The sequence below is a fragment of the Schistocerca americana genome, chromosome 2 (assembly GCF_021461395.2).
Source record: "Schistocerca americana isolate TAMUIC-IGC-003095 chromosome 2, iqSchAmer2.1, whole genome shotgun sequence".
NCBI classification, from domain to species: Eukaryota; Metazoa; Arthropoda; class Insecta; order Orthoptera; family Acrididae; genus Schistocerca; species Schistocerca americana.
The window spans coordinates 609,538,714-609,610,802 of NC_060120.1; the positions used below are offsets into that span (position 1 = coordinate 609,538,714).

General features: G+C 44.3%; 1 protein-coding gene across 1 annotated transcript; it reads right to left on the minus strand.

Annotated features, from left to right (window-relative positions):
* Nucleotides 1–2,980: 2,980 nt before the first annotated feature.
* Nucleotides 2,981–59,051, minus strand: LOC124594245 (transcription factor Sox-2-like). The gene is made up of 2 exons (XM_047132608.1): nt 58,819–59,051; nt 2,981–3,278 (listed from the first exon to the last, which is right to left on the minus strand). The coding sequence occupies exons 1-2, from the start codon at nt 59,049–59,051 to the stop codon at nt 2,981–2,983; spliced, it is 531 nt and encodes a 176-aa protein (XP_046988564.1).
* Nucleotides 59,052–72,089: the final 13,038 nt, after the last annotated feature.

The window sequence follows — 72,089 nt, forward strand, 5'->3', positions numbered from 1 at the left end:
GGTAAGATAATGGAAAATAAAAATGAGGTAAGAAATGTGTGGACATATAAATACAGAAAGCATGCTTAGATAGAATTTTTTTGGTGGAAACAAAGGATGAAATAAGAGGAGAGATATATGAAGTTTTGGGTTGGACTGCAGTACCACATGTTACACTGAAAACAAACCCTGTCCTTTCCCTTTTGTGTTATCCCACTATATGTTTGTGTACCCTTGTGTATTTGTTTTCTTCCTGTCTCTGTGTAGTTTCATAGAATTTTTTCTTCTTTTAATATTAAGCTACATTCACTATGATGAGGAATACTGTTATCCTCGAAAATAATTGGCATTAATAATATGTTATTTACTTTGTAAAGATGTTAGACATTAATTCCGTTCTGTTTAATGCTCATGTGTGAAGTTGATGTTTCAAAAGTTATTCTGATCTTTTATGTATTTACTAATGTCATAATTCCTGGAACACTGATGTATATGTTATATCGATTCTTTTGTAAAGCCTGTAATACAATTGTTATCAATATTGTTATGTTCTTTAATGATGTATTTTGTACCTTTGTTATTGTATTCTTCTGTTATAAAATTGTAATTGTCACCAGTTCATGATATTAGTAACTTGTAAGTTCCATTTCACTGCACACATTTCTGTTGGTCATAGTATATGGACAATATGTGAGAAGTAGGGACTGATAGTGTTTGCACGTGTGTTAATAATTCAGCAAGGGACTGGATAACAGCATTGCTGGTTCTAAGGACAATTCCAAAAACGTTGTGAGTGCACAAGTGGTGGTTTATGGACTTGCTATATTCTCTGCAAGAATCTTCGATGGTGATTGTGCACCTGCACAGTCGCAACGGATGGCTGCTGGCCGTCTATACCAGGACTACAGTGGGTCTGCACCTCTGGTGGCCCACCAATACCATTATCTCTACAAGGACTACAGTGGGTCTGCATCTATGATGACCTACCAACGCCATTATTTCTACAAGGACTGCAGTGGGTCTGCACCTCTGGTGGCCCACCAATACCACAATCTCTACCAGGACTCCAGTGGGTCTGCTCTGTGATGACCTACCTACCAATATTCTTCCAAACTTCGAATGACTCTGCTGTGGGTTTGCTCTGTTGTGGCCCATTACCTGTCTGCATGTCGAGAGTCAGCACTGTCTTTCCGTTGGAAGGTCAACACTACTTCTTCAAGACTGCATGGAAATCCACTACTTCTATGTGCATTTTCTTTTACTGCTTGGACTTTGAGAAAAACTCTGCATTTTTACTGTGATGAACAATGTGGACTGTCTTTATGGACTGTGAGAAATTTTGATCTTTTGACCAACATAATATTAATAAGTGTGTGCATTTTATATCTTTGTTACTGTAATTGTGAAAAATTTTTGTCAAATCTGTATTGGCCAGTGCCCAACACCATTTGTAAAAATTTTTGTGGGGAGCATGGGGGCTATGTAAGTAGGCTGTTTATGTTTTCTCTATGTAAGTAGGCTGTTTATGTTTTCTCTATGTAAGTAGGCTGTTTAGGTTTTTTATTGGTAACGCCACCTCTGTATGACAATCACTGGCTGTGCTGTGGGCAGTCTGTGTCTGCTTTGCATTGTTGTAATACTCGCCATTGTAGTGTTAGGCAGCTGGCTGTGAACAGCGCGTAGCGTTGCGCAGTTGGAGGTGAGCCGCCAGCAGTGGTGGATGTGGGGAGAGAGATGGCGAAGTTTTGCAATTTGTCATGAACTGATATATATATTATGACTTGTGATGATATTAAGGTAAATACATTGTTTGCTCTCTATTAATATCTTTCATTTGCTAACTATCCCTATCAGTAGTTAGTGCCTTCAGTAGTTTGAATCTTTTATTTAGCTGGCAGTAGTGGCGCTCGCTGTATTGCAGTAGCTTGAGCAGCGAAGATTTTTGTGAGGTAAGTGATTTGTGAAAGGTATAGTTTAATGTTTGTCAGGGCCATTCTTTAGTAGGGAATTTTGAAAGTCAGATTGCGTTGCGTAAAAATATTGTGTGTCAGGTTAAGGACAGTCGTGTATAAATTGTTCAAAAGGGGACGTTTCAAGACCTTCAGTACACACACCATCAGATTATCTGACTTGTCGCTCTAGCGAAGTAGGCGAGTGTCAGAAATATGTCTCGTGGTCTTATCGTGGCGTGTTTATCTTCTGCCGTTAGGTCAGACGATAGAAATGCCACTTGCACGCTTAGAGTAGCAGATTGACGGTGACCAAATTTAAACAAAACGTGATTAATTTTCACACACATTTATTAAAATAATAACAATCATAAACCTTACTTAACTTGATTCTGGATGCTATTTACAATTGACAATCTGATGTTCGTTTGGTCTTGGTACGTTAACCTTATTCTCACATATCTCTGATACTTGACAAAGTGTCTATTCATTTATCTTCATGGCCATGTACAGGAATATGATAATCTTATTAGGCGCAGGCTGAAACTTGACTATAGACTGGTACAGATTAATGCAGACGAATGGAGACTAACGCAGACTGACTAATCGGAGGTCTGTACACTCGTTATAATACCTCGCGCGTTCAGGTATCATTGCGCGAGTGTGATCCGCGAGGAGAAAAGGTTCTACGTTACCAGCAATCTCATTGGTTGCGTTACATATTAATACGTGGATCGGCGGAAGCAGAATTTGGTCCGTCTCTAAGACAGCGCCATCTCGTAGTGCGGAGACGGACGAGCGCTGCGCCTGCGCTGTTGTGCTTAGCGGGGCGCGCTCTATTGGGAAAGTTGTGTACGCGCTGACTACGCGGAATTATGTACACAACAATCTGTACTACGTATGGAGTGACCTGGGAGTTGAGGTCACAGCAAGTCCATCAGAACGACCAAGGGTAAGAGGTGCCGGCCAAGATAGTCGATAAAAAAAATTATCTCAATCTGCGCAGTCTGTGACGTGATGAATGAAGAACAGTGCTGGCGTGAGGCAAGAACTCAACTCGTCAGGAAGGTCACGTTCGTAAATCGGCGGTGAAGCTTGTTATAGTCGTTGCGACTGGAAACCGACAGCCGAACTTGAGCTCCGAGGGCGCGTGGCAGCGTGAGGACGGCGGAGAGGGCGCGACCGCGGTCGCAAACTGTGAGCCTGGCGCGCGTCCGGCTCGCGGCGTCAAATGGGCGCTCGCGGCCGAGCGGGCGCCTACAATGCCGTAAAATTAGTATTGTCGGGGCGGGCAAGGTGGCGGGCTGCGGCGCCAGATAGCGGCCATTGTGCGCCGGCCGCTCACCTGCGCTAATGGGACGCGACAAAACAGCGGCACAAAGCGGCGAAGCGCCGGTCTTAGCGCCGCCATTGTGGCCGGCCGTGTTGTGCGCCGCCCCCACAAAGGACGGCCCGGCCCTATCTGGCGCCGCTGTCGCCGCCTCCGTCGCTGCCGTCGGATCGGCGTCCGCGTCGCTGGCCCGCCGTACAGCTGGCGTCGCTGTCGCCTTACGAGCAACACACTTTCTGGCAATCTCTACAGTGTGCACGTTCAGTGTGTAAGCGACATTCTCTAATGGCCACGTTGTCACCTGGACATTAAACCAAAATCTTCCTTCCTTACTAACCAATGTGTTCTGCGCGGAGAGAAACCGAGAATACATTGTAACGTCGCCTACAAGAAACTGTGTTTACAAGTGGGACGATGTGACTCTCACAAGGGAACCTCCCCATCGCACCCCCCTCAGATTTAGTTATAAGTTGGCACAGTGGATAGGCCTTGAAAAACTGAACACAAATCAATCGAGAAAACAGGAAGAAGTTGTGAGCAAAACATAAGCAAAACATACAAACTGAGTAGTCTATGCGTAAGATAAGCAACATCATGGAGAATGTGAGCTCTGGAGCGCCGTGGTCCCGTGCTTAGCGTCAGCAACTGCGGAAGGAGAGGTCCGTAGTTCAAGTCTTCCCACGAGTGAAAAGTTTAATTTTTTATTTTCAGGCAATTATTATACGTCCGTCCGATGCGAGGTAAAAACATAGGTTTTGGCAGAGCACAGGGCAAACTGTTCGACTGTGAAACTGTTGCATTCATTTGTTGCAGTTTATGTGACAAACTCTTTTCATCACATTTTTGGGAGTGATTATCACATCCACAAGAAAACCTAAATCGGGCAAGGTAGAAGAATCTTTTTACCCATTCGTCAAGTGTACAAGTTAGGTGGGTCGACAACAAATTCCTGTCATGTGACGCACGTGCCGTCCCCAGTGTCGCAGAAGAATCTTTTTACCCATTCGCCAAGTGTACAAGTTAGGTCGGTCGACAACATATTCCTGTCATGTGACGCACATGCCGTCCCCAGTGTCGTATAGAATACATCAGACGTGTTTTCCTGTGGAGGAATCGGTTGACCTATGACCTTGCGATCAAATGTTTTCGGTTCCCATTGGAGAGGCACGTCCTTTCGTCTACTAATCGCACGGTTTTGCGGTGCGGTCGCAAAACACAGACACTAAACTTATTACAGTGAACAGAGACGTCAATGAACGAACGGACAGATCATAACTTTCCGAAAATAAAGGTAGCAAACTTCTCACTCGAGGGTAGACTTGAACCAAGGACCTTTCATTCCGCAGTTGCTCACGCTAACCACGGGACCACGGCGCTCCTGTGCTCACATTATCCTTGATGTCGCCTATCTTGCGCATGGACTACTCAGTTTGTATATTTTTTGCTTACTTTTTTCATAATTCCACACAACTTCTTCCTGTTTTCTCGATTGATCTGTGTTCAGTTTTTCAAAGCCTATCCACAGTGCCAACTTGTAACTAAATCTGAGGAGGGTGCAAGGGGAGGTTCCCTTGTCAGCACCTCATCTAATGCACTTCATTTCTCACTATAAAAGTCAGTGCAAATACACTACTGGCCATTAAAACTGCTACACCAAGAAGAAATGCTGTTGATAAACGGGTATTCATTGGACAAATATATTATACTAGAACTGACATGTGATTACATTTTCACGCGATTTGGGTGCATAGATCCTGAGAAATCAGTACCCAGAACAACCACCTCTGGCCGCAATAGCGGTCCTGATACGCCTGGGCATTGAGTCAAACAGAGCATGGATGGCGTGTACAGGTACAGCTGCCCATGCAGCTTCAACACGATACCACAGTTCATCAAGCGTAGTGACTGGCATATTGTGACGAGCCAGTTGCTCGGCCACCATTGACCAGACGTTTTCAATTGATGAGAGATCTGGAGAATGTGCTGGCCAGGGCAGCAGTCGAACATTTTCTGTAACCAGAAAGGTCCGTACAGGACCTGCAACATGCGGTCGTGCATTATCCTGCTGAAATGTATGGTTTCTCAGGGATCGAATGAAGGGTAGAGCCACGGGTCGTAACACATCTGAAATGTAACTTCCACTGTTCAAAGTGCCGTCAGTGCGAACAAGAGGTGACCGAGACGTGTAACCAATGGCGCTGCATACCATCACGCCGGGTGATACGGTAGTATAGCGATGACGAATACACGCTTCCAATGTGTGTTCACCGCGATGTCGCCAAACACGGATGCGACCGTCATGATGCTGTAAACGGAACCTGGATTCATCCGAAAAAAATGACGTTTTGCCATTCGTGCACCCAGGTTCGTCGTTGAGTACACCATCGGAGGCGCTCCTGTCTGTGATGCAGCGTCAAGGGTAACCGCAGCCATGGTCTCCGAGCTGATAGTCCATGCTGCTGCAAATGTCCTCGAACTGTTCGTGCAGATGGTTGTTGTCTTGCAAACGTCCCCATCTGTTGACTCAGGGATCGATACGTGGCTGCAAGATTCGTTACAGCCATACGGATAAGGTGCCTGTCATCTCGACTGCTAGTGATACGAGGCCGTTGGGATCCAGCACGGAGTTCCTGAACCCACCGATTGCATATTCTGCTAACAGACATTGGATCTCGACCAACGCGAGCAGCAGTGTCGCGATACGATAAACCGCAATCACGTTAGGCTACATTCCGACCTTTATCATAGTCGGAAACGTGATGGTACGCATTTCTCCTCCTTACACGAGGGATCACATCACAACTGGTGTTTGTTTATGAGAAATCGGTTAGAAACTTTCCTCATGTCAGCACGTTGTAGGTGTCGCCACCGGCGCCAACCTTGTGTGAATGCTCTGAAAAGCTAATCATTTGCATATCTTAGCATCTTCTTCCTGTCGGTTAAATTTCGCGTCTGTAGCACGTCATCTTCATGGTGTAGCAATTTTAATGGCCTGTAGTGCACGACCACTTTCAGTTTTGAGACCGATTTTATTTATTTTTAAATAACCGATTTCGGTCCAGCTGCCGTCTTCAGACCATTTGTTACCCGTCGATACGCAACTGCAAGTTGACCGTCGTAATCGAGAAGTTACTTTGTAACTATAAGAAACGGTCTGAAAATGGGCAGCTAGCGCGAAACCGGCTACTTACAAGTAAATAAGAGCGATCTGAAGAATAAAATCGGACATTTTTTTACATACTTTTATTGCTGAGAGATGAAGGTACATTTAGAAGCGTTGCTGGAAGTGAGCACCCTGCACCTGTAAACACAATTCAACACTGCAGTTACGTGAATGGAGCAGGGAAGGGAGAGAGTGGATGGTGCCATCTCAGCTATCCTTCTGCATAGACTGTAACGTCGCTTACGGGCGAGTAATGAAGAATCACATACCGGCACAACTTCTCATTTGTCGGAGCGTATTCCATTCAATTACTCTTACAAGGGCCGGCCGATGTGGCCGTGCGGTTCTACGCGCTTCAGTCTGGAACTGCATGACCGCTACGGTCGCAGGTTCGAATCCTGCCTCGGGCATGGATGTGTGTGATGTCCTTAGGTTAGTTAGGTTTAAGTAGTTCTAAGTTCTAGGGGACTGATGACCACAGATGTTAAGTCCAATAGTGCTCAGAGCCACTCTTACAAGGAAAATGGTTCCGGAGCTACCATCTGAAAACACGCAAAGCTCCCTATATCCACACAACCCAGCAGTGGATGGCGCCTGCTTGGTAGGCGTGGTGATAATGATTTAGTAAACTTTTAGCAGCTCTGCTATATCTCCAATCACATGCCCAATCGGCAAGCCAGCTTATAGTTCGTGACAGAGAGGCGTTGTGTACCTCTGTCATTCACAACTCCTCCTCCTCCCCCTCCCGCCCCATTTCTTTTTCCCGTCGTGGATGGTAGGCTGGAAGAACGATAATTTGTACCGTCCATGTGAGCTTGAATCTCTCTGGTTGTACCTTAATGGGGTTTCCGCGAGATATGTTAGTTGACCCTTCTAGGAACATACGCCCTGGTAACTATGACAGCACTCCACACTCTGATGGACAAAGCCCGCGGTTCCTAACCAAGCCTCTGATGACAGGTACTGCTCTTCTTCGTATCTAGATCTGTTATAAAAGTATGTTATGGGTAGATTTGGTTTCACGTTCTCTTTTATTAAGAATTTTATAACATCATTCCCAGCACCCTTCACGAATGAGATACCATCCATGTTTCCCGATTCTTTTTGGAATGTACGTTGTCGGAATACCAATAGTAAAGTCTGCCAGTAGAGTCTGATGAGAATTTCCATAACTCCCTCGTGCTTACTATCGCGTGACGAAATGTGCCGCTCTTTAAGGAATATTTTGTTTCTCTTTTTTTAAATAAATTTGGTAAGTTCCAGACTGATCGGTGATACTCAGGAATTGGTCGAAGAAGCGTTTTGTATTTGACCTATTTCGCCAGTCATGGTTAGGTTTATGGGGGCCACCTTCAAATACTACAGACAGAAACTTGTAGCACTTCAAGGGTGTGATTGCTTCTGGACAAAATTAGATGAAAGTGAATGTCGTCATTTAAATAAATTCACCGTAGAAAAGTGAACAGAAGTGTGCAGTTGTGGAGTAAGAGGTAATAGGTTCGTGATCTACTATACGCCGATAATTTTATTTTCGTCTTCGTGTTTCTAACGTGTTCTAGGATTTTCTTATTAATGTAATACAAGCATTCTCTCAAAATTTATTTTCTCAGCAATACGATTCTTCGACTTTGTGGCCTCCGTCTGATTAAAAAAATACTGCGAGTATAACTACCAGCGATGACATTTGTATTCTAGCTAGTCATAAATATTTGGCCTTTTTTCCCGAATATGTTGCGATTTACGGTGATGTGATTAGGCGGGAATCTAAGACGACAGCTTGCACTATGACATTTAAATTTTTATGTAAGTTCGTAGGCTTCATGGCCAATGTCATTTTGAATAAAACAATGTTGCGTATTAGGCTACGTCATTATAAGAGACTAAATCCTGAAGAGGACCGCTGCAAACTCGGTCGAAACTTCGGTAGTTCAATTGCTTTAGTCTTTTATAGTGACTCGGCGTTATAATAAAAATTATTTTATTCAAAATTTATATTCTTTCTTGTTACAAGTGCTTGGTTTTTCTTCTGCAAATATGTTGCGATCTCCGAGGGCCCATTCAGCGACGGGAGAAGCTGGTGTCAGACTTGGCTTACTGGGTCAAATACCATTGATTTTCGTGGTTGTCATTTTGATGTCACATCCGGGTAAGCTGAAGTGAAACCAACGCGACCCTGCCTCGAGGGGCGCCAGACTCTGCCAGCGTATCAAACGACGCCTCCCTAGTAACACCGCACACCGAGCTCTGTTCAGATGGACACCTTGGACGCAATCGAATAACTATTAGGATATTCCGTATGGACCCATTTTGTTTACTAGGTGACAGTGCGGAGCTGCTTCGAGGGCTTTCCGGAACTCCGCTACTTGCTTTCTTCTGAGCGTCAAAAGTTCTCTCTTGACGGTTCGGCATAACAGCGTTGCTGAATGTGGTTTACATGTATGGGATTTAACACATTAGCTGCTGTTGATTCTTCCGGGTTCTATGATCGTATTTCACAGAAATTTTTCCGTCCCTAACGTTTCGTCCAAAACTGCGCTTGACATCTTCAGAAGTGCACCCGATTCCACTGAGTCTTGCCGGAAGAATCAACAGTTGACGATGCTGTGGCGTACGGTAAAGCGCCGAAATTGAGTGACTGTAGGAAGATACAAGACGACTTAGACAAAATTTCTAGTTAGTGTAATGAACAGCAGTTAGCCCCAAGTGCGGAAAAATGTAAGTTAATGCGGATGAGTAGGAAGAACAAACCTATAATATTCGGATACAGTATTACTAGTGTCCTGCTTGACACAGCCAAGTCGTTTAAATACATATGCGAATCGTTGAAAAGCAATGTGATATGGAACGAGCATGTGACAACTGTGGAGAAGGCTTCGCTTTATTGGGAGAATTTTAGGAAAGAGTGGTTCACCTGTAAAGGAGACCGATTATAGGTTGCTGGTGCGTATTGCTGGTGAGTATTGCTCGAGTGTTTTGCATCTGTATCAGGTAGGATTGAAGGAAGGCATCGAAGCATTTCAGAAGCGGGCTGCTAGATTTGTTCTCGTTAGGTCCGAACAACACGTAAATGTTACGAAGATGCTTCTGGAACTCAAATGGTAATTCCTGGAGGGAAGGCGACATTCTTTTCGAGAAACACCGTTGAGGAAATTTAGAGAACCGGCATTTGAAGCTGACTGCCAAACGATTTTACTGCCACCAACATACACTGATAGTAAGGACCACGAAGGTAAGATACGAGAAATTAGGCTCATACGCAGGGACGTAGTCGGTTTTCCCTCGCTCTGTTTGCGAGTAAAACAGGAAAAGAAATGACTAGTATTGGTACTGAGTAATTTCCGCTATGCACAGTTCGGTGCCTTGCGGAGCATATATATAGATGTAGATGTAGCTAAGACATCCGGTCGTGAAAGCCTTCATTGTATTTAACATATCACTTCGATGCAAAGTCTCTACATTTTCATCTGTTCCACCTATCCCATCCAAATGTTACTGATGAAAATTTATTCCATCACCAGTACATGAAGCGCCAACCATCGGATCAAACTCTAGCATTTTAGTGTGTATCAGCGGTGTACTGAAGTACGTAGGCAAACTTTAATACACGTAAAGCAGATATAATGGGACATCTGATGCAATAGGCACGCCAATGTGTTTATTGTCAACAGAGAAGTGATGGAGAAAGACATAAATTCAGCTGATGGTTCAAATGGCACTGAGCACTATGCGGCTTAACTTCTGAGGTCATCAGTCGCCTAGAACTTAGAACTAATTAAACCTGATTAACCCAAGGACATCACACACATCCATGCCCGAGGCAGGACTCGAATCCGCGACCGCAGCGGTTGCTCGGCTCCAGACTGTAGCGCCCAGAACCGCACGGCCACTCCAGCCGGCAAATTCAGCTGAATTGGAGGCAATAAATAAGAAAGGGAAAAAATGAATATTTTCTATCATACTGAGATGATGGAGGCACAGGCATTTGTGGAGGAAAGGCTTTCTGCACTAGGTAGAACGTTAAAATACGAGGAGGAGTCAAATAAAAATTAGCCCCGCCTGTGATATGCACCAAGGAAGAATAGCGTTCTGCAATATGTTTCCTGATCAGTGGAGGTACGGAACCTATTGAAATCCATCAGCAATGGAGGTATAGTATGGTGACGCATGTCTGTCACTGCAACATGTGTATAAATAACATAAACAAATATTGATCTTAAATTGGCAGAATGATCCACTATTGCACGAGTAGCACAGTCACTGGTAGATATCGTATCCACTAAATATCTGGACGGAGTGATTTAAAATGGAATGAAAACATAAAATCAATCACAGGTAAGGCAACTGCCAGATTGTTTCAGCGGAAGACCTATCAGGAAATGTGGTCCATCCACGAAACCCTCGTGAATCAATACTTGACTATGTTCGTCAGTATGAACCAGATTTCATTGGTAGAAAAGATGAGCAGCGCGTTTCGTTACAAGTTAATCTAAGAACCCCGAAAGCGTGACGGATATGCGGAGCCAACTTCTGTGGCAGACACCGCAAGAGGTTTACTGATAAAATTTCGAGAACATTCCCGGAATAGTCAGCTGACTTATATCTCACAAACTGTCCTTGAAGGCAAGATTCGAAAGATACGAGCTCTAATACCAAAAGATACGGACGCGAAGATATTCGGACGGCAGGGTTAAGCGGAGATTTGCGGACATCATCTGTAGCAGGCAGTTTGGGCAGCCATGCTTCCTAAGAATTTTCTGTTAAAATGCTATTCAGGAAATTCAGTCTGAGGAGCTCAGTTTTTGTTTTGTTTTATATATGTCGCATGAGGACTTCCGTGAATGCATATACATGAATGCATATACTGCTATTTAAGGCCTTCCTCAGGCTGGCGGTGTCTGCAAATCTCCGCTTTGAAGCCGTCGTGTCCGCATCTTCCCTGACACAATCAGTACACAAGGGGGCTCCGCAAACTGAACATCTATTAACAAGATTGTGTTGTCCGTTCTTCAATATATATTGACGCTACCACCGCACCACCAACAGTTGTGTCAGTATTTTCTTTGGAAAATGCGATTTCCAGAAGCCAAGATGTCAATAAACGATTAAGCGTTTGCTGCTATCTTACTAACTAAGGCTGCCAGAAAACAATAATAGAAGAGAAAATGGATACGTGAATGGCTGAGAAAAAAGAAAGAGAAACTCCATGCTCACTGAAATCCGATGTCTTTTTCGGCTTCTCAAAAATTATTAATAATTTCACGGAACGGGATACTGAAAGAAAACATGGTAATTAGAGAGAATATTCCAGTCGAAAAAAGTTTAGATGTAACTGAACTTTATGGTGACAGAGTCATCTGAGTGACATTTAGTGTCGCAATATCAACAGACGCCAACAGCACAGCTGTTATGAAAATCTAAAAGCCGTGATATCTGTCATTTTTAGTTAATTAAAAAAATAAAGATACAATGTTTTAAAAGTTCTTAATTGTGCAGAGGCACCGTCATGCAGCATTTTTTGAGAGAATTCTCTTCCATTTGACTGTATATTAATAAATTTTTCTTCTGTACAATCTAGATTTCGGCTTTCACGCAACTACCGAGTACAGTGTTCGTAGACCACTAACATCATTTAGCTGTGTACTGTGCAGGATGATGAATTCACAGCTCAACACATTTGCTTAGCATTGATATAAATGGTACAACATTAACGTCTTGTAGAAATGGGCACATTATTGTACAAGCACGTCACATCTGCTAAATTCATCCCTGAGCCGGTAGACACTTGTATCCTGCACTTGCTTCGGAAGCAAAGTAAGCATAGGGATATCTGTTTCTACGACATTAACACGGTCCTTGAAGGATGGTGGAGGGTGGTATAGTACTAGCCGAGGAGTGAGGGAGGGGCCATGGACCAGGTAAATCTTTATAAGAACCAGTTGTGTGCTCAAATCTCTGCATCCACATATCCCCTCTCTGCCGAACACCGTAAAGGCCCTCATACACAGGCGGACTAGTCGGCCGACTCGTCCGCCAAGCGTTTCTGCACCGAGTCCTTCGCCTGCGTGTGGGCGAAGGGTTCGCGATCGAGTCCATGGTTGAGGTGCGTCAGGTCGACCGGCGAATCTCTACCTGCCCCCGAGCATTACCTGCCAAACCGCACTCCATCATTGCAGCCAGGTAGGGTCTGCCAAGTAGTCACCCTGTTCACACACAGTCGGACGAGTTGCACAGTGGGTCAGCGAAAGAGTCAGGATGTGAATAGGGGACTTAACGTGGCTTGCGGAGTACAGCTGTAGATGTTGATGTAGAAGTACGGCGAACCATCTGCTGTTTACTTATTAACGTTCGAAAAGCGTAAATGTCAAAGGCACGGTTAAGCAGCTGTAAGCCAGCGGTAGGTTTTTGACTACACATCTGCGAACAGCAGAGAAGAAGGCTGCAGCCACAGGTAGGAGAGCGTGTGTAATCCCAGAGGCTGCTTAGCTGGCTGGCTGCCGGCTGCCCCGCCGCTGCGGAAACAATGGCTGGACGGCGCCGGGCCGGATATTGCCGGACGCGCTGCGCCCGACCTCGGAAGCGGCCGCGCTAATGGCTGAGCCTGTTTGCTGGGGCCCGCTCGTTTCTCCCGCCCGCTTCTCTCTCAAAAGCCATGATTCACCAAAGCATTGAAACCAATGACTACCATGAGACAGAATTCCGTCTGGTGGCGTCGCACACGCGTAATGCTGTAAGGAAAGTATATGAGCGAAGCTGAAGCGATTGGGGAATCATTATTGCGACCACACGGGCCGCAAATGGGGAAAACCACAGACATCAGCGTCTTCGACAAAGGGTAAATGGTTATATCGCGGTGTCAGGGATCGAGCTTCTTGGAAACGACGAAACTGGACGTCTCTGAGCGTGCTACGGCCGTGAACACCTTTAGAAGGGTGGTGAAACCATGTGTGGGAGTCACGGTGTTGAACGTCTACTTCTCGTACAGAATGGAAATGTCTGAGGCTTGGTCGCTCAGTAATTTTGCTTTACTTTATTAGCCGTCATTTACAAATGACCTGCAACTTAGTTGCAAAGACAGGACCTGTTTTCACGATACGAAATTGTGCATGTACAGAATATCGTGCTTCTTTGATTTCTTCTTGTTTCAACAACGTTAAAACAAATCTTCTAGCTTTGAATACTTGTAAGCTAATTAGTAAGCGGAAACACCTAAAATACAATTTACGTATTAAGAAGGTAGAAAATTAGAAGATAGAAAAGAGTTTAGATTTAGAATGTCACCATCGACGCTGCCTCTCGCTCCTGGGCGGACTCCACCCCATCTACAGCTATTAGCCATCCAAGGGTGGGTGCTCAGTAATATGTTTAGCCTCTCGCCCTCAAATGGCTTGATTATACAGTGAAGAGCCAAAGAAACAGGTACACCTGCCTAATACCGAGTAAGGTCCTGCGAGCAGCAGAAGTCCGCAACACGACGTGCCATGGACTCGACTAATGTCCGAAGTAGTGCTGGAGGGAAGTGACACCAAGAATACTGCAGGGCTGACCACAAATCCGTAAGAGTATAAGGGGATGGAGATCTCTTCTGAACAGCACTTTGAAAGGCATCCCGGATACGCTCAATAATGTTCATGTCTGGGGAGTTTGGTGGACAGTAAAGTGTTTAAACTCAGAAAAGTGTTCCTGGAGCCACCCTGTAGCAATTCTGGACGTGTGGTATATTGCACTGTCCTGCTGGAATCGCCAGAAGTCCTCGGAAAGCACAATGGACATGAATGGATGCTGGTGATCATACAGGATGCTTACGTACGTGTGACCTGTCAGAGTCGTATTTAGACGTGTCAGGGGTACCATATCACTCCAACAGCGCAAGCCCCACACCATTACGGAGCCTCCACCAGCTTAAACAGTCCCCTGCTGATATGGAGGGTTCATGGATTTAAGAGGTTGTTTCCATACCCATAGACGTCCATCCGCTCGATACAATTTGAAACGAGACTCGTCCGAGCAACATGTTTCCAGACATCAACAATGAAATGTCGGCGTTGATGGGCGCAGGAGAGTCGTAAAGCTCTGTGTCTTGCAGTCATCAAGGATACACGAGTGTGCCTTCGGCTCTGAAAGCCCATATCGGTGATGTTTCATCAAATGGTTCGCACGCTGACATTTGTTGATGGCTCACCATTGAAATCTGCAGAAATTTGCGGAAGGATTGCACTTCCGTCACTCTGAACGATTCTCTTCAGTCGACGTTTGGACCTGTTGTTGCAGGATCTTTTTCTGGCCGCAGCGATGTCGGAAATTTGACGTTTTACCGGATTCCTGATATTCGCGGTACACTCAAGAAATGGCGCTACCTCGGAGATGCTGTATCCCATCGCTGGTGCACCGACTGTAACACCACGTTCAGATTCACTTAAATCTTGATAAACGGCCATCATAGCAGCAGTAACCGTTCTAGAAACCGCGCCAGACACTTGTCTTATAAAGGCGTTGCTGACCGTATTCTGCCTTTCTACATATCTCTGTATTTGAATACGCATGCCTATACCAGTTTCTTTGGCGCTTCAGTGTTCATTTATGTTAGGTTACTTTACATAGAAGCTCGTGCCGCCCGATATTTCTGCATTTCTTTAACTATTTTTCTCTTGCTGCATTTCTCTTACTGCATTTCTCTTGCTGTCTAGTGAACACTTCGTAACCCTCTGGTGACAGTAGATAGAGTACTTACTCTATGTTCATCTGTCCCCGCCTGTGCTGCTGTCGTTTCAACTGCTAACGCTACTACCGCCTTCTGTCTCGCTCGTATTGTCTTTGGATCACTGTTGCCTGTGCTTGTTACTACCACTATTCTCGTCACTGCAAGCACTCTTCACGCAACCCTGCAGATATTCTGCCTGCACAGTCGTTTAGATAGGTCCACAAGGTCTAGTCTCTCATTGTGTTATATCGTGTATTCGCCTATCGAAAGCGTCCGATCGATTACTGCGCAAGGACTAGCCCGGGGTACACCACCCGCTGCTGGACTGCTTTCATTCAATGGCGAGGCAGCAGCGGCTATAGCCAGCAGTGATGGCAATAAATACTGATTTCATCATCTTCCTCATTTAAAATAATAACGTATTCTCAATCATATGATCTTTGTACAATGTGTTTGGCCCAAATCAATTTGTCTGTGACATTCCGATAGTTCTTGATGCTGTATTTTGGATAGCCAGAGGTGGATTTGACACGTGCGTCCGCGGGCAAAGCCACCCGTAAAAAGCTCATCCTAAACCCCTGGAACGAATTCAGACAAATTTGTTACACGTGTTACTTACGATTTGGAAAGAAATATTATGGAAGTAAAAACCACCAGCGTTCTACAAGGGCGAGAAGGATAACGTGGAGAGAGATGGGAGAGGAGGAGATGAACAGAGAGAGGGAGTAGGAGGAGATGGACAGAGACAGGGGAGGGGAAATGGACAGACGGACGGGGTGAAGGATGAAATGGACCGACGGCAAGGGAGAAGGAAATGGATATAGATTGGGGGTAGGAGGAGATGGAAAGAGAGAAGGGAGGGGGGGGGATGGACAGAGAGAGGGGAGAGGAGGAGATGGACAGAGAGAGGGAGTAGGAGGAGATGGACGGAGACAGGGGAGGGGAAATGGACAGATGGAGGGGGTGAAGGATGAAATAGACAGACACCAAGGGAGAAGGAAATGGGTACAGATAGGGGGTAAGAGGAGATGGAAAGAGAGAGGGGAGGGCGGATGGATAGAGAGAGGGTAGAGGAGGAGATGGACAGAGAGAGGGAGTAGGAGGAGATGGACAGAGACAGGGGAGGGGAAATGGACAGACGGAGGGGGTGAAGGATAAGATGGACAGGGAGAAAAATAAGATGGACTTATAGAAGACTGGCAACGCCTGGTACTCAACTAGTCAGGAACGAATTCCTTTTATTTCCTCCAATGTCCACAAATCCTTTGGTCTTCAGGGTAGCAGTTTCAGTCAGCAAAAAATGGTTCAAATAGCTCTGAGCACTATGGGACTTAACATCTGAGGTCATCAGTTCCCTAGAACTAAGAACTACTTAAACCTAACTAACCTAAGGACATCACACACATCCATGCCCGAGACAGGATTCGAACCTGCGACCGTAGCGGTGGCGCGTTTAGTCAGCAATGATCATCTTCAAATCTTCAGCAAAACATGGGAAATGAACTACAACTAGTGAACAGATTATGTCTTAGAGCAATAAAATATGCCACAACGAAGAATTATTACTTTCGTGGATATGAAAACATCGGTTTAAAATATGACGAGACATGCCTGGGTTATTACTTGTCCTAACATAATAAAGCCATACTGGCATCGCCACAAAATATGCACACAACGAGCATAGCATACAGCACACATTTAAAATATGATGTACATTAGGCCACAGTTATGGCAGTGTCATACTGTCTCTGTCGCTACTGATTATAACAAACCGCAGTTGCTGCAGATCTGAAGACGGTCATTGCTGACTGAAACTGGTAATCTAAAGACCACACGTTTTGTGATTATTGGCGGAAATAAAAGAAATTAATTCTACACTTTTGGATCACTCTTTCAATTCGCGACCATATCGCAACTTGTTAAGCAGCAGTGAATGTGATCTTGGATTTTAAATCCCTCCGAAGTAACGTTACTGTCAGTCCATAGTTTTCAGGCTTGCCGAGATGATATCTGACGGCCCCGATTACATCTGACCCTTGCTGGTGCGTTAGGGATATGAATGAGGTGATGTAATAACCGAGCAACGCCAGATAAATCTAGTAGGAATATAAAATTACTGCCGCGCGAGGTAGCCGAGCGCTCTGACGCCTTGTCACGGTCCCCGCGGCTTCTCCCGTCGGAGGTTCGAGTCCTCCCTCGGGCATGGGTGTGTGTGTTGTCCTTAGCGTAAGTTAGTTTAAGTTAGATTACGCAGTGTGTAAGGTTAGGGACCGATGACCTCAGCAGTTTGGTCCCATATGACCTTACCACAAATTTCCAAAATATAAAATAAATAAATATAAATAAGAAATTTACTTTTAATGATGATCAGAATGCCGTTTTCCGATGACATTGGGAATCGCATGAAACGCGAGATGATTGACTGAAGAACAGCGGTGAAGGTGGTCTTTCAACAATGTGCCAGCCGTTGCTACGCCACGGCTGCTCCCTCCTGCAGCAGACGAGCCGTGAGGGAAAGCCGACACCGGCGGCGGAGGCGTGATCCCGCGGCGGCGCGCCTGCCGTATCGCCGGCTGTCAACACGCCGGCAGGTATCCACGCAGCTGATAGCGTTCGCCGGCTCCGGAACTCTTCTCGCGCCGTTGCAGCTCGGCACGTCCCTCTACTCGTCGAGCTCTCCCTGTCGTGTCTGGCGGTGACGGAGCTTATCCGGAAAAAGGTTTGCAAGTGGATTCCCCGTGTAAGCCGACACATTTCATGTTGCAGTGGAATATAGTATGTGTCTGAAGTGCCGTTGTTGTATTGCCGCTGCGCGTGAGGATTCCGTAACCGAGGAAACCAGCGGCTCGATATCTGCCTTGTACTGCTCAGACAGCCCCATACATGTACCTTCACCTCTGTCCCCTCTCGCACAATGTACTACTCTGCTTACAGCACGTGCAACAACTTCTGCAGGAACGAATAAAACTCGGAATAAACAAAACTAAATTGGGATTTAATTACAACTGTCATACCCCATCGACAATACATTTGAATTAACGTTTCGGAAATAAAACTCGGAATAAACGAAACTAAATTGGGATTTGCTGGTTCAAATGCTTCTGAGCACTATGGGACTTAACATCTGTGGTCATCAGTCCCCTAGAACTTAGAACTACTTAAACCTATCTAACCTAAGGACATCACACACATCCATGCCCGAGGCAGGATTCGAACCTGCGACCGTAGCAGTCGCGCGGTTCCGGACTGAGCGCCTAGAACCGCTAGACCACCGCGGCCGGCAATTGGGATTTAACTACAACTGTCATACCCCATCGACAATACATTTGAATTAACGTTTCTGAAGCACTATTTACATTTTTAGGATTCCGTATCTCACTCAGTAGAAACGGAACCCTTCTAGGACTGTCTGTCTGTATGTTAGGGTGTTTATACATATGAATGATAATGTCTACTTCAATTATGTGCCAGTCGCAAAAGAGTGGCGCTAGTAGCACCACTATGAAGGTGCAAATCAGGTTTGCTTTAAATACATGTTGTAACTGTCGTGAACGTTAGTTACCTTGCAGACAGGAAGTGGTGAGTTAACGTTAGTCAAGAATAACTTTAGGGCGACAAAGACGCTATTATAAACACATCACTGAGTTTGAACGAGATACTGTAATTGGTCTACGAGAAGCTGGATGTTCCTTCTGTTATACTGCAGAAAGACCTGACAGAAATGTAGCCCCTGTATATGCTGGTAGCCGTAGTCACCAGAATGTACGGTGGCCAGAAGACTGGGCTCCGGACGGGCACGTGGCACTACCGAGACGAAAGACCCTCGTGTCCGGCCTGTGGCTCTGCAGCATTGCGCTGCATCTGCAGTAGCAATTTGAGCAGCAGTTGGCTCCACAGAGACACAACGAACTGTTAGAAATCGGTTATCTCAAGGACAGTTCCGAGGCAGACGCCCTGTAGCGTGCATTCCACTGACCCCAAACTACCAACATTTCCGACCTCAGTGGTGTCAATCGAGAGCTCATTGGAGGGTAGAGTGGAAGTCTGTTGTGATTTCTAATGAAAGCCGCTGTAGCCTCGGTGCCAGTGATGGCTGTGTGTTGGTTAAAAGGAGGCCAGTTGAGAGTCTGCACCCAACCAGTCTGCGTGCTAGACACACTTCACCTACACCTGGAACTATGGTCTGGGGTGACAGCAAGAGCACTTCCGTGGTTGTCCCATGGCCTGGATGCAAAACTGTACGTCAATCTGGTGATTCGACCTGTTGTGCTTTCGTTCATGAACAGAATTCTGTGGACTGCATTTCAAGAGAATAACGCTCGCCCACTTACCGCTGTTGTAACCCGACAAGGCCTACAGAGTGTCGAGATGCTGCCTTGGCGTGCTCGATCACCAAATCTGTCTCCGGCCGAGCACATATGGAACATCATCCGACGGCAACTCCAGCGTCATCCGCAACCAGCATTAACCGTATCTTTATCGACCTACCAAGTGCAACAAGCATGGAACTCCATCTCAGAAACTGACATCCGGCACCTGGACAACACAATTTATGCACGTTTTCATGCTTGCATTCAACATTCTGGCCGTTACACCGGTTATTAATGCACTAACAAGTCACACTTGCGATGGCTTATCTCAAGCTTGCATTAACCTGTGATCTTGCAACGTTAATCACTTAAATATGTTTTCTAGAGAAATGTTCATTACTCTAGATAAATTATTTTTTACTTTGCGATTTTTTCCTTCAGTGATCTTCAGAATTACAGAAGCATGTCGGTGTTCGATAAATTCAAATCTACTGAAAATCAACTAAAATTTCAAACCAACTAAACATACCCAGTAGTTTAATGGGTAGCATGTGATTTGCTGATGGTCGGTATTTAGTGTGACGTTCACAAAGAGAAACACGATAAAAATAGGAAAAATCCAACAGATAGTACACAGTACACAATATGCGATTAGCAGGTACATGGAATAACATTACAAGTAACACCACCCAGTCTCCGTAAGATTGAAGCTTAACTGTCATCCTCTCAAGACATAGCAAGACTCAGGGAACAGCATAAAACATGTGAATTTACCCCAAAAATGTAGAATAAAGAGGACTAACGAAACCTTTGCGCTACGTTCTGAAAGAACTGTACAAAAGTAACCGCAAACCCAAATCAAACTAATGTCACCGAAGCTTTGTGCATGATGCCAAAGCAATGCTCGCAGAAGCGCGGAAAAGTGCCTGACTACCGTCTATGGGCGCGAATTGGCATGACGCCAGTTGTGGGGGGAACAGTAGTGTTGCCAACTGTAGTCTGTTGAAAATTACTAGGACTGGCAGCTACGGTGGAAGAAGAATGGGAAAGAGGGTGGGGTGCAGAGGCACGAGTGCTAGGTGTGGACTGTATTCTGCCTGTCCCAGGTCCCAGTGTGCCCGTAAACACAGCAACCACCCCAAGATGCCACATCTTCATCCTACAACAACAACGCCTCCCGCTTGCACGCAACTCAGTTTCAGGCAGCTTGTTCTCCTGCGTGATCGTTGGTGCCTGTGATTTCGTTTGTTGTCATTTTTACTAGAGCTATTATAGTACTTGTTGTGTCTGTTATTTGTTGTGTGATACCAGTGTCAGAAAGAAATTCTTCAAAAGTTACGAGTGGGAAAGTTCTGCATCTTCTCATGGCCAGGGGACTGCCGTCTGGGGTCAGTCGAGATAAATGGTTTGCGCGTTACGTCCCTACTTTGAGACTGAAAAACTTAATTGTGGCCTGCTGCTCTCCGTTAACAATGTAATTAACAGAACTGCTGCAGCTCTGAACGTAAACAAAACCACCATTGCGAAGAATGGCAAGGAAACGTTCGAAAAATACACTCCTGGAAATGGAAAAAAGAACACATTGACACCGGTGTGTCAGACCCACCATACTTGCTCCGGACACTGCGAGAGGGCTGTACAAGCAATGATCACACGCACGGCACAGCGGACACACCAGGAACCGCGGTGTTGGCCGTCGAATGGCGCTAGCTGCGCAGCATTTGTGCACCGCCGCCGTCAGTGTCAGCCAGTCTGCCGTGGCATACGGAGCTCCATCGCAGTCTTTAACACTGGTAGCATGCCGCGACAGCGTGGACGTGAACCGTATGTGCAGTTGACGGACTTTGAGCGAGGGCGTATAGTGGGCATGCGGGAGGCCGGGTGGACGTACCGCCGAATTGCTCAACACGTGGGGCGTGAGGTCTCCACAGTACATCGATGTTGTCGCCAGTGGTCGGCGGAAGGTGCACGTGCCCGTCGACCTGGGACCGGACCGCAGCGACGCACGGATGCACGCCAAGACCGTAGGATCCTACGCAGTGCCGTAGGGGACCGCACCGCCACTTCCCAGCAAATTAGGGACACTGTTGCTCCTGGGGTATCGGCGAGGACCATTCGCAACCGTCTCCATGAAGCTGGGTTACGGTCCCGCACACCGTTAGGCCGTCTTCCGCTCACGCCCCAACATCGTGCAGCCCGCCTCCAGTGGTGTCGCGACAAGCGTGAATGGAGGGACGAATGGAGACGTGTCGTCTTCAGCGATGAGAGTCGCTTCTGCCTTGGTGCCAATGATGGTCGTATGCGTGTTTGGCGCCGTGCAGGTGAGAGCCACAATCAGGACTGCGTACGACCGAGGCACACAGGGCCAACACCCGGCATCATGGTGTGGGGTGCGATCTCCTACACTGGCCGTACACCATTGGTGATCGTCGAGGGGACACTGAATAGTGCACGGTACATCCAAACCGTCATCGAACCCATCGATGTACCATTCCTAGACCGGCAAGGGAACTTGCTGTTCCAACAGGACAATGCACGTCCGCATGTATCCTGTGCCACCCAACGTGCTCTAGAAGGTGTAAGTCAACTACCCTGGCCAGCAAGATCTCCGGATCTGTCCCCCATTGAGCATGTTTGGGACTGGATGAAGCGTCGTCTCACGCGGTCTGCACGTCCAGCACGAACGCTGGTCCAACTGAGGCGCCAGGTGGAAATGGCATGGCAAGCCGTTCCACAGGACTACATCCAGCATCTCTACGATCGTCTCCATGGGAGAATAGCAGCCTGCACTGCTGCGAAAGGTGGATATACACTGTACTAGTGCCGACATTGTGCATGCTCTGTTGCCTGTGTCTATGTGCCTGTGGTTCTGTCAGTGTGGTCATGTGATGTATCTGACCCCAGGAATGTGTCAATAAAGTTTCCCCTTCCTGGGACAATGAATTCACGGTGTTCTTATTTCAATTTCCAGGAGTGTATAAAGTAGCTGAAGAAAAATCACAGCTTGAAACTCTTGGCGAAAAACGTTATATTGATTACCAGTATAAATAAATATGCTAAGGATGCGATTGATTGTCATATTTATGATTATTACTGCAGAAAAGAACATCCGACACTCAGGAAGTTGTTGATCATCCTTAAGGAGTCAGGTCGTTTTCACGGCGGTCGCACATAGCATTGCACGGCCTAGGTTTTTACGGTGGATATTCCTGTAACCGTCAGCTGTTGATGGATAGGAGGACGTAGCTGCGTGGCGACGCAGATTTTTACGGCACATCCGTGGCATGAATATAGACGACGTGATGTGGCTTGATGAAACATGGGACAAAACTGGTCATGTTGTGAAGCAGGACTGGACAAACCGCACGACTAAAAGGAACTATGGACTATATTCCACCACTAAGTTTTTCTCCAAAATCATCACATGCTCTGTAAATCATGGGAAACAGAAGATTATCTTGAGAAGATGAATCACGTTACGTTTACGAAGTAGTTCGTAGAATCACTATTTCAAAATCTGAGGAAACCGTCAACATTGTTCTAAATAATATTCCTTACCATTCAGTTGTTGACAAGGCGCCTACCCTGGCAAGGTGATAGGAGGAAATTAACGATTAGGTTCAATGTCGCAATGACGATGTAAGTGATAAGATTATTTAAAGACTGAACCTATAAACTAATATCTTTCACTAAAACATAGTGGCCCATAAACGAAATAACTGTTAGTGTGGCACCTTATCGCTGCCATTTCAACCCAACAGAGTTAACATGCTTGAAAGTTAGAAGGTTAAGTTGGCAGGAACAATAATAAATTTACCCTTTATGCTGTCATACGCCCACAAATGAAGCTTTTACGAACGTAATCTCTGAAGACTGGAAGATGACCGACAAACATACGTAGCACGTCGGTGCAGGAGATGATTATTTCATTAAATAACGACAGTGAGTGATACTTCAAGGATTTATCATAGCTGCGAAAGTGATATCAGGGGAATTTTTCCATTATATATCAGAATGAAAATGAAGTATAGGTGGATTCAGTTTATACGTCTGAAGTACGCAATTTGTAATGGTAAGTAGCTCCATAACAAAATTACATTTTCGTAAGTTTTTACATTTTAGTAAGAAGGTCTTATGAGTAACTAACCCTAAAAGGAGTTAATTTCATGAATTGAGTCATTGTCACACAAAATAAGTGTTACTGTTTACAGTATAACTGCTGCAATACTTAAGTAAAGATTTTCATATCGCTTTTCTTCTCCGCCCAGTACTGGCTGGATTATTTAAGATACGATTTCTCAGCGTGGAAGACACTCATAAATCTTATACTTAATTATGTTGAAGTAAGTGGGTGAATCAGAAAAATTAATAAAAGGTTTATTATAAACCTACCGATCCTTTTCTCCTAAAAAAATCCGGGAGACCGCCTTGTACTTGAAGTCCGAGCGGGCCATTGCCCGTAATATTCAACAATTTCGTGTTAGAAAACTCTGACTGAGTTCCGGTTTGGAGTATGTCAAACTCTGATGAATTCTCAAAATTTCATTCGCTTAATGTGGTCACATAACTTCAATATCAAGAAGGCTTTCCGCACGCCGAAAGTTCGTTAACGTCGTCAGGAAAAGCATATTCCGTCCGTATATCGTCATAACAATTTGCTGTCGCAAATAAAACTAAAACGGAAACGTATTGCAGCTCTTGCAGAACACATCGACGCAAGTTCCTTGTTTATAAAGTGAGCAGCGCGGGAGTTTGAGCGAGTAGAATAAAATGTAATATTACACGCGTGTACCATAAGGGACCTGACAACTCAGCTCCTCGCATCCAAGTGCTCGTGCCCAGGTGCCAATCATAATTTTGAAGATACTATAGACGCCGGCCGGTGTGGCCGTACGGTTAAAGGCGCTTCAGTCTGTAACCGCGTGACCGCTGCGGTCGCAGGTTCGAATCCTGCCTCGGGCATGGATGTGTGTGATGTCCTTAGGTTAGTTAGGTTTAATTAGTTCTAAGTTCTAGGCGACTGATGACCTCAGATGTTAAGTCGCATAGTGCTCAGAGCCATTTGAACCATTTGATACTATAGACACCTGGTCCTCGCGAAACTGGATCAAAACCCTCTATTACCGTCCTGCGTCTCTGGTTTTAGCGAAACTGTCTAAAAGTTATGTTGGCACTACAAAGCTACAACTCTACGAACGTCTCTGAATACAGTGGAGCGGATTTCAAATTACTCATATCTTCCCATTTACACACACTCGAACACACACACACACACACACACACACACACACACAGACATACACACACACGCACGAAGACAGCGAAAAGATGGGAAGAAAAATGGTCTGCATAAGGAAAAGCAATAAAATAAATGGCCGGCCGAAGTGGCCGTGCGATTCTAGGCGCTGCAGTCTGGAACCGCGAGACCGCTACGGTCGCAGGTTCGAATCCTGCCTCGGGCATGGATGTGTGTGCTGTCCTTAGGTTAGTTAGGTTTAACTAGTTCTAAGTTCTAGTGGACTAATGACCTCAGAAGTTGAGTCCCATAGTGCTCAGAGCCATTTGAACCATTTTTTGAATAAAATAAATACAGATCCACTCTCCTTTGCAAGAGGCTATGTTTTGCTTTGACAGCGGAAATACAGACAAGAAAACTAGCTGCTGTCAGCGTGTCAAGGCACCAAATGCACTTAACATTAATAATGTAGGTCATATTAACCGCTTTAACGCTCTTGTAAAAACATGACAGCAATCACTCATAAAACTGGTATGAAAATTAGAATTTTTGACATCTTTACAGAAAAATGTAGGTATTATAACTACAGTTTTTGGAAGAAAACTTTCGTAAAACTAACCATTAAACTCAAAGATTCTTTGATTCTCATATATCATGGCCAGGTAGATCCATTATTGCTTGTTCTCGGAACGAACATCTGCATTCAACCTCGGACCTGTGTCCTATTTAGAGTTTTGAAACACGAGTACACAGTTTATTGAGAAATTCATTCACTCATATGGACAACACAGTTCAGAAAACAAATGAAACGTGCTTGTCCGTTGTGACAGAAATGTCAAAAATAAAAGCTATGAAGAGAAAGAGAAATAACATGTACTGGTGCACTTCATGAACCCAATAAATTTTATGCTACTAAATAACACCATGCTGGTACTCATTTTTGCGCTAAAATTTATTTCTTATCAGGAGAATTCCTTCTTCAAGTGAGAAATCTGCCTTGTGTAAATCACAGTTTTTCACATGTGCCCGACCCCTAAAATATCCAACAGTTGTCTTCTGAAATGGTTACTGCCTTTTCTGTGTACATACTACGTCACTTTTTGTTTGCAAATTAGCTTTAGACAGTGTGGAAAGATAGGAGATATATGTATGAAATAACTGAGATAAAGAGTAATTTACTGTGACTGCGAGCACTGCAGCAATCTTTGTGTACCCCTGATGGATTATGCAACACGCCTCACGTCCTGAAGCGGTGCAGCCACGACCAAACTACTTTCTTATTTCACTGGCAAATGACTTTGACGCTTCGAATCACCGAGATTCACCGTGGTTCCCAGTACAAGTTAAAATGTGTGCCCCTTTAGCTCAGGACAGTTAGAGGTAAGAACAAGATAAGGGCCAACAACATTCAATACAATGCAGTAAGACAAGTGGTGTTCAAACAAATTGTTTGGTTGACGAGGTCTTTGGTTTGAAATACACTACTAACTTGTGATCCAAAGAGGCGAACATACTGAATACATCTGAGAGAGATGTATGTGATAACGCAATAGAAAGCTGATATTCAAAAACTCATGGTCTGAGTTTCCCACTCGAGTTTGTCTGTTTATTGCTATAGCTCAAAATGGTTCAAATGGCTCTGAGCACTATGGGACTTAACATCTGAGGTCATCAGTCCCCTAGAACTTAGAACTACTTAAACCTGATTAACCTAAGGACATCACACACATCCATACACGAGGCAGGATTCGAACCTGCCACCGTAGCAGTCGCGCGGTTCCGGACTGAAGCGCCTAGAACCGCTCGGCCACCGCGGCCGGCTGCTATAGCTGAAGTAACGCAATGCTTCGATATACATCGAAGACTCCTTGCAGGACATCAGCACTTTCTCCGTTCATTACCAAAAGATATATTAAATTCTGATAAAAATTAAACAAACAAGCTGTTTAGCTACCAGCAGTTTAATCTTGTTGACGTCTTTCGCTTAAGCTTCTCACTGTGAATGTTGTCAAGTACAGCAACGCGTCTTCAGTGAGAGTAAAAAAATGTAGTGAGAAATAGCAGAAAGGACATTGCGGATAACTTAACATTACGTTTGAGGACGGCTTAGTAGACGAAGTGAAGGAATTTTGCTACCTCTGGAGCAAAATGGTTCAAACGGCTCTAAACACTATGAGACTTAACATCTGAGGTGTCAGTTCCCTAGACGTAGAATTACTTAAACCTTGCTAACCTAAGGACATCACACACGTTCATGCCCGAGGCAGGATTCGACCTGCGACCGTAGCTACAGCGCGGTTCGGGACTGAAGCGCCTAGAACCACTCGGCCACAGCGGACGGCTGGAGCAAAATAGCACACGACAGCCGAACCAAGGAGGATATTAAAAGCGGACTAGCACAGTTAAAGAGGGAATTCCTAGCTGAAAGAAGTCTACTGGTATCAGATACGCACTATCTGATCAAAAGTATGCAGGCACCCATGTATGGCGCGGACTTGACCATACAAGTCACGAGAGGCGGGCCAGCCAGTATGAAATCAGGTTGGAGTACTATGTTATCAATAGAGAAGCAGTGACGCCAGACTGGGTCATTCAGGAGAGGTCAATGACTTCGAACTTCGATTGGTCATTTAATGTCACCTAAGAAACGAATCCACCAGGGACATTTCAACCATACTCAAGTTGCCCAAGTCGACTCTTCGTGATGTGATTGTGAAGTGGAAAATCGATTTTGAAATGGAAACGCAAAGGACACGCACGCACAAACATACACACACACACACACACACACACACACACACACACACACACTCACACTCACACACACACAAACACGCACTCACACGCACACACACACAGACACACAGCTAAGCTAAGGTCAGGCAGAGCTCATGCACTGACGGACAGGTGACGACGATCACTGCGGAGAGTGAGTGTAATAATCACATGAGATTAGCAAAAGGCTTCACCCATGAGTTCCAGAGTGCTACCAGGAGTCAAATTAGGATTATGACGGTACTTAGGCAGTTAAAAAGAAAGGTTTACAATGGTCGAGAAGCTCCTCGTAAGCCACACATTTCTGTAGTCGACGCTAAGCGACGCTTCAGATGGTGTAAAGAGTGACGTCACTGGACAGTGGACGACAGGAAACAAGTTTCTTGGAGTGATAAATCACGCTATGCTCTGCAGAAATCCAACGACAGGGCTTGAGTTTGAGCAATGCCTGGAGAACGTTGCCTGTCAGTGTGAAGTGCCACCACTGAAGTACAGAGGATGTCCTGTTGTAGCATGGGGGGGAGGGGGGGGGGGGGCTTAATGGGGAGGATTTGGTGAACTTATTTTCTTAGTAAAACGCCAAATTCGGAAGCATAGGAACACAACTTTCAGCACTATGTACTGCGTGCAGTACAGGAACAGTTCTGAGGCGATGCCTGTTTGTATCAGGGTGACAATGCACACTGTCATAGAGCAGTATGTGTGAGGCGAAAGTGTGTGGACAATAACATTCCTGAAAAGGAACGCTTGCATAGAGCCCCTACCTGAACCTAATGGAACACCTGTGAGTTGAGTTACAACATCAACTTCGCTCCAGACACCAGTGTCCAACATCACTACTTTGTCTAGTTTCCTTCTCAGACATCCTGAAACCGCACTGAAAGTGTCCCCAGCGGAGTTCAAGTCGTCACTTACAGGTATCCGGATATTTTTGACCATATAGTATAGATCTTAATTTGAGGTAAAAGTTTCTGGACTGCACGTCTGGAGCATATTGTATGGAGGGGAATTTAGAGGCTCTGGAGAAAGCTTAGAGGAAGAGAGTCTAAGCGTTTGAGATGCGGTGCAGCAGAAGGATGGTGAAGATAGAGTGAATTGATAGGGTAAGAAATGAGAAGCCCTCCACAGAAGCGATGAGGAAATGAGTACACGATAAACACTGACTAGAGTGGTCTGCAAATAAAAACGTGACTGCGTGATGGTTTTGGGCGCAGAGGGGGATGGCCAATACTCTGCGGTGTCACCGGGGGAATTCTGTGTCTACCCGGACATTATCCATACTGGTAACTGGCTACGATGCGGAGAGCACCACATTGACAATGTGTCGCTGCTTGTGAGTGCTCCATGAAAATTTATTTGCTCGGAAACTAATCATTGTCGCGACCTATCTCGTGTCTGCTCAATGTTACCATTAATGAACACTACAGTAGCTAAGTATCCTCACTATACTTTCTCATCATACTTTAAATGAACATGAAAATCAACGATAAATTGTCTACACGCACTCCAAGGTGCACACTACAGACAAACATCGTGGGATGACGCTGTTGATTGGAGCGTCACGTGGTACACAGCTTCTTGTCACTGTGCATAAGCACATCACCCGCCTTCTTACGTGTACATCACTGTAGAGGAAGAGTCAAGCTGATAGAGAATGTCTTGTTTCGTCAGGGAATAGCATCCATGGTCCTAGAAGTAGCTGTGCAGGATAAACACTCAGGGAAAGAGAGAGACTGGCATACACACATATACTGAGGTGACAAAAGTCGTGGGATATCTCCCAACATCGTGTGGTCGTGTGGGGCCTCCTATTGTCCGGTAGCAACGCGAAGTGACATGGACTCCGCAAGTAGATGGAAGTCTCCTAAAGAACCATTGAGCTGTCCATAATTGTGAAGCGTTGCTGGTGCAGAATTTTGTGCTCGAACTAACCTATCAATTATGTCCCACGTCGGTCGATCTTGGTGGCCAAATCATTTGCTCTAATTGTCCAGAATGTTCTTCAAACCAGTCGCGAGCAGTTGTGAGCCAGTGATATGGCGCAATGCCATCCATTAAAATTCCATCAGTGTTTGGGCACATGAAGCCCATGAATGGCAGCAAGTGATCTCCAAGTAACTGAAAATAACTATTTCTAATCAATGATCGGTTCAGTTGGACCAGAGGACCCAGTCCATTCCATGTAAGTACAACCCACATTATTATAGAGCCACCATCAGTTTGCACAGTGCCTTGTTGACAACTTCGATCCATGGCTTCGTGGGGTCTGCACCACACTCGGCTTCGTGGGGTCTGCACCACACTCGAGTCCTACCGTTAGCTCTTACCGACTGAAACAGGAACTCATCTGACCAGGCATCTAGGGATCAACTATTATCGTCATGAGCTCAGGTGATATCGTGCTGTAAGAAAGACACTCGCATCAGTTGTCTGCTGCCATAGCCCATTAATGCCAAGTTTAATCGCACTGTCCTAACGGATAACTTCGTCATACGCCCTACATTGATTTGTGTGCTTATTTCAAGCAGTTTTGCTTGTATGTTAGCACTGAAACTATACGTAAAAACCGCTGCTCCCGGTCGTTGAGTGAAGGGCATCGGCCACTGCGTTGTCCAGCGTGAGAGGTAATCCCTGAAATTTAGTATTCTCGGCCCGATCTTGAAATTTTGGATCTTGGAATTCTGAATTCCCTAACGATTTCCGAAATGCAATGTCCCATGCGTCTAGGTCCAACTGTTATTCCACGTTCAAGGTCATTAATTGCTGTCGTGTGGCCATAATCAGGTAGGAAACCTGTTCACATGAGTCACGTGACTACAAATGACAGCTCCGCCAAAGCACTGCCGTTTTATACTTTGTGTACGCTATACTACCACCATTTATGTATGTGCACATCGCTGTCCCATGAATGCTGCACCTCAGGGTATATCCAACAAGTAATCAAGGGAGATTGATGCTAAGTGGAACTCCGTGAAAAACAGATTGACACAGGGGAAGAAATGGTTGCGGGACGCATCAAACCACTCAGGAAGCTAATAAAAAAAGTCACCTTGATGGCTTTAGTTTCAGGTTGCAACGTTCTCTTCATAAATCTGCCTTTTTGGCCACAGCACCTCACGTTCTATGGAAGCAGTCACTCAACTCACCTGATCCATTGCCAGGTGCCGCAGTCTTGGGATAAGCGGTCAACCACCCGTTCATCTACGACAGGGCTTCACAACATACGTGCTCGCGGAGCAAGCTGTGAGCAGCAAGGCGCGAGCACGGAGCAGCGCGAGCACGCTACCCCCACTACTGGACTAGAGCGGAGAGTGGGGAGAGTCACGTGGGGCACACAACGGCTGCCGCCAGTCAATGTAAATCCGCGGCTACCTGCAGGGATATCACTCACGAATTATAACTGCGACAAATGAAACAAATAAAGGAGAATGTACACGTGCCACATAATTTTATTAGCTTAGTGTATCCATCTACATTCGTGTTAATTTGTGAACTGTTACACAATAAAAGGTGTCACTGAAGTGTGGGATTCTCGGTTATCTTGTACTTTTTGCCCTTTACAATTGCGTCTATGTTCGAAGTAATGTTCTTGCGCATTGTAGGCGCAGCGTGCAGTTTAAATTTCGATCAGACAATGCGTTTCTCAGGCGCGTCTAGTTACATTTCACTGCAGAGAACAGTTGTTCACAAACATACGTGGAACCGAACATTGATATTATTGTAGCCGCCAGTTTGTGCAAACGAGGAAATCTATCCTGAGGGAAGTGTCTGTAGAATTCCAAAATGTTTTTCTTGTTCTGAAATTTGTCTCTGTATTCTCTGTCACACTGCAGGTCAATAATTTCTAGTTGCAGCTCAGGACGAATCTCTTCAATATTCGCTGAATATGGAGAGGAGAACAGATCAAAATCACTGTCTAGTGCCGTCAGATTTTGAAAGCGTTGATCAAATTCTTCCTTATAGGCAACTAAACTATGTGAATAACGTTCACAGTCTTTGTGAACATCTTGCATGGATGATAATTTAGGAAAATGAGCTAGATTTCCTGTTTCCAGCTGACTCACCCAAAGTGTCAATTTCATTTTAAAAGCTCGTATTCGATCTATGAAATGAGTAATTAGCAGATCTTTATCTTGTAGTGAAATGTTCAAAGCATTCAGATGGCTAGTTAAATCTGCTAAGGACGCGAGATCACAGTTCCATGAAGGCTCTTTCAATTCAGGAACACACATGTTATTTATTTCCATGAACATATTTATCTCATCTATTAAGGAAAAAAATCGATTTAATAATTCGCCACAACTAAGTCAGCGGACCTCGCTGTAATAAGGCAGGCTACAATACTGGCTTTCTACATCCTCAAGAAAGCTTTTAAATTGCCTGTCTTGTAGCCCATGATTCCCTATATAATTGGTTGCACGAACAACAACACTCATCACATTTTTTAGAGTGATACTCTTTGCACATAAGTTTTCCTGGTGGATCACACACTGAACGCCCCTTATTTCATTCGGTACGGTCAGTTTTTGCATTTTCTCCTTCAACAGCGCAACGAAACCTGATTTGTTCCCTGTCATCGCTGGTGCACCGTCTGTAGACACTGAAACTAAAGAATTCCACGACAATCCTATATTTTCAACACTTTCTTCAACACTACTTAAAATATCACCTCCGGTTGTAGTGTTCTTCATGGCTACTACATCGAGCAGCTCCTCCCTCACCTGAAAATCTCCATTAACACCTCTAATAAATAAGGCAAGCTGCGCTGTTCCAGTGATATCAACACTTTCGTCCAGAGCTAGAGAATACGCCATAAAATCTTTACAGGTATTTGCAAGCTGGCTCTGGACGTTGTCTACCATGTCCTGTATGCGACACATAATGGTCATGTTAGATAATGGCACAATCCGAAAGTGTTCAACTTGAGATGGACACAAATGTTCCGCTGCAACTACCAAACATTCTTTTATTAAATCGCCATCAGTGAAGGGGCGCAGGGATTTTGCTAAAAGCAAAGCAATTTTGTAGCTCACTCTGAGAGCTGCCTCAGTTGATTTTTCTTCGTCGTCCAGATCTTCTTCGGATAGCTTCCTTTTAAGTTTAATAACTTCCTGTGCACGATCTGGTCCATCACATTTTCCACTTCCGTAGTCTTTCGCGTGGTACGATATATAATGTCGCTGCAAATTAAATTTCCTAAAAGAATTCAGCGTTTTGTGACATAGTAAACATTTTGCAACACCATCTTTTTCTGTAGACAGATACAATTCCTCCCAGTGGGGGTTCAACTGCGAAAGCATGGTTGGGGCTGCACAACGGCGACTTGACATGATTCTTAACCAGCGAAGTGATTGTTAGAGCTGATCGTAGTACTTTAAACGTTGCACAGTCGGCGAGAATTCAATAGGCACGCTGCGGCCCTATTCAAACGTGCGCGCGCATTTCCCCTCCCTCCCCACCCACCCTACTCCGCGACCTTGCATCTGCTCGCGAGCACGGGCCTGAGCAGACGCGAGTACTCGCGCTCAAAACCGGCCAGTTGTTAAGCCCTGATCTACGACGTCCAGTGATCAGACAAGCAAAGGCACTCCACCTGTGCTGTTGCATTTCTGTCACTGCTGCACTTGTTCAAGTTCCCGCATCCGGTATGTGACTCTTTTATCGGGAAGTAGACTATGGTCGATATTCTATAAAAGATTACCAAATAAATCTAATGTTTAACGAAATCAGAATTCTGCTTACTGTATGAAAACAACCACCTCGCAAAATATACATTGTGGTGGGAACGTGACAAGATGTCTCTACTAAATGTTGACATCATATGGAACCTTATATCTATGCGAATATGAAGCTGATAAATAAGCAATTTTGGGAGGAGACCGTTTGAAATAAATTCCAGCCGTTCAGGAGCAGTCTTGTACCATACGATGCGTATTATATTCTCTTTGTTTATTGTACATACATACATATACATATCGGCGATCACTGACCCTTACGATAATGCGCTGACCTTACAATGTTCCTCCATAGATGGTGATCTTGTGCATTTTGGATCCAGTTCTCATGGACACCCAACTGCAGAAGGTCCTCCTGCAGTTCATTCTCCCATCGCTTCCTTGATTCTGAAATTGGGAAAGTTCCATCAGGTTTTCGCATATGCACTGCTTTAGGCTGGCACATTTCTGGCCTGCTAGCAATGTGCCTTTCTAGGCTTATTCTCCGCGCTTTCATTTTATGCACGATGTTCGGTTATCTCATTAGGTTGTACAGTTCCTGGTACTTTCAATGTCCCCGTTCAGTGTCCCCGTGTGTTCTGTTCGAGAATTGGTACAAAGATCTTTCTCATGATTCTCCGTTGAAAGATCAGCAGGTTCCCTTCATCCTTCATGTGGTGCTTTATATTTGTGTCCCATACAACAACAATGGTACTATCACTGCATTATAAGCTTTAAGTATGGCCTTAATTAACAGATTTTCTTTTTATAATATTATTTGCTTCAGACTAAAACAAATTTTAGACCTATTAACAATAGTTGATTAATTCCTTTATTTAGGTTATTATGCCTGTTGAACCAGGTGCCAAGATAATTAAAATTTTACACTTTGGTTATATTCCGTATTCTGACCTCTAATGGGGATATTCTGAATACTTCTATCATTTCAGTCTTCTCCATATTAATCCTCAGCCCAATCTTACGGGCATTCTTTGCTAAATCCTCTACGTTTCTACTATCATTTTCTCTGACTCTGCTATGCCTACAATACCCCAACAGCTGTTTTCATTCATTTAAATTCACCCCTTTACCTTCTCTTTTCATTTCCCGAATTTTAAAAGCAATGGTGAAGTGGCATTAACGCGTCTCACACCTATTTTGATGTTGATTTCCTTGGATAGCTCGCCCTGGTGTTTCACCTTCGCTTTTGTCTCTGCTGTACACACTGTCACCAAGTTAATTAAGTTCCTTGGTATGCCACACTCCCTCAGAATGTTGTATATACTTAAAATGTACACACGGTCATACACCTTTGAGAAATCTACATACGTTATCAGGAACCAATGATTGAATTCCCAGTAAATCTCCCAGTTTTGTCTCATGGTGAAAATTTTACCCTTGGTTGACCTTACTGCCCGAACTGTACTCTCCAACAATATCTTCAACAAAATGATACAGCTTTTCGAGAATTATTAATGTCACCACTTTGTATTGTACACTGAGGGGCAGTACACTGACAAGGCAGTTGTCAATGGACAGTAGCAGAATATTGTTGAATGGGATTATCTGTCCCACACACTAAGTTGATCAGCACACCAGGACAGCCGCGGATGTTGGAACGATGCTTCCTGGATGCAGGGAGATGTGGCAGACCTATATCAAATCCACCCAGCGGATTAATGAAGAGAATCGGTGTGCTGGCCAGCCTGTATGTGGTTTTTAGGTGGTTTCCTACATCCCAATAAGCGAATACTGGGCCGTTACCCACGTCCCTCCTCATTTACACTATTAGCATCCTGACTCTGGGCAGCATGTGCGGATGACAAGACGCTAGAAAGTTTTTCAGATATGTTTAAGCGAACTGTGACAGTGTAATTACATGTTTCCTTATGCGATCAGAATCAAAAAGCGCCTCAGCTGTTTAGATATTCCATACACCATCTTGTACCCCATAAATTATTTAAATAAACAGTATTCCTCACGTCTAGATTGTTTAAGTAATATTCCATACACTGAAATCGACTTCCAGCCAAATGGCCAATCAATTGAGTGTTTATCACGCCAGTTTCCAGGTGGGGGAGGGGAAGGCTGGAGGGTTTCCCAGAGGGGGAATTAAAAGTATGTTCCCAGGGGGATGGGTATGGGTGGGGGTTTCTTGGGAAATCACGTAACCGAATAATAGGTCAAGGACCTGTCAATCAAAAGGACAGATTATCCCCAGGGTGTCATAACCCTGTTAGCAGAACAATCGGTTAAGGACCAGTCAATCAAAAGAGAACAATAGGTTTGGCCCTGAAGTAGGCAACACACACTAACAAACAGCGCTTGTGCTCTCCTTGTTGCACTACTTACTCACACTTTCGCAAGGGTTAACGCAAAATGCAGATATATGGGCTCCATGAATTCCGTCTCAGAGAGAAAGAAGTGGTGACAGGAAAGGGCATCTGCTACCTCTTCCACTAGCATTGCCCAGTCGAGACTAAGATGCCGATCCCATAAAGACTTGAGATAAAAGTCTGGAAACTTCATCCGTTGCATGCTTAAAATTCACGACGCGGAAATTTATTTACGTTCCACCTTGCGCTGCGTGTGATCTCCTCGCACGTCGGCAGCACGAGGGCCCGCTCTCCCAGAAAATTGTCTTGGAGCCCCTGACTTCCACTCCACAAATGTTTTGGCGTGGCTTTGCTTGTACCCTGCACGTGCTAACCAGCTCTCCTTAAAACGACGTAATGGCCTGTTTGCAAATATTTGCCAATATAAGATCGTGTAGAAACAGTTTCTAATAGTTAAGCTCACAGAAACGGCATTAAATTTAGGTATACCTCATCACGTGTCGCAGTGCAAGTTGACTGCCTCGTTAGGAGTTGTGGCGCCGTGCATCGCTCTATCTTTCAGAAATTGTGTATTCCCACTTTTCCTTTAAGAATGTCCTCTCAGTCATCTCACATTATTTCTCTTTGTGCGAAAACAGGGACCGCACGTTCTTGCTCAGATTCCTATTTTCGTAATTTCTCACTGCTGACCGTGCATTGCTGAGGCGCTAATTTGGAAGTGATTATTTGTTTCTCCTTTAGTGCACCATAGACAATGTATGTAAATGAAAGGCAAACAAAGTCTGTTGTTCTTCACGAGGTGCCTCCTTGTAACAAAATTACGAAAGAAATGTGGGCCAGTTAGCGCTTGCTTTTCGCCATGTGAAATAATGAAATGCGATGGGCGGGCCCCTACTGTCAGAGGATTACTGACAGCTGTAGTTAATGAGCTATGAAGAATAATGTAGAGGTAACGAAGCTGTACTTTGTGCACGCAAGAGGTGTACAGAAGCCTCTTACCTTCGTCATTAATTAATCCAGGAAACAAATGTGAATAGTTAGTTAAATTGGTGCAAGTATCTTGTGTCTCCTAATAGTCTAAACACGGAGTTTTCCTTAGTAATTTTCAACTGGTGACGCGAAATAATCTCTTCAGGAATAGCAAGTACCCGGAAAAGTCCTTTAGAGGTCACGATATTTTGCGTGGATATCCTTCAAACTTTTAACAACAGTACCGATTATTGTTAAATGTTGAACATAATTTTTCCTTTTCTAGAAATTAAACTAAGAGAACAGAGCGCATAGCAAAGATTCACAAACATCTAGTCCTAAAAATGAGAAACTGTCCCATATAGTCAAAGAATTAGCAACTATGTGCGATATAGATATCCAAACAGTAAGTGTAGGAATATGACTTGAGAGTTCTTTTTAATTTCTGATGGATCCTTCTTAACAAAGGATTCCAAAAATAAAACAATTTTCAGTCGAATTTCAGAGTAGGGACTGTTACAATTGTGGTACATGAGACGTTTGAAAGTAATAATGTGGTAATGTGAGACAGAAAGTTGAAGTCAGGAGCTGAATGTAGTTATGGAAGGTGAAATAGAAAAATGAGTTATAATCGTGTCCGGCTCGCTTTACAGTCCTTATCAGTTAAGCAATGAATGTAACAGGAGGAGTATAGTAACAGAATTGCTCTAGGCGAACCCTGCATCATTTGGAACCAATTCAAAAATACTGTTGTCAGGATGAAAATAAATCTCACTAGAAAGAGTTAAAGTGACAGAAAAGTAAAGATAGAATTGCACAACGTGTAAAATTCCGAAAGTAAGTAAGACTTGGTGTACTGAATTGTGCGAGAGAAATTGTAGAAGAATCTTTGTAAATGAACTAGAGGAGAAGGACGACAAAAATGTTTCCAGGATTCTTCAGTATGTTTCAACTAGTAACAGCAAATGTTGACCTCAGATATCACAACAGAAGAAGCCGTCCTCGTAAAATAGCTTGAGAGATACTAAGTTGCTAGTTCAAATACAATGTGCTTAAAAAAATTCTGTTTTAGAATTTCGAAGCGAAACATTCTGATGCAGGCATAACCAGAAGAGAATAGAAGCTTTCGAAATGTGGTGCTACAGAAGAATGCTGAAGATTAGATGGGTTGATCACATAACTAATGAGGAGGTATTGAATAGAATTGGGGAGAAGAGGAGCTTGTGGCACAACTTGACTAGAAGAAGGGATCGGTTGGTAGGACATGTTCTGAGACATCGAGGGATCACCAATTTAGTACTGGAGGGCAGCGTGGAGGGTAAAAATCGTAGAGGGAGACCAAGAGATGAATACACTAAGCAGATTCAGAAGGATGTAGGTTGCAGTAGGTACTGGGAGTGCCGGCCGCGGTGGTCTAGCGGTTCTAGGCGCGCAGTCCGGAACCGCGCGACTGCTACGGTCGCAGGTTCGAATCCTGCCTCGGGCATGGATGTGTGTGATGTCCTTAGGTTAGTTAGGTTTAAGTAGTTCTAAGTTCTAGGGGACTGATGACCCCAGTAGTTAAGTCCCATAGTGCTCAGAGCCATTTGAACCATTTGAAGGTACTGGGAGATGAAGAAGCTTGCACAGGATAGAGTAGCATGGAGAGCTGCATCAAACCAGTCTCAGGACTGAAGACCACAACAACAACACAACATAACCAGACATCAATATTGCTTCGATCTATCACTTTTTAGTGCTGAGTGGTTTTGTTGTAGTTGAAAGGAACAAATAAGTATAGCTATCAAGAACACATTAGGTGGGAAACTGTTAATGTAGGCTGTTGAGGTATGTTTTCTGGAGATGTACGCAGTAGGTTAGGTAAAGAGGCTGCAACAACGTGATTCAATTTACACTGAAGGGTTATTGTGAAGCTCAGAATTCTTAACGCATGGCTGGATGGAAGGTACCACTACCTCTCACGAAATACTGTTCATCCAATCTGAGACACTGATTTTTCATGTCATCCGTAAAACAGGTAGTGTACATTAAACATTTCATTAGTGGCAAGAGGAGAGAGATTGGGGAATATGCAAAGGAATACATACAGTCTTTCCTCGCTCAGTAGCAATCGAAAAGAAAGCTTCTAGAAGTGGTAAAGTTCAGTTACTTGCGAAGTACATACGTGTGTATTAAGAAGAACAAAAAGTCTGACCCGAAATAAGCTGTAGAATTGCTTGCTAGGAAACGAAACCATCAGTCGACGTCAATATAATAAAGCAGAATATGCGAGAGAAATATGAAAATAATTTGAAAAAAGCAATTAGTAACTCACAGTGACTGATGCAAAACTATCTACATGCATCCCACACAGGCCGTGTTGTCCAACGCAACAGACAGCGAGATATATCTTGCTGAGTTCGACATCAAAATAATAACAAAATAGATACCCCCCTTCCACAAATTCACCTAATAACAGCAGAAAAGTGCATAAAAATGTAGCTGTAGTATTACTGTGTTAGTTTTGACAAATAAATACATTTTATCATAAACCGTATATATCTGTAACTAAACACGCCTGAAGATGAGGAAAACAAGCTCGAAATGCGTAACGTTATGTTAAAACTGAAAATAACTGTAGCTGTGACTGTGAATTTAAATTTTTCCCGGTAAATTGAGTATATCTAATAAGTTATAAGCTTGCAACTGTTCACATTTCACGATATTTTTATTGGGCACCTACCAGTCATCCTCAGGTGAGTCATCCAAGGCATTGGTAGTGAGCGGTGATTGGATGAGAGTCTGAAACTTCTTCCTCAAATTGCAGTGACTGGTGGCATTACAACACAAATAATTACTATGTGTTCGTTAAAAGATAGCGACTGTTGCGAACATCTGAAAGTCCACTCAGATCCCACAGATATTGATACTTATTCAAAATGGCCTATGGCACTTGTGTACTCCTCTTTTCTGATGATCGCATATTAGTCTCTGCTTTAAAATGACTTTTTTCTTGGTAAAATTATTAACTTGTGCCTGGTAAAGGGAAGAGCAGAAGTTAAATAACGAAACTTCTGGACTCTAAAATAACCGAAATTAGAAAAATTAGTCAGTAATTAATGAGAGCTAATTAATATTTATGAACCAAATGACCTCCGTCAACGAAGTGTGGCAGTTCGAACTCACGTGTCGTATTCTTATATTCACGAGGGTGGTTTGATAAATGTGGTAAATTTCCATGAAGTAATGGAGCACTTTTGTTGCACCTTAATAGCTGGTAACCTTGACTATTCTAAAGATCAAATACAGAATTTCGATAACGTACAGCGCACAGTTCATTGCTGACAGCAGCCTGAATTGGTCGGTGTGTCGACAGCGACTGAAAATGGGGAAATCCTAGTTTCATGCTGTTATTAAATATTTCCATTCGAAGGTTGGACTGCCGCATAAATCAAAACAAATGGCTTGGTTCAAATGGCTCTGAGCACTATGGGACTCAACTGCTGAGGTCATTAGTCCCCTAGAACTTAGAACTAGTTAAACCTAACTAACCTAAGGACATCACAAACATCCATGCCCGAGGCAGGATTCGAACCTGCGACCGTAGCGGTCTTGCGGTTCCAGACTGCAGCGCCTTTAACCGCACGGCCACTTCGGCCGGCTTAAATCAAAACAGAACTGGATGAAGTTCACGCTGACTTTGTACCTTCATTGAAGACCACTTATTTTGGATTAACAAAATTTAAGCGTAGTCACGCAAGCAACGAAGACGAAACGCACTCTAGCCATCCAATTGAGATTACCATAAAGCCATTGGCAAAAACCATAATATGGTAATGCAAGACCGCCGAATAAAAATTCGTGGCGTTGCTGAGACTGTAGACACCTCAAATGAACGAGTGCATAATATCCTGCACGGAGAATTCGCTATGACGGAGCTGCGTGCGTGGTGCGTTCCACGATTGCTCACAGTCAACCAGTTGCGTATCCAGCACAACACACAACATTTCAGTACAATGTCTGGAGATGATTAATCGCCTCCGTAAGACTTTTGGAACCGATTTGTGATTGTTAAAGAGACCTGGATCCATAGTTACACATCAGAGTCAAAACGGCAGTCAAAACAATGGACAAGGGCTGGCGAAAGTGCACCGAAGACGTGCAAGACCATTTTGTCAGTTGCCACTGCATTTACAAATTCTCATGGAATAATCCTCATAGATTACTTGGGTAATGGCAGAACGATAACTGGACATTATTATGAGCCAGCCGGAGTGGCCGAGTGGTTCTAGGCGCTACAGTCTGGAACCGCGCGGCGACCGCTACGGTCGCAGGTTCGAATCCTGCATCGGGCATGGTTGTGTGTGATGTCCTTAGGTTAGTTAGGTTTAAATAGTTCTAAGTTCTAGGGGACTGATGACCTCAGAAGTTAAGTCCGATAGTGCTCAGAGCCGTTTGAACCATTATTATGATTTTTGGTCGTTTAAAACTTGCGTTGGCTGAAAAAAGCCAAGGCTGGCACGCAAAAAAAATGCTGTTTCACCAGGATAATTCAGCGTCCAACAAATTAGCGATAACAATGGCAGAAATTACGTGAACTGGGCTTTTAATTGTTTCGTCGTCCACCCTATTCGCCCGGCTTAGTCCCATTGATTTCTACCTGTTCCAGAACTTAAAAATTTGACTTGGTTTGAAGAAATTTTCATCAAATGAGTTGCAGGAAACGAGTATTTTGCTGAATTTGACAGAACCTGTTTTCCGGATGGGACCAAGTGTATATCCCTCAGAGCGGAGCGTGTCGAGAAGTAAGGTGAGGTGTTCATAATGGTTCAAATGGCTCTGAGCACTATGGGACTTAACATCTGTGGTCATCAGTTCCCTAGAACTTAGAACTACTTAAACCTAACTAACCTAAGGACATCACAAACATCCATGCCCGAGGCAGGATTCGAACCTGCGACCGTAGCAGTCCCGCGGTTCCGGACTGCAGCGCCAGAACCGCTAGACCACCGCGGCCGGCTGAGGTGTTCATAAAACAAACATTTCTTCATCAGGTTACCTTCCATTCGGAAGGCTGTTACACGCAGCGACTGTTATATTGACTTGGAAATAATAGATTTCAGCTGTCAGTCGTCCTCTTGAAATTTTATTGACAGATCTAGATTTCAGCTAGAAACTAGCCATTCTCAATGCTAAGAATACAACAGGTACATAGTTAGATGATGTCATAAAGAAGTTGTAGTTAATAGCTTAACTCATGTGGTTTGTATATTATATACCACTATCATTTTTTATCAATGCATGTAATGCCTGTTGGTCTGGCTTCATCCACACTTCATTCAATACTAATGATTGCGGAAGGCGGGCTGTGTGGTATGTAATATACAGTCCATATGAGTTAAGCCATTTATTGCAACTTTTTTTATGACATCATCTATGCACTTGTTGTATTCTTAGCATTGAGAATGGCTAGTTTCTAGCTGAAATCTAAGTCTGCTAATAAAATTTCAAGAGGACGACTGACAACTGAAATCTATTATTTACAAAACATTTTCTCTTTCTTTTTTACCATACTTAACAGACCACCTTCATATATTTTAGTTTTTCCTGATTACGACGCCGCGCAGGCAAGGCTCTGGACTCGCATATTGGAGGACCATGGTTCAGATCTCCGGCGATCCATGCAGATTTAGTTTTACCGAGGTTTCTCTAAATCGATTACGGCGAATGACGCGTTGGTTCTCACGAAAAGAACACGGCCGATTTACGGCCGATTTCCTTCCGAATACTTGCCCTTATCCGAGCTTGTACTCCATCTCTAACCATCTCGTCGTCGACAGAACGTTAAGCACTAACTAACCATAAGGCGGAATTTAAAAAAAAATTAATTCGAGAATATGGAAGAACATTAAGAGGCGCTTCCAACCAGAGCAAAATTATCTCCTAGCCTCCATTCTTTTGTCAAAAATCTCCCATAGGAAGAGTGTGTACATGGAGGCACACTTCGTGACCAAGTTACAAATATTACGCTTGATAATTTTTATATGTCACATCGGAAAATTCGAGAGAACGTTTACTGATAAATACTGCTTATTTATAAGTCTCTAAATTTTGTTCGCAAAAAGCACATCGCCCTTTGGAACAGCGTAAGCTGGCGCCAAAAAAATGGTTCAAATGGCTCTGAGCACTATGCGACTCAGCATCTTAGGTCATAAGTCCCCTAGAACTTAGAACTACTTAAATCTAACTAACCCAAGGACATCACACACACCCATGCCCGCTGCAGGATTCGAACCTGCGACCGTAGCAGTCCCGCGGTTCCGGACTGCAGCGCCAGAACCGCACGGCCACCGCGGCCGGCTAAGCTGGCGCCATTTTCATGACACTGGACTCGAATTCGGGAGGACGACAGTTCATGTACAATGCCGGATACACAGATTTAGGTTTCCTGTGATTTTCCTAAATCGCTCCAGGTAAATGCTGGGATGGTTTCTTTCGATGGGCATGACCGAGTTTCTTCTCAGTCGTTCAAATAATCCGAGCTTGTGCTCCGTCTCTAATGACCTCGATGTCGACGGGACGCTAATACCTAATCTTCCCCCTTTTCTTCCCTTCGGGATATTTGAAGTCCAATTACATCCTGTTTTTGTTGACAGTGGTTTAAGGAAGTAAGAAAGAAGAAAGGCTGCCGGTTGTTGGCCGAGCGACTCTAGGCGCTTCAGTCCAGAACCGAGCTGCTGCTACGGTCGCAGGTTCGAATCCTGCCTCGGGCATGGATGTGTGTGATGTCCTTAGGCTAGTTAGGTTTAAGTAGTTGTAAGTGTAGAGGACTGATGACCTCAGATGTTAAGTCTCATAGCTCTTAGAGCCATTTGAATTTGAAGGGAGACTAGAACAGAATTGGCTGGCAAGTTAATGACATGCAGAAATCCATGTCCACAAGGAGCAGGAAAACTCATAGAGAAGCACTATCGTCAAACCAAACAGCAGTCTTCTTCAACTTGGAAAAAAAAAGGTTGACGTGTGCATCTCGATGGTTGATAAAGTTACGAAAAATTACTGGTCGTTTTCTTTTAAGCTCATGTGTCTGCTCCTCAAAGTAAATGTAAATTAAGGCCTGCCAGTACCTTTAGTGTACAGAAAAGAGATTTCCGTCCTATAAGTAGTATTCGAGAATCCGAAGTTGGAACGAGACAGCGGAGAGTTGTGTGGTTGTTTCAAACGTCCTCGCTCCCTATTCAACTAGAAGAAGTCGAAGACTCTGGCCGAAATGTTGTGAGACCTTGCTCTTCGGTTTAGCCATCAGCGACCAGCGCTTGTGCATGCTCGGATCCAGGGAGTGGGGGTGGGGCGTTTGGGGGTGTGGAGACCCTCCTCAAAGCAAAATCAGTATACAGCAGCTGACGTAAATTGTTGTAAGGATTATATTAAAACATTTTATTGTTATTATTGTTAAAATTGTAGGCAAGTTAACTAATTGTTCCGTCTCTTCTTGGTAGAACAATATAATTATAAATGAAAAGCACAATTTGTTTATGTTCTACAGAATTAATGTATTTTGTTAACCGGTTTTCGCCCTAGACGGCCGTCATCAGACTTGGACTGGCTATCGTCCTCAAAGAACGAACCATATTGGCGAACGGCATTGAAAACCAAGAGTGAGGCACGAACATAGGATGAATGTCATCTTTGGTGGTGCGGTGGCAATGCAATTAAAAAGAGAAAAGTTAAACAGGAAATGAATATAAAGGGAGGAAACCAGAACAAACATTAACACTAAACTCGAGAAGAAAAGGTGTGAGTATGACAGTTTAAATTAAATTAGCAATTTTATTTTATTGGGATTGTTAATTTAATTTAAATTGTTATACAGACACTGTTATTTCGAGTTTGCTGCTTACGTTTCTTCTGTCTTACTCTCTTTATACTAATTGACTGTTTAACATTTAACTTTTTAATTCCATTACCACTGCACCGTCAAAGATGACATTTACCCTGTGGCCGTGCCCCGCTTTTGAGTAATATCTGTTTGAATGTCTTTGAAGAACATTGCAACTACTTTGACGACGATAGTAAATTTGTTTAAAGTCTTGTGATGGTTTCTAAGCCGAAAACCGGTTAACAAAATAAATCATTTCTGTAGAACATGCAAAACACTGTACTCTTTATTTATAAAATTTTAGGCACATGTACCATGCCAAATTTGGGGGAGGGGGCATGGCAACTTTATTTTTCGGGGGGCAGAGGAGACAGTCAAAAACGTAACTAACCCCTCCCCCTATAACGATACACCAGATAAGGTATTGCATTAATCGTACAGCATATTGTGGAACACGGCAGTAGGTGTAGAGTTGAACTCTGCTAGAACAGATTGAATTGGCAAGATTAGGAATCAGGATGGTCTTTGCGAATTCAACGAAGAAAGGAATATAGGAAAGTATTGACAAGGAGACAAAAGATTTGTTAAGACATCAGGAAATAACTTCCATGGTATCAAAGGGAGCTGCAGAGGGTAAAAGTGGTAGGGGAATTGAGAGATGGGAATACATTCAACAAACACAATGGCAGAAGCAAAATCACAACCCAAAGAAGGAGTTGTGCGACATAAACTAATGTTGATGTAGTGTTTCTAGATTGAAAGTTGATGTATACTCAAATTTCATGCCAGTCACATAAGAGTAGCAATAATAATTCACTATGAGGATGCAAATCAGGTTTGCTTTAAATACACACTGAAACTGTCGTGAAAGATAGTTACGTTTGAGACAGGACGTGGTGAGTTAAAGTTAGTCAAGAATACCTTTAAGGAGACAAAGCACCTGTCTGAGTTTGAACGAGGTCATGTATTAGAGCTACGACTAGCTGGATGTTCCTTCTGCGATACTGCAGACTTGGCAGGAGTGTAGCCACTGTACATGACTGCTGGCAGCTGTGGTCACCGGAATCTACGGTCGCAGGAACACCGGGCTCCGGACGGACAAGTGACACTTCCGAGAGGGAAAACCATCGTGTTCAATGTATAGCTCTGGTGCATCATATTGCTGTGCAGCAGCAATGTGAGCTGTAGTAGCACCACAGTGACGCAACGAAATATTGCAAATCGGTTACTTCAAGGACAGCTCCGAGCCAGATGCAATGTAGCGTGCATTCCACTGACCCCAAACCGCCGCCATTTGCGACTTCAGTGGTGTCAGGCGAGAGCTCATTGGTGGGCAGGGTGGCGGTCTGTTGCGTTTTTTGATGACAGCTGGTTCTGATCGGTGCCATTGACGGCCGTGTGCCGGTTAGAAGGAGGCCAGATGAGCGCCTGCATCAACTTATGTGCGTGCTGGACCTACTTGACGTACACCTGGAGCTATGGACTGGGGCGCGATTTCGTATGACGGCAGAAGTACTCTCGTGGTTATTTCACGTTCCTGCCTGCAAATATGTACGACCACCTGGTGTACGACCTTTTAAGCTGCGATTCATAAACAGCATTGCAGGGGGTGTTTTCCAACAGGATAATGCTCGCTCATCGCTTTTGTAACCTTACGTGCTCTACAGAGTGTCTACAAGTAGCCTTGGGGTGCTAGATAACCAGACCAGTCTCCAATCGAACGCATATGAAACATCGGCGGACGACAATTCCAGCGTCATCCATAAACAGCACTAACCTTTCCTGTAATGACCGACCAAGTGCCACAGGTGTGGAACTCCGTATTATAAACTGACACCCGGCACCTGTACGCACAATGCGTGAACCTTCGGATGATTTCATTCAACATTATTAATGTGCCAAAATTTAACATTTGCAATTGCATAAGTGCCGCTTACATTAACCCGTATCAAACTTCCTGGCAGATAAAAACTGTGTGCCGGACCGAGACTCGAACTCGGGACCTTTGCCTTTCGCGGGCAAATGCTCCACCAACTCTTTTTTTTTTTTTTTAAATAATGAGTAGGTGGAGACTAAGGCGGGCAGGGGTCGGAACCCGAGGCCTGGCCGCGATGTCTCCCCCCTCCCGTCCCTGAAGCACTCCCTCAAAGTAGTTTTTTGATTTATTTTTATTTTTTTATTACTATTATTATTTTATTTTTACCAGGAACATGGTAAATGAACAAAGGATCTTTATTGGTACAAACTTAAATACAACAGAAATGCCATCCTTCCGGCGAAAATAACACAAGGCAGTACACTCGTACAAGGCAAGCAAGTTTTTTTTTTTTTTTTTTTTTTTGTATGAACGAGGTGTGGGAAAAGGAGAATAATAATACTGATGTAAGCTAAGAGGTGTCAAGCAATATGCAGTGGAGTGGGGGAAAAACCAGTGTGTTCTGGTTTAGTGCATATAAGAAAGGAGGCGCGTGTCCATGCGCCTACTCCACTGTGGGTTACAATATAGAAAGTAGCGCGGGGAGTCTCAGACGTCAGCAGGGGGGACGGGAGTGCTGTCGGCGTGTGGCACCATCCAACTGAGCGGGGTTGACGTAAAGATCGCATGTAGGTAATTGGCGAAGAAGGCGCGGTAGCGCGGTCGGTGTTCGACTGCACTGTGGGCGGTTTGTAAGTACTGCCAGAAATCAAGACGTGATTTGTCGCCATCATTATACATGTAGGTGATCGTCCATCCCTTGACCCATACAATCGCATGACCAACTCAGCCACCCAAGCACGACTAACGCCCCGTCCTCACAGCTTTACTTCTGCCAATACCTCGTCTCCTACCTTCCAAACTCTACAGAAGCTCTTCTGCGAACCTTGCAGAACTATCACTCCTGGGAGGATGGATATTGCGGAAACATGACTTAGCCGCAGCCTGAGGGATGTTTCCAGAATGAGATTTTCACTCTGCAGCGGTGTGTGCGCTGATATGAAACTTCCTGGCAGATTAAAACTGTGTGCCGGACCGAGACTCGAACTCGGGACCTTTGCATTTCCCGAGCAAGCGCTCTACCATCTGAGCTATCCAAGCACGACTCACGACCCGTCCTCACAGCTTCAATTCTGCCAGTACCTCGTCTCCTACGTTTCAAGCTTTACAGAAGCTCTCCTGCTTCAGGAGTGCTAGTTCTGCAAGGTTCGCAGGAGAGCTTCTGAAAAGTTTGGAAGGTAGGAGACGAGGTACTGGCAGAAGTAAAGCTGTGAGGACGCGGCGTGAGTCGCGCTTGGGTGACTCAGTTGGTGGAGCGCTTGCCCGCGACAGGGAAAGGTCCCGAGTTCGAGTGTCGGTCCGGCACACAGTTTTAATCTGCCAGGAAGTTTCATATCGGCGTACACTCCGCTGCAGAGTGAAAATCTCATTCTGGAAACTTAACCCTTATCCTTCGTGTGTTAATGGCCTAAAAATGTTACCTGCAAAAATGTATTCTCGAAATTGCATTGCTCCACATTATTTATCTTTAGGTGTTGCAATTTTTTCCGTCAGTATAACTGAGGACTATGATTTGAAGAGCTATTCTGAGATGGAGACGTAGGTGACGAATTTGTTGCGGTCCTCATGAAACCAGTCAGAAAGTTGATATCTCAAAAAAGAAAAAGAGGAGACTGAGAATGTGGAGTGCAGAGTTTGAGGAGGGTGTGGGTAGAGTGATGTGGGAGACGGCGAGTGCATCCGGCTGCGTCGCCGCCTCTGCCGCTGCGGCTGCCGCCTGCTGGCCCCGTGTTGCGCGACCGCCGACCGCCCTCATTGATTTTCGGACGCGCCACGTCGCTCCGCGCAAAGAAGCAGGGCGGGGGCTGGCACGCGGCTTTAATCGGCCCGTGATTTGTTTGCGCGCTATCTGACGGCCCCCAGCGTCGCTGTCCGCGGCTGCCGCGAGCGTCGCAGCGCCGCCGCGCAGTTATCTGGCCGCAGCGCCCGCCACTGGCAAATAATGCCGTGATGTAGCGCGCACCTCCGCTTCTCCGTATGTGCCTGTCCTCGCTCTTTAATTTGCTTCGCTGAATCGGGCCATTAATACCGCTTCTGACTCGTGTGAACGTGAGCTAGAAAATCGGGGGGTGGGGGGTCACAGAAGCATCAGCCTAATATTGTCGATTATTGAAAAACGTGTGGCCCGGTGGCCAAGTGGGAGTACTCCCTTCGGTGTTACAGATATTGCAGTTCTAACGATACATGCTCGATGGTCAAGGACGACACCAACAAACGAAAAAAGGAAAATAAAATAAAAGGTAAAACAAAAATGGAAAAAGTTAAATGAAAAGGATGGAATAGAAAACTTTTAAAATGTAAAAATAAAAAATATCACATAAAAGATAATAAATAGGAAAAACGAAAAAGGAAAGAAAAGCAGTGAAATACAGGACACGAAGAAACAAGTATGAACAAAAATTTAAAAAGACTGTGTAAGTTTCAGGTTACAGATACAAAATTCATCGCCGGGTTCCTCAGTCCGTCTTAGGGTTTTTTACATCTTCATCTACATTTATACTCCGCAAGCCACCCAGCGATGTGTGGCGGAGGGCACTTTACGTGCCACTGTCATTACCTCCGTTTCCTGTTCCAGTCGCGTATGGTTCGCGGGAAGAACGACTGCTGGAAAGCCTCCGTGCGCGCTCGAATCTCTCTAATTTTACATTCGTGATCTCCTCGGGAGGTATAAGTAGGGGGAAGCAATATATTCGATACCTCATCCGGAAACTCACCCTCTCGAAACTTGGACAGCAAGCTACACCGCGATGCAGAGCGCCTCTCTTGCAGAGTCTGCCACTTGAGTTTGCTAAACATCTCCGTAACGCTATCACGCTTACCAAATAACCCTGTGACGAAACGCGCCGCTCTTCTTTGGATCTTCTCTATCTCCTCTGTCAACCCGACTTGGTACGGATCTCCCCCCCCCTCCCCCTCCTCGTGTTATCGTTTCTTTCCTCTGTGGCAATGATTTGTTAAGGGGGAAAATGTCACAGAGCACCGCGTTTCGCATTCCGAGCTAAACTGTAGGTTACTTGAGAACTGGGTAGGTTCTGAGGTCAGGAAGAGAACTACAGCTCTGCTGGAACAAATGTAGATACCGATGTTTCAATGACACCTTGAAGATAATGGTCATGATCTATAGTAAACAATCTATTTACACCTCTTCAATTTTAAATCATCAGGTTTCTGACGTACGTAGCTATTTGGAAGATAATCGAGAGAAAAACAAGAGTAACGAGCGCCTTAAGTTCGCGGCACAAAAATGACATTGGATACGGAGTGCTGACGCTGCTTCAAATCTTAACCGTCTGTCATAGGAGAAGAGACACTATCCAGACATTGTGAGCTCTAAGTATGGCTAATGAATTTAACACGAAGCTTGTATTTTGCCGACTCGTAATTCAGTGGCTATCCTCGGCAAAGTTCAGACAAAATTATTTCTGAATCGGTGACTGGTGACTATTCTCGTCAAACTGCAGTGTATCTGTGGCGCTTGGCTTGGAGGTCCACCGCTCAAATCCTGGCGGTAGAAGGAATTTCACGTACACAACCAGGTCGATAAGGCACAAGAAAGGACAGCGTGCGGCCTGTATTATGCTTTTAGTAGTTCGAACAAGACGACAGGCAAACCATGAGTAGTCAGATCGCAGCCGTTTGTCACACCGTCGGGAGTAGCACCCTATCAGTGAAGGGAAGAAGCTGATGAACTGGGCAACGTTACTGCATGAAACAAAACACAATTCCCGTAAAGTAATCACTATCATTTGTAACTGGCTGAAAACCCCGGCGTTGCTTGGGTCCTTATTTATCCGAATATTTATCCGAATCTTCTATCACTCCATCGCCTCTTCACTCCTTTCTCTGTCCATCTCTCCCTACCCCTCGCTCTAATCCATCCCCCTCTCTGTCCATCTTCTGCTCCTCCCTTTCTGTATTCATCTTCTCCCCTCCATTCTCTCTTTGTCCATTTCTTCGTCCCCCCTCACTCTGTCCAATTTCTCCTTGCTGCATTTTATCACCACAGTATTTCTTTCCAGATAGTTCATAATGTATGTATCATTGGTTGAAACCGATCCAGGGTTTAGTAGGAGATGTTGAACATATGCTTATGTGACGTATATTGCACACTGTGATACCGCATCATAATGTAAAAAACTGCACTGTATAGTATACACACACTATAGTGTTTTACATTATGACGCTGTCGCATTCTCAGAAAACCTTTACGTCAGCTGACTCTGGCCACCTAAGCCACTCTGGCCGCGTAAGCCTACGCAGTTACGTATATTTGTACACTTACGTGTCTGCATTTTTGCTGCTTTACACCTCGCGATTGAAAAAGAGGACGTTAAATTTTTCTGTGGTATTCGGCCGCATGGCTTGATCTTAGGTCTCGAAACAAAAAAAAAAAAAAGAAAAAAAAATGATTCAAATGGCTCTGAGCACTATGAGACGTAACATCTGAGGCCATCAGTCCTAGAACTTAGAACTACTTAAACGTAACTAACCTAAGGACATCACACACATCCATGCCCGATGCAGGATTCGAACCTGCGACCGTAGCAGTCGCGCGGTTCCAGACTGTAGCGCCTAGAACCGCTCGGCCACCCCGACCGGCGGTCTCGAAACACTTTGGTAAAATTATTGGCTTGCTGCACTGCTCATTCTCGCGACTTGGGTGAAACACTGAACAACACAAATAAGAGACAAATTGGACTTCCTACTTTTGAAGGTCTTCCAAGTCAACAAAATGTATGAAATAAATTCCACCAGATTATTTTCGAACATTTCCAAATGACACCTTCTCATCCAAACTTCCTCAAACCTAATGGTAGGCCTGTTAAGGAATCCTATTCCCACAGTATTTTTATACAAATAAAAAGTCGTCTATCTAACAAATTTGGTTGAAACTGCTCCAGATGTTTCTGAGTTATGTTTCAATGCCACCCCCTTTTCATTCCCAGCCCTATGGGATGTAGGTGGTTCTTAATCCGACAGTGCTCCTTTACAGATAGTAAGTACTGGAGGAGTACAGTGTGGGTAATTTGCGCTCCGCTTTAAGAGATCCTTGTTTTTGACGCATCGCAATGTTTGTGACGTCATATCTCCTGAACTACGTGTAATACAATGATATAATTTTGCAGTGACATTCAGTGGTGTAAGTGAATACCGCCTGCGAAATTTGCTGTGAATAGAGGTAGTAATAAAAAAGTAAGAAATTAAAACGTCATGCCTGATGCGGTAGTTTTACTGCACGAATAGCGAAAATGTAATGAGCTGTACATTTTTTACTTTCATCATATTTTATGGACGTCAGCGAGAAGAAGTTTAGTAAAGGTTTGAAATTATTTGTAAGGTTTGTTGCATGTCGCTAAATGCTCTCAATACTGGATTAATATAGTCTTGGTATTTGCCAGCAGTGGTGTTACTCCCACAGCACTTCTTTATAGATAACAGTTGGTATGTGTACCAAGTATGGTTGAAATCTACCCAGACGTTTAGGAAAGGATTTTGAACATACATACATACATCTTTATTGTGTGTCGAGATTACTTTTACGAATTATGTAACTTCACCGTCGTTGTTGATGACTGCTAAAGAATAAAGTATATAGTCTTTACGGGGTACCTTCTATTAAGTTTACTCTGTTTTTGGATATAAATCAGCGAAAAACAACGATACTCAACTCTGAAAGAGGGAAGAGTAAGGTCCGAAGTCTCGCCGCTATGACGTCATTAAAGGCGGAGCAGAAAATCGAATTGGACAGTGATTGGAAATGAAATCGGTCGTATAATTTCAAACGAACCTTCACGTCATCTGCTTCTGATGATTTAGTGAAACAGCGGAAAGCTTAGATCTGGTTGCCGTAAGGGGCTCTGAACGACACTCCTCCCACATTTTGAACTGTAAAGGCAAAGCAGGAGCGTTAGCAGAGATGAGGCGTGCCGTACATAATAGCCACATCCTACACCTCTCACATACGCGCTTTTGTTTTCGCGAAGTTCGATCTGCACTGTTGTGGTGCTCAGAGAATCTAACATTCTGGATAATCCTAGAAATAATCATGCATAATGTTAATGAGACTGAAAATGTGGGAAACAGGGAACTTCAGGAAACATTCCGCATCAGTCGCAAAATTGATTTAATCAGTGGACTCTCACGGAGGAAATGGCTGCTTCATTCTGAGCAGCATTCCAATACTTAAAAAGTGTCACCTAAATCACAGATAATTACAACAAAAATCAGTTACATCATGATTGGAGAGAATGATCCAAAATGTTTTCAGAAAATATGTGTGTGTGTGTGTGTGTGTGTGTGCGTGTGTGTGTGTGTGAGAGAGAGAGAGAGAGAGAGAGAGAGAGAGAGAGAGAGGGAGAGAAGGACATTACTGAGAGCAAGATAGTCCATGAATACAACGCGTTTTTGCAAGATGAACATACGTTAATGATTCATTGATACTGGAAACGGGAAAAATCAAGACAGAAGTATAGCTTTGTTCACTCAAAGAACTTTAGAACGGATCAAGTCATATTTTTCAAGTAGCATTCATTTTACTGAGCAGGCACTACAATTATTCTGAGTTATGTATCTCATGTTTTCGACTTTCCCAAGGAATTCTCATACTTAGTAGTGCCGTGCTGGCCTTCTCTTATTTTGTGGCGTTAGGAAGTATGCGAGGGATGCACCAGAAGAAATGACCAGTTAGTGCGACAGCGCCCAGGAAAAAACTGGTAATGATAGTGGCACCAACAAGGGTGAACTCTAGAAGCAGGCCAACTCGTGAATATTTGAAGCAGGTCTTCGGGAAAATTGTATTTTATAGCTCCACATAGGCGAGAAGAGTAAAACAGGACGAGAAGTGGAGGACGGTACAAAGCAAAAAGTTTTTCTCTGTGATATACTCTAAGGCTTAATTCTAGCAATTTTTCGAGGTTTTCCTGTATTTCTTAGTGTCAACACGCTTCTATTAGCCCACTGCATGGACAGAAGATAAACTCCGTCTACAACAAGCTTGTGGTTTATTCCTAGAAGCCACTCTTCCACTCTGCGATATTCTCTACTGTTCACTGATGTTTGAGTAATCAGAACTTCTATAACACCTGTAGTTATTATCCGCAGACGTCTACGTTTTATGTCAACTGTGAATACAACGCATGTCGTCGTACAAGTAAAGCCGAATTTACTATTCAGCGGGTAATTTGCGGTCCCGCTCTAGCATGTAATGCACCACTATTCGCCGCATTACAGCACGATGGCACTAAAGTTGTTGGTCTAGTTAAGCGTCGAATCAACAATATATTGTAATAATTCGAATGATATAAATATCGCAGTAAGAGCATCATGTTAGTAACTGTAATTAATTTCCATATAGTTACAATGAACATCGACCTACGCTGGGATGACGATTTTCCAGGAAGTTTATTTCTCTTAGACATAGCCAAAGTTGTTCCACATTTTATTTTATGCAACTTTATCTGAATACCAAGAAAAATGCGTGACTCCTTTATAAAATAAAATTTGCACAGTTTCTCTTTACGTTGAATTTAAAATTTTTCTTTTCGGGTCTCACTAACTTTACGAACTGTCTGCAGTTTACTGAAAATCCTCATCGCATAGACAGAAAGATACTGACGTTGAGCCATAACCAATATTAATTTCTGAAGCCAATTAAATATTAGTGTAGCAGGTATTTTATTTCGTTTTTCATTGTGATATGAGTTAAGTCACTTATTTTATATGATATAGCTACGAATCAGAACAAAAATATGGAATTCAACATGTGTGCTTAATCTACGAATTAACTTGCGTTGTTGAGCTCATCTGACTGCTCTACAGCGCTGGTATTTTGCATTCAACTTCTTTGACTGATTTGGGCCCTAGAGTCTAATATTTTCCTTTCTTTGGAGTCAATATCTTGAGCGAGTGTGGTGTTACGTATGTCTGTTTTACATGAAATCGTTAAATAAAGGTGACGCTGGGAGGGTTAGTGGTTACAAGATGGTAATGTGATACGTCACAAAACACCTGCGACTCGTCGAGAGATTCTTCTCTCAGCGCATAAATGCTTTCTGGGGTTTTCACTGTAGTTTATTTTTTTCCTTTTCTCTTGGACTCATTATGGTGTGTAGGTCACTTAACATTAAATGGAATTTGAAATTCCACTTCTAAAATTTACAATTCTAGCGACAGGATAGTGTCTTGGATAGAGGCTGTCATTCTGCCACACTTCTCATCCTTATGCACAAGGTAAAGTTTTCCACGATAACTCGTAATATAATAAATACAGCAAACCCGTACCAAAAGTTTATCAAAATAAAAAAATTAAAAAAACTGAATTTAGGCACAGAAAATTGTGTCAACAGAAGTAACACATACACAATGTTCTAAACAGCGCAGTACTAACCGCGTACGTTTTACACAATTATTTTGAGCTTAAAGTAGTCTCTATTCTCGGGTAGTATAGCACAAATGCGCTATATTCAGGCGATGCGCGATGCCACTACAATCAAAATGTCTCACAGAAATGTTGCTGCAATTTAGTAACTGAAGTAAATGTACTTACCTTAATATAAATTACATCATATGACCATACTATAAAAATGTAGAATTTTCGTTTAAAGGGAAAACAAACAAGGTGAAATTGTAAAATGAAAACTGTTTTCTAAAACTGGCAGAGGATTCCTCGTCGGAAAAGATGCAATATATCCTTTTAAAAATGACGATCTTCACGTTTTCGTCTGGCTAGATACTTGACCTCAAATGCCTCTCAGTGGAATTATCTTATCGAATCACGGGTTTTCAGTTAACAGAAGATTCAGAAAGGGAACATTCTTCGGATGTGACGCAGAAGTTAAGTCACCCACATCTTATTCGCAAAACTTTGAAATGTTTGAAGTAGAAGATCATTCTTCCCCACCGTAACTGCTCCTAAATGAATGCATTAAGCCGGTGACAATTCTTACACTGACTGACGACACTGGGGTTGCAGTAAGTACGAATGAAACAATTAGCCCGTGACGGTACGGTTACACAAAAGAACTCCGCACATGTGCAGAACGATATTGCACACCTGGGAGGTATCAAATACAGTGGCAAACCAGATGAAATCTGCACAGGTCTTCTTAGTCCTGCGAAATGTGTCGCACACTGGTTCTTACTCAAAAGACAGTGCTTAGCAAATCTTCTGTATATTTTTTACTGGAGATCATAATTCTTTGCGTAGATACAACGAGGTAGTACATCTGTAGGCTACGCAATGTTTTTCGGTATTGGCAAATGTTTAGTTTTTGGTAAAGCTTCATTCTAGGAAGTTCTAGTCTACAGTGTATGTACAAAAATGATTCAAATGGCTCTTAACTTCTGAGGTAATCAGTCCCCTAGAACTTAGAACTACTTAAACCTAACTAACCTAAGGACATCACACGCATCCATGCCCGAGGCAGGATTCGAACCTGCGGCCGTAGTGGTCGCGCGGTTCCAGACTGTAGCGCCTAGAACCGCTCGGCCACACCGGCCGGCGTGTATGTACATAAAGACCATTTACCAACTAGTCGTAAGCCATCACAAGTGCGTTGCAACGTCCTGCAAGAACGTTTCTTCAACGAGAAGAATAACAGTTCTTACTCATGTTACACGCTGTGTTTATAACAGTGTGTATAAAAAAGCTGTTACTCTCTTCTCAGCAACAGTCCGTGACAGGATTCCAAACTCCTCAGTATATATGAGCTTCCTGCGAAAGCACATGTGCAGATGTCTTTTCCCTTAGAGAACTCGTTGCATACAGAAAGTGTCTTATTCGATGTAAATATTTTCTCTATAAGAGTCGAACGATGAGTTGAGCAATATAATTGACAGATTTCCTTAGATACCCGGGAATAAGCTTTCATGCAGAAAGAGAGGCCTTAAACTTTTTGCAGCTCAGTACCATTTTGTTCCATCGACAATTTCCTTTTGACGGGACATTGTTCTGTAGAATCAGTTCGAATGCAAACCCGATAGGCCTAATTAGCGTCACTGTGCCACGCGAAGGAGTTTGCCACACCTCATCGTTTCGACGCAACAGTCTGTCTCTGTTAGGAAATACTTCATGCGTGTCATCCTGTATAGATACTAAATAAAAGGAATTGATGACGAACTTATACATCACAGCTTAATTCGCATATTAGCAAGATGTTTGTCTGAATAACATCTATAGAAGGAAGATAAATTCTTGCGTTAATGGATCGGACAAATACAAGAAACTCTGTAAAATCAATTTAACGAGACGCAGCGGACAATGATAAGCATTGACATTCTTGGGCTTAGTTCTTCATGTTAACTGTGTCTGTCTGTTTCGCAAAAACCGAATTTTCACGGCATCTTTCTCTAATCAGTATTAAATGTTAGCTGTATGGGATACTGTGCTTTAACATACGACAGAAAATAATTAGATGGTCTGCAGTCGAGCTGATGATTTGGAACTACGCCACGTCTAAAGCAAACTGTAAGTGCAACGTAATGGACATGAGTAATGCTAACCCAATAGTGTACTGTTGGCGACACAAGCTGGTGAGACCAGGGTTACGCCAGCTGTCCACAAAGTGGCTGTCAGAGGCAGCAGCGACGCACGCAGTGCGTGTTGCGTGTGCGTGAGCGTGCCGGCTACTGGCGGGAGGCCAGGGCGGGCGCAGCCGTCGCTTGTCGCGGTCACGTGACCGCTAATTGCGAGCCGCGATCTCCCAATCCTGTGGCACCCGGCGCGTGGTTTCATAGTAATGAACACTAATGAAAACGTTTGCTAATCTTCCGCTCAAAATGCAACAATTGTTAAAATGAAGGGGAAACGACTAAAATCCAGATAGTGATACAGAGGCAGGTTTTCCTCCAGAGTAAAGGGAATCTGACTTTCGATGTGCGTGACACTGTACCGATATTCCGGTGTAGGGGATTAAGTAATGTATGCTTTACTGTATCGCTTGTGCTTGAAGATTTTTCGCGAACATGTCTCTAATCACGCCTTATTTCCTATTGAGGAAGAAATAGTTCTTTCTTAAAGGCTTCAAACTGATGCGAAAAGAGATTTCTTGTACTTTTTCGACATGTAAATTGCAGAGAAGAGACCTGAAAGTTTGATGCGCTCCACGCGAAATAACCGTCAGAGGATACAGGTTTATCTGCGTTTGACTGGTATTAGCTGACTGATTCGAAAAAGCATTTAGTTTATGTGGACAGGAAATACGCTGAACCCAGACTAGATCTTGGTGAGATGCAATTAACCGCTTTGGCCGTCATGGGTCCAATTATATCACGTAATGACAATGAACAGAATCGCCCCAATTAACGTGTTGATAAATCCGGTTTCATACTGTATGAACAAATCTGAAACAAAGTCAAGGAAGTGCAGGATACCAATTATGTCAGAGTTCTTGAGGCATGCAATGAATATTTTTGGTTGAACTCCAGAAGGTCCGCCGTCGGATCCCGCCGTCCGCAATGCAAGACGAACGCTAGCTGTGACAGCGAAGGGCGATGACAGAAAACGGTCTGGCTTGTAGGGAGACTGTTGGTATTCCGCTGAATCGGTTAGAAGAGCCACAGGCCAACTTAAATAAGTGTGACCGAACGGCATTTCAACCCTGCTGCTCTTGAGTACGAATTAATCGCTTTAACCAAGACGTCACCTGGCTCGGCAATCATGATCTAGGTATGCCGTAACTTTTCAGGCGGCTCGTGCTGACATTAGTTTAGCAAACCCACAGCACGGTGCTTCAGTCTACCCAGATACAACCACCGATGCTGCTGTTTTGAACGTCTTTTCGTAGATACGTGTAACGTGACATGAGACATTTAATACGTGGTCCACAACTGGCAGTACACTGGTTACGTTTAGTGATTCATTTAAAATCATTTCGTTTCTCGCGAGGATCTCCAGTGACGGGTGTCTAAGGTATCGAACGAGACAGCTCGGTGGGTAAGATAATCGACACGTTTTTGATAGGTGCAAGCTTTAGATGCATCTGGATATAAGTGTTACTATTTAAGTATAATGCGGGATTTGTTTCTTCAGAAGGCCATGAACTAAGGCTTTTTCTGTTGCTTGTTCTTAACCAATCCGAGATGGATTGCGTCTCTAGGAACCTCAGAATCAACAGGACATTAAACCTTCGTCATGCTTTAATATGGTCATCTGGCCTCTAATGCGCAGAGCTGAATTCGAAAGGCAATAATTCTTCACTGAAGAACAGACGACGAATATGGGCATATAAGCAACACAAACTAGAAACCGGCGCCGTTTGGAGAAGGCGACGAAAGGAATGATCCGGTTGATCAGATTTTGCATCTAAAGGAAACTATACGAAATTTTGATGAACGGAAAGGCAGACACGAGTTGCTGATAAATTTTAGTGGCGTTGCAGGACGATGATAACGTGGAAAAGGTTTTCAGGTCTTCTCGTTTTAGACAGCGGCTTATGACTGTCATAAGGAAGGTAGCTAGGTGACTGACCTGAGCCGCTTCGCCTCGTCGATGAAGGGCCGCTTCTCCATCTCGGAGAGCAGCTTCCACTCGGCGCCGAGCCGCTTGGAGATCTCCGAGTTGTGCATCTTGGGGTTGTCCTGCGCCATCTTGCGGCGCTGTCCGCGCGACCAGACCATGAAGGCGTTCATGGGCCGCTTGATGTGGTCGGGCGCGTGCTGCGGCCCGGCGCCGGCGCCGCCTCGCTGCTGGCCGCTGCTCATGGCTGCTGGCTGTGCCTCTGGCTGCCCACTGCCGCCCTGCCTCGCTGCCAGCCGGCCGTCGTGGCGCCGCCCCTCCCCCCCGCCCCGCGACGGCCCCCTCCCTCCACGACACGCCCACGCGCTGCGCGGGACGGCCCACAACATGGCGCCGGCGCCCAGCCACAGGTGGCCTCTGCACGTGCGCCCAGTCGCCCAGCGGGCGCCTTCGTCTGCAGGTCCTCGTTGTAGACGTCACATCTCCTTCTCGTCCTCAGTTGGTAGCTCACTCGTCAGCGGCTACACAGTATGTAGCTACACTTCATCAGGATCATCATAATCGTAGTCTGACAATTCAAAAACATTGCTGGGAAAATTCCCTCCCTCAGTTATGGATTTTTCCATTCACTACAGTCTTCTGCTAAACATCCAACTTTGCTTCTGCTTATTTTCTTACGTCATTTACCAACCCTGCATTAGTGGTTCACTTCGCTCTAATTTTATATTTGGAATCAAGTAAAAACTTATTACACCTTCTGTTATGTCATCCGTTCACCTAACTGCTGCCTCCCCCTCCCCTCATCAAATACGGTATTCTCTGTCTCAAATGTTCAAATCTACATCTACATTTATACTCAGCAAGCCACCCAACGGTGTGTGGTGGAGGGCACTTTACGTGCCACTGTCACCTCCCTTTCCTGTTCCAGTCGCGTATGGTTCGCGGGAAGAACGACTGCCGGAAAGCCTCCGTGCGCGCTCGAATCTCTCTAATTTTACATTCTTGATCTCCTCGGGAGGTATAAGTACGGGGAAGCAATATATTCGATACCTCATCCAGAAACGCACCCCCTCGAGACCTGGACAGCAAGCTACACCGCGATGCAGAGCGCCTCTCTTGCAGAGCCTGCCACTTGAGTTTGCTAAACATCTCCGTAACGCTATCACGTTTACCAAATAACCCTGTGACGAAACGCGCCGCTCTTCTTTGGATCTTCTCTGTCTCCTCTGTCAACCCGACCTGGCATGGATCCCACACTGACGAGCAATACTCAAGTACAGGTCGAACGAGTGTTTTGTAAGCCACCTCCTTTGTTGATGGGCTACATTTTCTAAGGATTCACCCAATGAATCTCAATCTGGCACCCTCCTTACCAACAACTAATTTTATATAATCATTCCACTTCAAATCTTTCCGCACGCATACTCCCAGATATTTTACAGAAGTAACTGCTACCAGTGTTTGTTCCGCTATCATATAATCATACAGTAAAGGATCCTTCTTTCTATGTACTCGCAATACATTACATTTGTTTATGTTAAGGGTCAGTTGCCACTCTCTGCACCAAGTGCCTATCCGCTGCAGATCTTCCTGCATTTCCCTGCAATTTTCTAATGCTGCAACTTCTCTGTATACTACAGCATCATCCGCGAAAAGCCGCATGGAACTTCCGACACTATCTACTAGGTCATTTATATATATTGTGAAAAGCGATGGTCCCATAACACTCCCCTGTGGCACGCCAGAGGTTACTTTAACGTCTGTAGACGTCTCTCCATTGAGAACAACATGCTCTGTTCTGTTTGCTAAAAACTCTTCAATCCAGCCACACAGCTGGTCTGATATTCCGTAGGCTCTTGCTTTGTTCATCAGGCGACAGTGCAGGACTGTATCGAACGCCTTCCGGAAGTCAAGGGAAATGGCATCTACCTGGGAGCCTGTATCTAATATTTTGTGGGTCTTATGAACAAATAAAGCGAGTTGGGTCTCACACGATCGCTGTTTCCGGAATACATGTGATTCCTACAGAGTAGATTCTGGGTTTCCAGAAATGACATGATACGGGAGCAAAAAACATGTTCTAAAATTCTACAACAGATCGATGTCAGAGATATAGGTCTATAAATTTGCGCATCTACTCGACGACCCTTCTTGAAGACTGAGACTACCTGTGCTCTTTTCCAATCATTTGGAACCTTCCGTTCCTCTGGAGACTTGCGGTACACGGCTGTTAGAAGGGGGCAAGTTCTTTCGCGTACTCTGTGTAGAATGTGTGTGAATTACTAAGGAAGCAAACTGCTGAGGTCATCAGCCCTAGACTTACATACAACTTAAATTAACTTAAACTAACTTATACTAAGAACAACACACTCACCCATGCCCGAGGGAGGACTCGAACCTCCGGGGGGAGTGGCCGCGCAATCCGTGGCATGGCGCCTCAAACCAAGCAGCCACACCGGGCGACACTCTTTCTCATTTCTCGCATTTCTAATTCTATTGGCTGGTTGCAATTAAAGTGCAGCTTCTCACAGAGGACCAGTATGGGCTGTAATTGCAGTACGGCTGCGAAACTTGTTGCGTTAATGCAGAGCCGATGTAGACTGGAAAAAAGTTAGTTCCACTTTTGGCCACCAGGTGCAAATGTGGCGCTGTGAATACACGAAAGAGTATAGAAATGTTTCCATATGTAATGGATTTGGAAGGGGATGTGGGCAGAAAAGATCAAACAAGTAAGGAACTCATAATTTTTATTTGATTATTAACTGCCAATTGCACAATTTGATCAATATAATGATTGAAGATATCGATGAGATGATGAACAGCTCCATATTTGACCCTGGTGGCCAATAATGGAACTAATTTTTTTTCCAGCATAGATCTGTTCCGCTTTAACGCATTAGCATTTCTACAAAATTTCGCTGTCAAATGATATTAGGGCGCTCTCTGTACCTCTGAGAGTAGCTGCAGTTTAGTTACACCCGCCCAGTACATCTATATACCGCAGCCATCTTACATCTACGTTTATACTTCGCGAGCGTCCTTATAGTATGTCGCGGAGTGTAATTTGCTTACCACTCTCGTTTCTCCTATTTACTGTTCCAGTTGCGAAACTTTCGAGTGATTGCTGCTAAATCTCCATGTGAGAGAGAGTTTCTAAAATTTTATTTCCGTGATATTTTCGCGAGATACCAGTAAACCCTCGATTATTTAAAGAATCAAACTGACGTGTATAAAACTGTTTCAAACGCCTGATTACTTTACAAATGATTTGCGTGTTAAATTTTTGACGATAAGTATGCAAGCGAGAAAATGTTTAGAAAATGTTTGAAATTATGTTGAATGTTGTTTGGAAGTAGCTAAATGCTGTCATTATGAAATACTGCCTGATTGCAGTCTGGGTAATGTGGACCCCCTTTTAGGCAAAAGCTTCTTTTTCACGCATCTAAGTTTTTATGACGCCAAACCTCCCGAAGCACGTGTCGTACAATGATATAGTTTTGCATGTACAGTCAGTGGCATATATGGATACCGTCTGCAAAGTGAGTTGGAAATAGAGTTATTGATAAAGAAGAAATAAATTAAAACGTCATGCCTGATGATGAAGTGTTATTGCGAAAAGAGCGAAAATGTAACTAACGATAAACTTTGTTCCTTTGGTAATATTGTGGCTGGTGTGAGTTTTTTAAAGGTTTGAAATCAATTTTTAAGTTGTTGAAAGTCACGTAAGTGGCCGAATATGGTCGGGGCAACCTGAGGGTAGTGGGCTATTCTACCTGAAGCCATAAATACAGTTTCTAACTGCAGCACTTGTCTTACTGTGTTGAGCCTTAATCATAACGTTAGCATCTCAAAGAGTAAATTATGAAAGTATTTTAAACTGATAAATTCGACCATTAATTCTATGAGATACTGAAAATCTATTTTTTTTTGCCCCTGGAAGACAACATGACCCTGGAATCGTGAACCATGAACCACGTACCATGTACTATGATTCGTGTTAGTCGGTTAATAATATACACTCCTGGAAATTGAAATAAGAACACCGTGAATTCATTGTCCCAGGAAGGGGAAACTTTATTGACACATTCCTGGGGTCCGATACATCACATGATCACACTGACAGAACCACAGGCACATAGACACAGGCAACAGAGCATGCGCAATGTCGGCACTAGTACAGTGTATATCCACCTTTCGCAGCAATGCAGGCTGCTATTCTCCCATGGAGACGATCGTAGAGATGCTGGATGTAGTCCTGTGGAACGGCTTGCCATGCCATTTCCACCTGGCGCCTCAGTTGGACCAGCGTTCGTGCTGGACGTGCAGACCGCGTGAGACGACGCTTCATCCAATCCCAAACATGCTCAATGGGGGACAGATCCGGAGATCTTGCTGGCCAGGGTAGTTGACTTACACCTTCTAGAGCACGTTGGGTGGCACGGGATACATGCGGACGTGCATTGTCCTGTTGGAACAGCAAGTTCCCTTGCCGGTCTAGGAATGGTAGAACGATGGGTTCGATGACGGTTTGGATGTACCGTGCACTATTCAGTGTCCCCTCGACGATCACCAGTGGTGTACGGCCAGTGTAGGAGATCGCTCCCCACACCATGATGCCGGGTGTTGGCCCTGTGTGCCTCGGTCGTATGCAGTCCTGATTGTGGCGCTCACCTGCACGGCGCCAAACACGCATACGACCATCATTGGCACCAAGGCAGAAGCGACTCTCATCGCTGAAGACGACACGTCTCCATTCGTCCCTCCATTCACGCCTGTCGCGACACCACTGGAGGCGGGCTGCACGATGTTGGGGCGTGAGCGGAAGACGGCCTAACGGTGTGCGGGACCGTAGCCCAGCTTCATGGAGACGGTTGCGAATGGTCCTCGCCGATACCCCAGGAGCAACAGTGTCCCTAATTTGCTGGGAAGTGTCGGTGCGGTCCCCTACGGCACTGCGTAGGATCCTACGGTCTTGGCGTGCATCCGTGCGTCGCTGCGGTCCGGTCCCAGGTCGACGGGCACGTGCACCTTCCGCCGACCACTGGCGACAACATCGATGTACTGTGGAGACCTCACGCCCCACGTGTTGAGCAATTCGGCGGTACGTCCACCCGGCCTCCCGCATGCCCACTATACGCCCTCGCTCAAAGTCCGTCAACTGCACATACGGTTCACGTCCACGCTGTCGCGGCATGCTACCAGTGTTAAAGACTGCGATGGAGCTCCGTATGCCACGGCAAACTGGCTGACACTGACGGCGGCGGTGCACAAATGCTGCGCAGCTAGCGCCATTCGACGGCCAACACCGCGGTTCCTGGTGTGTCCGCTGTGCCGTGCGTGTGATCATTGCTTGTACAGCCCTCTCGCAGTGTCCGGAGCAAGTATGGTGGGTCTGACACACCGGTGTCAATGTGTTCTTTTTTCGATTTCCAGGAGTGTAGACTCGTAGGAGGAAGCGTTATACTTTGGTTGTTCCCGGATCTTTAAGAGTTGGTTTACCGCAGAACGCCTCTCTTGCAGCGTGTGGCACTGGAGCTGGCTGATGTCAGCACCTGCATAACGCTGTCTCGCTAACTAAATGAACCTGTAACGAAACGTGCTGCTCTTCCTTGGATCTTCACTATTTCCTCTAAAAGTTCCCAGACTGATGAGCAATATTCAGTTATTAGTTCGAAGGAATGTTTTGCAAGCTACCTCATTTGTGGGCGGACTACGGTTCCTGAGCATTCTTCCAACTAATCTCAGTCTAGCACGTGCCTTACCTGAGATTAGTTTTGTGCGGTCGTTTCACTTTAAATCTATCCATACGCGTACTCCTAAATGATTTAGGCTTGTGAGTGTTTCCAGTGATTGTTCTGCAGTCGTGTAGTCTTCAAAGAGTGCGTCTTTCTGCCTATTTATGCTCACTACGCTACATTTTTTTTATGCTGAGGGTCAGCTGCCAGTCCCTGCAACAAGCGTCAATTCTGTGAAGGTCTTCCTGCAATTCACTGCAATTTTCTAGCGTTGCGACTTCTCTACATTCAACAGCATCATCCGTGAAAAGCCACATGGAACTTCCGACGTTATCTGCTAGTCATCTATGTATGTTGTGAGGGTAATTGTCCTATGGGACTCGTTTGGCGTACTCTGGAAGCCACTTTTACGCGTGAAGATTTCTCTCTGTTAAGGCGCGTTTACCCCTGTGTGCCTTGTGCCCAGTCGCCGTTCGCCTGTGTTTGCCTCATACGCAGGAACAGGCACGCCTCTGGGTGTAGACCCCTTTCTCGACTTGTGCACGTGCGTGATTTCATCAACACCTGGAAGAATCACGTGCGCTGTTTTAGTGCTTAAGATGCCCACTTTGCAAGCAGCAGCTGCAACCGCAGCCGCTATTATTTCGAATTCAAGTCGTCATCATGGAAATAGGCGTAAGTGTTAGTTTAATGAATATCTTTTACGTGGTGGAAAAACGAAAAATGGCAAGCAGTACTCTGTTTAAAAACTTACCTGTAATTTCAGGGTAATACTTCACCCTGTCAGGCTACTGATAGCGAAGGAAAACACAAAATACATCTCTAAAGTTCCACTTAGAGGTATGTATTACGTCTAAATCCAACTTCAATCCATAAGTTTTCTAGCCTCTGATGAAATACTGTAAGAATTACATTGCGCTAGCATTATGAGGAAGTGACCCGTGGTCTAGGGTTCGATCCCCGCCACTGCCTAAATTTTGATAAATAATCAGCATTGGCGCCCGAAGACTTCCGGCATAAGAAGTCAGCCTCATTCTGCCAACGGCCTTGTCAAAGAGGGCGGAGGAGCGGATAGAGGTTCAGGGCACACTCTTGTCCTACGAGTGGGAAATTGCTCCTAAAGGCGGAAGAATCAGCAATGATCAACGACATGAGGATGCAGAAGGCAATGGGAACCACTGCATTAAAGACACGTAACGTGTATCCACAGGACATGTGGCCTGTAATTGAAGAAGTGTCATGATGATCTCTCCATTGGCAAAAGATTCCGGAATAGTCCCCCATTCGCATCTCCGGGAGGGGACTGCCAAGGGGGAGGTTACCATGAGAAAAAGATTGAATAATCAACGACAGGACAACGTTCTACGAGTCGGGGCGTGGAATGTCAGCAGCTTGAACGTGGTAGGGAAACTAGAAAATCTGAAAAGGGAAATGCAAAGGCTCAATCTAGATATAGTAGGGGTCAGTGAAGTGAAGTGGAAGGAAGACAAGGATTTCTGGTCAGATGAGAATCAGGTAATGTCAACAGCAGCAGAAAATGGTATAACAGGTGTAGAATTTGTTATGAATAGGAAGGTAGGGCAGAGGGTGTGTTACTGTGAACAGTTCAGTGACCGGGTTGTTCTAATCAGGATCGACAGCAGACCAACACCGACAACGATAGTTCAGGTATACATGCCGACGTCGCAAGCTGAAGATGAACAGATAGAGAATGTGTATGAGGATATTGAAAGGGTAATGCAGTATGTAAAGGGGGACGAAAATCTAATAGTCATGGGCGACTGGAATGCAGTTGTAGGGGAAGGAGTAGAAGAAAAGGTTACAGGAGAATATGGGCTTGGGACGAGGAATGAAAGAGGAGAAAGACTAATTGAGTTCTGTAACAAGTTTCAGCGAATACCCTGTTCAAGGATCACAAGAGGAGGAGGTATACTTGGAAAAGCCGGGAGATACGGGAAGATTTCAATTAGATTACATCATGGTCAGACAGAGATTCCGAAATCAGATACTGGATTGTAAGGCGGACCCAGGGGCAGATATAGACTCAGATCACAATATAGTAGTTATGAAGAGTAGGCTGAAGTTCAAGACATTAGTCAGGAAGAATCAATACGCAAAGAAGTGGGATACGGACGTACTAGGGAATGACGAGATACGTTTGAAGTTCTCTAACGCTATAGATACAGCAATAAGGAATAGCGCAGTAGGCAGTTCAGTTGAAGAGGAATGGACATCTCTAAAAAGGGCCATCACAGAAGTTGGGAAGGAAAACATAGGTACAAAGAAGATAGCTGCGAAGAAGCCATGGGTAACAGAAGAAATACTTCAGTTGATTGATGAAAGGAGGAAGTACAAACATGTTCCGGGAAAATCAGGAATACAGAAATACAAGTCGCTGAGGAATGAAATAAATAGGAAGTGCAGGGTAGGTAAGACGAAATGGGTGCAGGAAAAATGTGAAGACATCGAAAAAGATATGATTGTCGGAAGGACAGGCTCAGCATACAGGAAAGTCGGAACAACCCTTGGTGACATTAAAAGCAACGGTGGTAACATTAAGAGTGCAACGGGAATTCCGCTGTTAAGTGCAGAGGAGAGAGCAGTAGGTGGAAAGAATACATTGAAAGCCTCTATGAGCGTGAAGATTTGTCTGATGTGATAGAAGAAGAAACAGGAGTCGATTTAGAAGAGATAGGGGATCAAGTATTAGAATCGAAATTTAAAAGAGCTTTGGAGGACTTACGGTCAAATAAGGCAGAAGGGATAGATAACATTCCATCAGAATTTCTAAAATCATTGGGGGAAGTGGCAACAAAACGACTATTCACGTTGGTGTGCAGAATATATGAGTGTGGCGACATACCATCTGGCTTTCGGAAAAGCATCATCCACACAATTCCGAAGACGGCAAGAGCTGACAAGTGCGAGAATTATCGCACAATCAGCTTAACAGCTCATGCATCGAAGCTGCTTACAAGAATAATATACAGAAGAATGGAAAAGAAAATTGAGAATGCGCTAGGTGACGATCAGTTTGGTTTTAGGAAAAGTAAAGGGACGAGAGAGGCAATTCTGACGTTACGGCTAATAATGGAAGCAAGGCTAAAGAAAAATCAGGACAATTTCATAGGATTTGTGGACCTGGAAAAAGCGTTCGACAATATAAAATGGTGCAAGCTGTTCGAGATTCTGAAAAAAGTAGGGGTAAGCTATAGGGAGAGACGGGTCATATACAATATGTACAACAACCAAGAGGGAATAATAAGTGTGGACGATCAAGAACGAAGTGCTCGTATTAAGAAGGTAGTAGGACAAGGCTGTAGCCTTTCGCCCCTACTCTTCAATCTGTACATCGAGGAAGCAATGATGGAAATAAAAGAAAGGTTCAGGAGTGGAATTAAAATTCAAGGTGAAAGGATATCAATGATACGATTCGCTGATGACATTGCTATCCTGAGTGAAAGTGAAGAAGAATTAAATGATCTGCTGAATGGAATGAACAGTCTAATGAGTACACAGTATGGTTTGAGAGTAAATCGGAGAAAGACGAAGGTAATGAGAAGTAGTAGAAATGAGAACAGCGAGAAACTTAACATCAGGATTGATGGTCACGAAGTCAATGAAGTTAAGGAATTCTGCTACCTAGGCAGTAAAATAACCAATGACGGACGGAGAAAGGAGGACATCAAAAGCAGACTCGCTATGGCAAAAAAGGCATTTCTGGCCAAGAGAAGTCTACTAATATCAAATACCGGCCTTAATTTGAGGAAGAAATTTCTGAGGATGTACGTCTGGAGTACAGCATTGTATGGTAGTGAAACATGGACTGCGGGAAAACCGGAACAGAAGAGAATCGAAGCATTTGAGATGTGGTGCTACAGACGAATGTTGAAAATTAGGTGGACTGCTAAGGTGAGGAATGAGGAGGTTCTACGCAGACTCGGAGAGGAAAGGAATATGTGGAAAACACTGATAAGGAGAAGGGACAGGGTGATAGGACATCTGCAAAGACATGAGGGAATGACTTCCATGGCACTAGAGGGAAAAAAAAAAGAAAAAAAAAAAGAAAAGCTTTATGAAAATTTGATGGATGACAGGCAAAATTTTAAATTGAAGTGCAATTTCCCGCACGGTTTAGTGGTTTGCAGGCAAACAAAGGTTCTGTAGCATCACAGAACAGTGGAAGCAGCTACTACTTTAGTTATAAGCACTATTTCAGTGTTCTTTTATTTGATCTCGTCGTCGTTAACGTGAACTGCATTAACAGATTAACCCTTAGTCCTATTGCTACTTCCCGATTGCTGTCCAGAAGACGGTACGAGGAGCGATCTGTGATTCTTGGACATATGATCGACATGTCGCTAATCCTTCCTGCCGTTATTGCCAGTAGATAGAGGCCTGGTGACGACGCTGCTTCTTTTTTGAAGCAGCTTCTAATTTGGCCTCACATGGGCTGAGTGGACTCCTACGTCATAAACACCTGAGGAGATGTAAGTTATCGAACCCGGGCCCTTCCTCACAGAAGCCAACCATTCAGCTACGGAGCGGTTTCTTGAGCCAAAACTGTCAATAAACTGAAGTGGCTCGCAAAGGAACCAGGCCAACTTTGGCACATCAAGGACCCCACAACCACTCCTCTTCTTTATCAACATGTGTTCGCCGAAACTACGAACGAAGGCTATTTATTGTGTTCTGATTTGTCTTTGCTGTTTCCAGGATGTTGTTGTGCATAAGTCGCTTCAGGCAGTCATTTAGTTTCACTTTGTGTTCATAATCACAGAATTAACGAATTACAAAACAAGGAAATCGCACGACAATACTCTTTAAATCCTATGTGTTTCTCGCTAGACCACTCGGCAAAGTGCTAATGGAAAAAAACTACATTCTGTAACATTCAAATGAAGAAAAAACAAAGCAACAAACGAACAGAACGGCGGCCAGGCGCACTGCTTTTGCATGTGTCTCTCCATCCGCACTAATCAGAGGCATGCGTCACTTTGCAACCTCTCCGTGCAACAATCACTTTCAGGATGACGAAAAAGTCCGTTAACATATGAAGACAAGCGCGGAAAAACGGGCTAACCCTCAAATGTAAAAGCTTAGCGATAGGTGTTACCATCTGTTGCTGGGTACGGAAACTATCAAAATTGATATTGGTCTCACCCCAAAATATCACACTAGCGTATTTAGGGGTGAGACCAATATCAAATTTGCAATGTCAGTTTTGATAGTTCCTGTACCCAGCAACAGATGGCAACACTTATCTATAAGTTCCTACGTTTGACGGTTAGCCCGTTTTTCCGCGCGCCTTCATATGACAATTCAATACTTCACGAAGTAATGTATGTAGAGAGATAAAAATCGACACATATGTTTGAAATGACGTGAGTTTCATTGAAGTCCCGAAAAGTGGCCGGTCGGTGTGGCCGTGCGGTTCTAGGCGCTTCAGTCTGTAACCGCGTGACCTCTACGGTCGCAGGTTCGAATCCTACTTCTCGCATGGATGTGTGTGATGTCCTTAGGTTAGTTAGGTTTAAGTAGTTCTAAGTTCTAGGGGACTGATGACCTCAGATGTTAAGTCCCATAGTGCTCAGAGCCATTTGAACCATCCCGAAAAGTGCACAAAGTGAGCAAGAGATGGCGCTTCTTATGATACAAAAGCAATAATTTGTGCAAGACTGGGTGTTTAGCAAAACTGATGTTCTTCATAACAAATGCTCAACATGTCGGTCGTCATTCATCAACAATATCTGTAGTCGAGGGACAATGTTGTGAACAACACTGTACAGCATATCAGTCGGTATGGTGAAAAACTGCTATTGAATGTTGTCTTTCAGCTTTTCTATCGAAGTCGGACGAATGCGATGGACTTGTGACTTCAGATAACCCGACTACCAATTACCACACGGATTGAGGTCTGGGGGATCTAGAGGTCAAGCGGTAAGGAAGTGGTGGCTCAGCAAGCGATCCTCACCAAATGATGTGTGCAACACATCTTTCACACCTGTAGCAGTGTTGGGTGCACCACCACCCTGTATAAAAGTCGTACCTTCCAGCGGGTGTTACTCAGCCAGGCTAGGGATGGTCCGATTCTCTAACACATCGGCACGCCTCGCACCTGTCACGCTGAGATCTTATAGATGATCCTCATGCAGCATCACTGACATGTTGCTGTCCAGTGCCACCTATTGGCCGGTTTTTGCACTCGTTTTTGGTTTCAATAAACCTCCAGGTCGTTGCTGGGATGTGGCTCAAGTTTTACCTCTCTACCTATATGATTCCGTGAAGTAGTGCATTTTCAAATATTAATGGAATTTTGGGTCATCCTGTACATCTAGCGGAAACGTAGAGTTTCAAAGGTGTAAACGCACCTTTAAGCAGTTTGATGGAGAGTGCCTCTTGTACCAATCTCGTTTTCCCTTTCCCTGTTCTATTTGTGGATGAAGCGAATACCTCCGTGTTAGCTCTTATGTCTGATTTTCTCACCGCAGTCATTTCCAGAGACACATCTGAGAGAAAATAATTTCTTTCCCGGCTCTTCTCCGAATGTAAACTCTCGGAACTTTAGTAGTAAACGTCTCCGTGATGAAAAATGGCTCTGTTGTCGCGTTTGCCGCTGGAGCCTGGAGATCTCCGTAACGCTACCGTGCTGGCTAAACGATCTCGTGGCGACTCACGCCGCTCTTCTTTGGCTCTTGTAAATTTCTCCTCTTAATCGAACTTGGCAAGGGTGCCAGACTGGTAAGTAATCGTCAAGATTCGGTCGAACAAGTGTCTTGTAAGCCACTTCTTTTGTAAGTGAATTGCACCTCCTTAAGATTCTTCCAGTGAATCTCAGTTATTTGCTTTTCCTCAATTTTTTTTCATGTGGCCATTCCACTTTAGGTGGCGGTCTTTTACGGTAGTGCCTGTTTTCAGTGATTTGCCGCTTAAAGTGTAAGCGAGCAATAGCGGATTCCTTCGGCTAGTCATGCGCGGTACCTTATATTTATTTGTGTTCAGAGTCAACTGCCAGTCTCTGTAACATACATCAACACGCTGCAGGTCTTCTGCATTTCGCTACAGTCTTTTGACGTTGTTCCCATCTTACAGACAACGACGCCGTCTGCGAAGAGTCTTACAGAGATCAGTTATACAAATTTTGAACGGTAACAGCCCTGTCACACTTTCTTGGGGTACTCCTGAAATTACATTTACATCTGTCGATTTTGTTACGTCCAAAGCATCGTTTTGAGTTCTTTCTGCAAGGAAGTCATAAATCCAATCACACATCTGATTCGATATACAGTGATGACGTATTTTGTTCTCTAAAAGAAAGTGCAGAACTGTATCAAATGGTTTCCTGAAGTCGAGAACCACGGCGTCAACCTAGCCGCCTATGTCTAAGCCGACCTGGGTCTGTGTCTCTTGTAGGAACAGAGCGAGCTGAGTTTCGCAGGGTCTCTGTTTGCGGTATCCATGCTGATTTTTGTATATGAGGCATTCGTTCTTCATAAATATCATATTATTGAGATCTAAGGTTTTCCATATTTCTATAAGAAATTGATA

Bases quoted from the DNA above. Each gene is read 5' to 3' on its own strand.
- LOC124594245 (XM_047132608.1), bottom strand. From the start codon at position 59,051: ATGAGCAGCGGCCAGCAGCGAGGCGGCGCCGGCGCCGGGCCGCAGCAC. The intron at 3,279-58,818 runs GTCAGTCACCTA...GCGTCCCATTAG, and splicing joins GACGAGGCGAAGCGGCTCAG to CGCAGGTGAGCGGCCGGCGC.